This window comes from Symphalangus syndactylus, chromosome 8 (assembly GCF_028878055.3).
Source record: "Symphalangus syndactylus isolate Jambi chromosome 8, NHGRI_mSymSyn1-v2.1_pri, whole genome shotgun sequence".
Classification (NCBI taxonomy): Eukaryota; Metazoa; Chordata; class Mammalia; order Primates; family Hylobatidae; genus Symphalangus; species Symphalangus syndactylus.
The window spans coordinates 69,095,942-69,168,030 of record NC_072430.2 but is presented as its reverse complement, the minus strand read 5'-3'; the positions used below and the strand labels follow the sequence as shown (position 1 = coordinate 69,168,030).

The window sequence follows — 72,089 nt, the reverse complement described above, 5'->3', positions numbered from 1 at the left end:
TGTATGTCTATTTTCCACCTGTATATACTATTTAGAAGTGTTTCTGTTCATATCTTTGGCTCATTTTATAATCGTTCATTTTCTTTTTTAATATGTATAAATCTAAGGGGTACAAAAGGAATTTTAATATATGAATAATTGTGTACCATGCCACCAATTCTTTCAAGTGTGTAGTGTCTATCATTTCACATTCTATGTCCACGTGCTCACATTATTCAGCTCCCACTGTTAAGTGAGTAGATTGCAAAAATTTTCTCCCATTCTGTAGGTTGCCTGTTCACTCTGACGGTAGTTTCTTTTGCTGTGCAGAAGCTCTTTAGTTTAATTAGATCCCACTTGTCAATTTTGGCTTTTGTCGCCATTGCTTTTGGTGTTTTAGACATGAAGTCCTTGCCCATGCCTATGTCCTGAGTGGTATTGCCTAGGTTTTCTTCTAGGATTTTTATGGTTTTAGGTCTAACATTTAAGTCTTTAATCCATCTTGAATTAATTTTTGTATAAGGTGTAAGGAAGGAACCTAGTTTCAGCTTTCTACATATGGCTTAGCCAGTTTTCCGAGCACCATTTATTAAACAGGGAATCTTTTCCCCATTGCTTGTTTTTATCAGGTTTGTCAAAGATCAGATGGTTGTAGATGTGTAGTATTATTTCTGAGGGCTCTGTTCTGTTCCATTGGTTTATATCTCTGTTTTGGTACCAGTACCATGCTGTTTTGGTTACTGTAGACTTGTAGTATAGTTTGAGGTCAGGTAGTGTGATGCCTCCACCTTTGTTTGGCTTAGGATTGTCTTGGCAATGCGGGCTCTTTTTTGGTTCCATATGAACTTTAAAGTAGTTTTTTTCCAATTCTGTGAAGAAAGTCATTGGTAGCTTGATGGGGATGGCATTGAATCTGTAAATTACCTTGGGCAGTATGGCCATTTTCACGATATTGATTCTTCCTACCCGTGAGTGTGGAATCTGCTTCCATTTGTTTATATCCTCTCTTATTTCATTGAGGAGTGGTTTGTAGTTCTCCTTGAAGAGGTCCTTCACATCCCTTGTAAGTTGGATTCCTAGGTATTTTATTCTCTTTGAAGCAATTGAGAATAGGAGTTCACTCATGATTTGGCTCTCTGTTGTCTGCTATTGATGTATAAGAATGCTTGTGATTTTTGTACATTGATTTTGTATCCTGAGAATTTGGTGAAGTTGGTTATCAGCTTAAGGAGAATTTGGGCTGAGATGATGGGGTTTTCTAAATATACAATCATGTCATCTGCAAATCATGGACTTCTTTTGTAAGTGTGGGAGAGCATGGCCTGCATGACTGCTGGCTTCCAGCATGTGGCATGCAAACCCATGCCAGGGTGTGTAATTCACTGTAGCCCTTGACAGAATATCAGGGGATAAAGGTCGTTTTTTAATCTTCTGTTTATTACCCTCAGCCAATTAACTTCTATCTATAGTAGAAGATATTTTGCCATTTTTTTTCAAATGGAAAAATACCATGCTCTTTAAAAAGTCTTTTAGAAGCACAGATTTCTCAATTTCGTTACCTTAAAATCACTAAAAGATAGAAAAAGTGAAATTCACATATCTAAGAAATTTTCTTTTGGCAAAATACTCTGTTTTGGTTTGAAATGTTTGTGAATTTTCCATGCATGTGTCCAGATGCATAGGGAGTTTATTCATTCAATTAAGTTAAAACATTAGATAATGTGGTAAATTCAAAAAGTAGTGAGGACACATTATTTTCTGTCTCTTTAATTGAGAAAACTAGCTGATGCCTCCTGTGTGCAAGCACCGTGTAGCTGATAAAGATACAGAAACTGAGGTTTTCTTACTTGCTGTCGCTAGCCCTGGCACTGGAGTTTTGCTCCAGGAGGGCAGGGGCTTAGGATTGTCTTAGCAATGCAGGCTCTTTTTTGGTTCCATACGAACTTTAAAGTAGTTGTGAAAACTGCAATTACTTTTGCACTAACCTAAAAATTCAGTGTGTGTTTTATTATATATTCTACTTGCGTTTATTACCTGTTAATAAACATTTTATTCCTATCCTGATAAGCTTAAAAGCTTTTATGGAACAAGGGCTTATGACTTTTGCCTCTTTACTTAGATAGCTGGCACTGCCCATTATAATTCTATTGATAGAGACCTTTAATCAATGTCAGTTTAGTAAAGTAGCACCCAATGAAGTAATTCCACACATGGAAAACTAAATGCAAAAACAAGATCAGATTGTTACAGAGTGCAATGACCCACATAAGCTAAGACTTAGAGATGGACAATCTAGTTTTTCACTGGCTTCTAACCTCATCACTCCAAATGCCACATTTGTAAAAAAACAAGTGTAGAAATCACCTGAATATCAATTGCTCTGGGTAGCATATCCTTTTTATGGCACTTGTTGCATATGATACATGCAACTTTTGATACATTAACAACTATGGTAAGAGATAGGACAATATTTGCCTTAGGGACTCACAATCTATTTTAAATAATAAAAATAAAATACATAATCATATCTTTAGTTCAAAAATTACAAGTTTGAATTGAAATCTATCATAAACAGAATAAACTCTTCAAGCTCAAATTATATGATGAAGTGATGACAGTGCCAGATTCTATGGCTGATAAAATACTGAATCAATCATGTGATGACCCTCTTTCTCTTACTCTTTCCAATGTTTGATGAGCTATTTCTGAAGTTTCAATTAAAGTTTGAGAAGAAGAGATGCATGTGATATATTTTCTAGTTACCAATATATATATTTTTTGCAACTACTTTGAAAATTACACTCCCAAATGAAATTAACTCAACAAAATCACTGGCTATTCAGATACCTTGCAGCCATTGTCAATTGATGACAGGTTATTATTAGGATATAATGAGGTTTGTAATTGCTATTTCTTCCAGAGAAAGTAAGAGTAGTCTTGTAATTTTAACTATGAACTTGGTTATATTTATCATCCTGTAATTGATACTGTAGCATTTTATATATTTAAATTCTAACACAAATAATAGGTATGACAAAAGACAGGTTTAAGAAGCATTAAGGCCTTATTTGTGAATATAAAATTTTACCTTTATAACATTATTAGCCAGAATAATTATGAACTGTAAATGATGAGGTAAAGTAGCACTTTTTAGAGTCTTCATATCGCCTTTTATGTCAAAGTAAATTCTGCTTTAACTCAAATAATGCTAAATTATTCTCTATGTTACCCAGAGTGAATCACATGAACTAGCTAATCTTCTTTAATATAGAGCTGATTTTTAAATGCTGCAAGAGATTTTTTTTTGACAGGGTCTCACTGTGTTGCCCAGGCTGGAGTACAGTGGCATGATCTCGGCTCACTGCAGCTTCGACCTCCTGGGCTTGAGTGATCCTCTTACCTATGCCTCTCAAAGAGATTTTTTTTTATGGTGCCTGTGTAAGGGGAAAAACTGCTTATGAGTTTTAATACATGTAGTTGCAGCTTTAGGGAGGATGATGTGAGACACAGAATATAGGAACTGGCATCATAAGATTCTGCACTGTGTTTGCTAACTCCAGATCACCATATTCAGGCCCTCCAATTTAGTCTAGTAAAAAAACTTTGTGATACAAACACAATAATAATAATCACATATGTTAATTTCAAAGCCCAAACGTAAGAGTTTGTATTACTTCTTTGTAGTTGTCTAAAAACCCTGCTTGGAACCCACATGTCATCTCCTTAGCTTCCTCATGGCTTCCTTTATATCTTTATTCTTCAGAGTATAAATCATGGGGTTAAGGAGAGGAGTGAAGACAGTAAAAAACACAGAGATAAATTTATCAGTTGGGAAGCTTTCAAAGGGCCAAATATAGATGAATATTAATGGGCCAAAGAACAGAAGCACAACAGTAATGTGGGCAGACAGAGTGGGAAGGGCCTTGAACATCCCATCAGAGGCTTGGCGATGCACAGTAGCAAGGATGATAGTGTAAGAAATGAGCAAAAGGAGGAAACACATACGTGAGAGCAGACCACTGTTAGTGAGAGCACCAGGATCTCAAAAACATAGATGTCTAAGCAGGTAAGCTTGATCACTAGGGGGAGGTCACAGAAAAAATTGTCTACCCTGTTGGGTCCACAGAAAGGCAGATGGACTATGAATACCAGGTGGCTGGCTGAATGCGAGATGCCAATGGCCCAGGAAACCCCCACCATTACAGTGCACACCCTCCAGTTCATGATGGTCATGTAGTGCAGAGGTTTGCATATAGCAATGTATCCATCATAGGCCATGGCAACAAGAAGCACCATCTCACTACCCCCAAAAACATGCAAGAAAAAGATCTGTGACATGCATCCCTGGAAAGTGATGGTCTTGTGTTCGTTGAGGAAGTCTGCAATCATCTTAGGAGTGGCAAATGTAGCCTGACACACATCAATGAAAGAGAGATTGCTAAGAAGAAAGTACATTGGGGAATGCAAATGAGAGCCTATAATTACTGTGATGATGATAAGAATGTTTCCCAACACTGCAGCTCCATAAAATACAGAGAAGATAAAGAAAAGGAAGACTTGGATTTCCCAAGAGCTAGACAGCCCCAATAAAATGAATTCAGTAACCACTGGCTTATTACTCCATCCATTAACTGAATCTGAGCTGCTGAAGTTATCTAGAGGGAAGAAAAGATAATTGAGATGGATTAAGAATAAGCATTTTACCATTTTGCAAATCAAATAGATGCTTTGATTCTAATCAATATAAAAATAAAATGGTGAGGATATAAGACAAAGAGTATTCACATGATTGTTAGGAATTAATATTTTCCCTGGGCTCACTTAGATAATTATATGAATTATTATTTACTTTTGCCTTTATGCTTTGCCAAGATAGATAAATGGAAACAGAGACACACAGAGAGAGAGAGAGAGAGTTTTTATCTAACAGATAAACCTATATAGAAAGAGAGAAATTGAGAGACAGCAATATTTGCCATTGAGTTCTAAAATGTTTTCGTAGAAATGTGCAATACCTTAATAGAACTTTAAAAATCATACATACTGTACTTACATTATTAATAGTTGAAAATGAGGAGTCTAGCACCATTTACAGAATCTTGAAGGGCCAGGCAATTTAGGCTAGGTGTAAAGACATGGAAATCAGTCCATTTACTTTGATAAATGACATCAAATAAAGGAATGGCACGAGGCCATGTATTTGAGGTGTCTGCAGCAATAAGAGTAGATTGAAATTAATTTGTAACAAACTAGTGTGAGTGAGATATTGCATTTGCTTTTCTGTATCAAAAAATGTAAACTATACAACAGTGAGTTAAATAATTTAGCAATGACAGATGTATCTTCCTAGAATCTCAGAAGTGTACATCCTCTTTAATCAAAAGTGATTCTTTTAGTATCACAGTTGTACTCTTTACCCTTACCAATATGATTCCTCTTTTACAGAAGCTAAATTTAATATTATTTAATATGACTGGCTACCTGCTCTTCAATGATGGGACTAAATTATCTGGAACCTGCCCCGATAGTCACGTAGGTTCTTTTCTATTTTCCCTAAGCGTTGGCCAGCTTGAGAAATAAAGGGACAGAGTCAAAAAGAGATAAATTTTAAAGCTGGGCATCTGGGGGAGACATCACATGTGGTAGGTTCCATGATGCCCCACAAGCCGCAAAACCAGCAAGTTTTTATTAGGGACTTTCAAAAGGGGAGGGAGTGCACGAATAGGTGTGGGTCACAGAGATCACGTACTTCACAAGGTAATAGAATATCACAAGGCAAATGGAGGCAGGGCGAGATCACAGGACCACAGGACCAGGGTGAAATTAAAATGGCTAATGAAGTTTCAGGCACCATTGTCATTGATAACATCTTATCAGGAGACAGGGTTTGAGAGCAACTGGTCTGACCAAAATTTATTAGGTGGGAATTTCCTCTTCCTAATAAGCCTGGGAGCGCTATGGGAGACTGGGGTTTATTTCATCCCCACAGTTTCAACCACAGAAGATGGCCACACCCACAGGGGCCAGTTAAGAGACCCACCCTCAGGGGAGTATTCTCTTTCCCGCGGATGTTCCTTGCTGAGAAAAAGAATTCAGTGATACTTCTCCCATTTGCTTTTGAAAGAAGAGAAATATGACTCTGTTCCTCCCGGCTCACCGGGGGTCAGAGTTTAAGGTTATCTCTCTTGTTCCCTAAACATTGCTGTTATCCTGTTCTTTTTTCAAGGTGCCCAGATTTCATATTGTTCAAAAACACATGCTCTACAATTTGTGCAGTTAATGCAATTATCACAGGGCCCTGAGGCGACATACATCCTCCTTAGTTTACGAGGTGACAGGATTAAGAGATTAAAGACAGGCATAGGAAATCACAAGGGTATTGACTGCAGAAGTGATAAGTGTCCATGAAATCTTCACAATTTATGTTTAGAGACTGCAGTAAAGACAGGCATAAGAAATTATAAAAGTATTAATTTGGGGAACTAATAAATGTCCATGAAATCTTCACAATCCATGTTCTTCTGCCATGGCTTCAGCCGGTCCCTCCATTTGGGGTCGCTGACTTCCCACAACACTAAGTGCAATTTCAGATAGCATAATAGATTTTCTAATTAAATTTATATTTGAACTACTTAACTTTGCTGATGATTTCACAGCCTCTTCTTTCTGTAATTGAGCTAATATCACAATAACAGAAGAGTTTTCCAAGGCCTATTGAATAGCATCTCTGATGTGATGAATTCATTCAACAAATAATTATAGATTGTCTTTTCTGTACCACACACTTTTATAGACCCTGGAGACAAAGCAATGGGAGAAAAAATAATAAAAATTGTCCCATCCTCATGTAACTTTCATCCTAAAGGTGTGGGGGTGGGTGGTGTTGGCACAGGCAATTAAAAATAAATAAGTAAAATACGTATTATATCAGTTAGTGACATCAAACTGACATGATATACATATTCATGAATTAAGAGGGGAGAAATTGAGAGACAGCAAAAAGAGAAAAAAAGATAGTTTGGTAATGAAGATAACTACCTTTGCCAAAGGAAAATGTTTATTGAATAGTGCCATGGAGCAAATAAAGCAGAACAAAGGAATATGGACTATAACCAGGTGATCAGTAAAAGCCTCACTAAGCAGGTTACATTTCAGAAAGACTAAAGAAAAATGAGGAGTAAGCCTTGAGGAATTCCACTTCAGACCAATAACATAGCAAGTATATGCAATACCTTATTTGTGAAAAATAAACATTCCCTTGGGAAACATCAGTGTAATTTTGCAAGTTTATTAGAAATTAATTAAATGAAAATTTAGTTTTCAACCTTATTATGGACTTGACATGCAAAATTGGCTTTTTTGAATAATATTCTCTTCATAGGCTTAAGCATGTTTGTAATTTTAGGGAACTATAAGTTTAGTCTTAACATATAGATACATACTAACATTTTCTTTTTTTCTAAAATGAAATATGGATATAAAATTGTTTTTCAAATTATATATTGGCATATGTATGCATATGTATATATGTCCATGTACAGAATTTGAAAGTGATTTTATAATTTTGATATAAGTGCATGATGCTAATTTTATCTAATTTTATTCAAAATAAAATTGAAACAATCTGTTTTCTCAAAGAAGAGCCATTGAAAATGAAATTCATAGCCAGATCCCGAAGCTACATGGAGCTCCCTGTGTGTCTACAGTCATAGTCAATAGTTAGTTGAGACAGATACTCATGGAATGACTTTCAAATATTGAGATCATTAAAAATATAAAAATTAGTAATTGATTTTTTGGTATTACCTCACAGAATCAGATGTCTTTTAAAGTATCTGATACTGTAGCTATATGTATACAAAGCCTGACAAAAATGGGCAAAGTGATAAGTGTATTAAGTCAAAATTGTCTAAAACCATTTCAGTTTATCTGCAACTTGGTTCTACAAGTACAGGTAGAATTTCTCTAAAATCATTGTAAAAATATTTTTCCATAGTAAGAGATGATCATATTCCATATTAACAGTTGTGTGATTAGTCAGTCTTCTTGGAAAGGCAGAGTGTGAATTTCCTCAAGATGCCTTAATATAAGAACACACAATTTGAGATCAGATCTGGGTTTAATTTCTGGCTTCACTACTTACTCTGTGATAGTGTTTGTTCATTCATTCCAACTTCTTGAGTACCTTTGGTGATTATGGGTCAAAAACTCTGCAGGCCCAGAGAGATAATGATGACCAAAACAGATATGATTAATGTCCTTGTGCAATTTACTGGAATTCTCTAAACTTTCGAGTCTTTATTTGTGATAGTGTACATTTCAAAGAGCTGTGTAAACTATAAAGTATATTCTAATTGAAAATTACATAATATAGTTTTACTTTCTTACAAGTAAAGCCAATCTGAATAGAAAAATATTTGCTTCTGAGAAGATTAACAAACTAAGAGACTTTAAAAGACCAAATAAGAGTAAAATGAAACATTAGAATGAAGTCATTATTTGCTAGAATAAACCTATAATTTATTAAAACATTGGAATACAAATCTGACAAAAAGCAAAGTAGACACTGAAGAAAAACCACATAGTGTTCTTTAAAATTCTCCATTCACCAGTTAGCTACTTCCAACCTTTAGCATTCTTCACTTCTAACTTTCTTTAAAAAAAGTAAATGCAGTAAACTAGAGCTAGAATTATGTTACAAATGGATATCATTGTGAAATAGGGGATGACATTCTTTGATGTTTCATTATTAACTCTACTTCCAATTTCAAATACAGAGTTAAATAATGCCTTGTCTTGGACATCAGGTTATACTGGAAATAATCTTCTCTAATGGCGTTAACACCCCATCCTTAGTACCCGATTTGAAAATTAATTGCACGTCTCTGCCTAAGGTAATGATAAACCAAATGTGAAATAAAACTTTTATTTAAAGGAGAAACGTGAAATTTGTATGAAGTACTTTCTGGACTCAGAAATTAATTTGAGCAAGGAGCTTTAACTAAAAGCATTCTGGTCAAGCAGGAAGGAAGAAGCAAAGTTTATAAGGCAAGAGGTCAAACCGTAGAATCTTCTATGGCTCAAACTCTAGATTGCACAGCCCAGATTAACAAATAGATACATGTAAAGGTCTTAGTGGTACAGATGTCAGACATGAAAAGGATCAATCAAAGTTGTAGAAGAGAAAGAAGATAGTTTGGTAATGAAGATAATCATATTTATGGGAAGAAACTGGCTTGTTACTATGTAGATAATTAGATTGAATAAAGGCTTTTGGGTATGACGAGATTGATTTAGTTATCTAGCAGTGATATGTGACCAATAGTTACCTTATTATCCTTACAATGCCATAAAGTAAATATTATTATAATCCTAACTTTGTGTTAGAAGTAGCTACAATTTAGTGCTAAAGTTAGCGTCACAAGGCACACTGGTAGTCTGAAGGTTTGAATGTGCAAAGAACATATGTTTAACTGCTATATATTGCTTAATTAAGGATCTGATTACTGAAAACCTCTATCTAAGGATGTCTACCTGGTCATTAAAATAATTTTTATTAGCATTATTATTATTTTAAGAGACAGGGTCTCGCTCTATCACTCAGGCTGTAGTGCAACTATGTGATCATGGCTCATGGCAGCCTTGACCTCCTGGCCTCAAGTGATCCTCCAACCTCTAAAATAACAAAGTTGCGCCCAATTATATTCTCTGCTCTTTCTGAACTATACATCTACATGCTCACTTTTATCTTGCTACTTCAATCCCATGCTTGTGTTAGCAGTGACAATAATCAGCAATAATTGGCTGTTTTGTTTTATATTAGGCTCTCACACCCAAACCCCAAGTCCTCATGCTCAAAAACCCACGTTGCCTTGACTGTGGTAATAACTTTAGCCCAGAATCCCTTTATCTCTCTGAATGGCAACATGTACAGTTGCTTTTAAGCTTGATGCGATTAAATTCCACATACCAACTTTGAGATGAATCTCAGGAAAGTAACAACAGGGTGAAGAGAAGAAGCTTCCAAACTTTTTAAAAAATAATTTTAAAAAGAGTATCACAGGAGCCTATAAAGGAACTATTTAAATATCATGACACTCCCCAAAGTCTCAGATAGCCAATCCCATGAATTGCGAAAGCCAATTAAAAAATGAACTTTGTTAAGTGAATTCATCTTGCTATGGGAGTTATTAACACTATTTTGGTTGCTTCTCCCTCATATCAAGATGGTAAGAACTTTTAAGTCATTTGCCTATAATTGCAAATGAGAACATATGTCATGAGAGAGAAATGTAGTGACCTCAATGTTGGCAACAACTACATTTGCCCTCATTTAATGTTCTGCCTCTATCCACGTGCTTTCTTTGTCCTTATCTAAAGTGACTGTGCCAGTAAGCACTAGCACACATGCACAGGGCCTGAAGAAAATTTGATCCAAAGAAATATAAATCCCGCAATGGGTCTAAGAAAATTAGAATTTTGTTTCCTCTAATCTTATACTTCTTCCTTTTCTTGAAAATTTTTATATCAAAGGTTTTCAAATTCCATACAACACAATATTTTGCCAAAATTATCCAATATTTTAATTATCACTACACAGTACTTGACCATACAACAGATTCAGAAAAGAATCTTAGACATAAGTGGGTAAAACTGCCCAGATATAAAAATAGCTTGCTTTCGGATATTGTGGAAACATATCCCATTAGAGCTGTAGAAGGACTTAGGAGATCTACAGAGAAGAGCAGGGGACAAAGACAAAAGTAAATGTTGTGACACAGAGTGAGTGCCCAGGAAACCTGATGAGCCTAATTGAGGAGAGGAGCCCAGTCGTCAGCCCAGACTGATAGACCACATTTGTTCTTCACATCTTCTCTTTAATTTTCACAGGCATTTCAATTCTTCTGTTTCCAAATCTAGTCCTCTTTTAGTCTCCCTTAACCCAGATAATGGCATTTCTATTGCCCCAGTGGTTTCAGCCAGAAACTTCGCTCCTTCCATTTTCTCACTCTCACTTCCAGTCCTGTTGTGCCTTTCTCTAAAATATTGCCAACCCATCAAATTTCTATTACAACCTCCCTTGTCTAAACCTTCCCTTTCTTTCTCCTTAAATGTTTCAAAGGTCTTCTAATAATCTCCAACTGTCTGCACTGCTTTTTTTTCCAGTCAATTTCTCCTGAATGCTCAGAGCAGTCTTTAAAAGTAAGATAAATCTTTAAAAATAAGATAAATAAGTCAAACAACTTTAAAATCATAAACATGCAGTCATTCCTCTGTATACGTGGTTTCTGTGTCTATGGATTCAATCAATCACAGATCAAAAGTACTTAGAAAAAAACGATTCCACAAATCTTCAAAATCAAAACTGAAATTTGCAACACACCAAGTACTACACTGAATTCACTTAAACGAAGTGATATGTAGGCATTGTATTAGATATTATAAGTAATTTAGAGATGATTTAAAAGTATACAGGAGAATGTGCATAGGTTATATGCAAATACTACACCACTTTATACCAGGGACTGAAGCATCCATGGGTTTTGGTATCTGCGGGGGTCTTGGAACCAATTCCCCATAGAAACCAAGGGACCATCATGGTCCCCATTGCTCTAGAAATATAATCCAATCTCCATAATGAGCCCTTGCTATCCTGTATTTTACATATTAACCTTCAGCTTCATCTCTTCTCACTCATTGGTCATTCACTAAATTCCTGCTTTCATTTTCTGGAACACACAATCCCTTTCCACTTCAGGGAGTTTCCATTTCCCTTTTGCCTGCCTGAATATTGTTTCTTTCAGCTCTTCTATTGTATATCCTTCCCACAGGAACTAAATAAAAGGTTATTCATTACACAGAGCACAGAGAGGCTTTTTCTGAGCACCGTTCACCCCTCTTCACTGCATTGTTTTTTCTCATCTCACAACATTATTTACTACCTTCATAACACTCATTAAACTTCTAACTTGCTCATTTGATTTTCTTACATGTTTTTGTTTCTCTCTCCTTCCTGCATCTCCACTCCAAGACTGTGGGACTCATGTGGGGAAAAACTGAGTGTCTTAGGATCACTATCATCTCCCCAACACCTGGCCCAGAACCTAGCAAATAGTAGATGCCCACAGAATATTGATTCACTGAATAAATGAATGTACAAGTGGCCATGAGGTGGTTACTTTTTACCTTTCAAAAATCCCATAAAACTCCTTAAAAAATGAGAATGTTATAATGGGGTCATACATACGTTTTTATTGACACTGGCTTCTTTTACTCCACATAATGCCTTTGAGATTCACCCCAGTTACTCCGTGAATCAATAGCTGGTTCCTTTAAATTGATGAGTGGTATTCTGCACTGACTCTGGACTTGGCCATGTGTCTTGTTCTGCCGAAAAGAATTAATAACACAAGAGAGTTTTGCATTGGGACTGCCCTCTGTTGTTACTATTGGAATACTGAGGCCACCGTGGAATTGAACGTAAGCCAGTCTTTTGGAAGACAAGAAGCAATGATGTCCTGGTGAATGTTTAGGAAGTAGTTCTTGGGGTAAAGGGGGCAGAGAAGGCTCTGATTTGTAGTATTTTCCAACGTGTGTGGTACAAATACTCCCACTATGGCAGATTTCAAGCCACCAAGTGTATAATAACTACCTCACAAAACCCCTGATAATATAAAACACGCTCTCATTCAGGTATAAGTCAGCTCCAGCTGATGACAGATGAGAGACCATGTGGAGAGAATTTGGGGCCTGGCTGACAGTAAACCAGCTCATGTTGCTAACCTGGCAACTACCGGAGATATGAATGTGGTCAGTATAGATTGTCCAGCTCACCCAGACTTACCAGACATCCTAGTAGAGGTCAAACATATTGGTCCAGGCCAGAAAAGGTACTCACCTTGTTTGTGAACAAATATAAAATTGTTCCTAGTTTATTCAATAAATTTTGAGGTGGCTTAATATGGAGCAAAATCTAATGAATACAATTGGCTATCATTTCATTCCATATCACCTATGGGTATCTTGAATATTATAAATAAACAAATGATAAGCAGTTTCTGAAAAAAATGAGTCTGCACAGCACATGAAAAGTAGTAAAATTTTTGTTTTGCTGAGATAAGTGGCTATGTTGTTGTCATATTGCTAGTATACCACTAGGTTCATGTGGAACTTGAATTTTTTTTTTTTAAACAGTGAAAATATGGGTTGTAATACCAGGAGTAAAAATGAACTGTTGACGCTAGCATCCCATCCTAGTTGATGTTGCATTTTTTTCTTTTCATTGTGTTGTTGTGACAATTGTTATAGAAAATTTCACACAAGTTTCCTGTAATAAACTGTATGTTAATAATAGTGGTCAATGTTGAGAACCAGACCCAAAACTGAAACCAAATATTTGAAACACAAAGATTTAGAGATGCTCTGCTCCTTTTCTTTTAAGAAAAGACAGAATTTAAATCATCCTGGTGGCATAATAGGAGCGGAACTAATTTTTTAAATTGAATTTTAATGCTGGATAATTTGCATAGAAATGAACCAAAATAGACCACTCAGAATTAGGTCCCTTCTTGTACAATTGGACAGTAAAGACATTTAACCATTATGGACCTATGTAATGATAAGGGGAAGAAAGCACAGAAAACAGCCTTGATCATCATTCTCACAACCTAGAACAAGATATTTGGATTTTCTTCTTTACATGGGCTCTTAGGATATGTATATATGTACTGTATAAACGCATTTCCTACTTTGTAAAACGAAACCCATTACCATTAGTATGAATTCCTTCAACTTTCTCTCTTAAGTATCTAACTTTTTTAACACACCGTTTCCCAACTATAAATTCATCTCTTCCCATTTATACCCTAAATTCTTGAAATCAACTATTACATCACGTCAGTTGTCCCCAGGTCATCATTTCCCATTGATTTCTCTTGAAGTTTTCTTTAGTTGTTTGTTTCATTCTCCACCATTTTCTGTTCTAGGCCCCTGCTGGCTCACTATCATGGCTACATTATCTGGGCTTTTCTGCCTCTAGCCTTTATTGAGATTGGAGAATAAAAGGAGCTGGCAGGAGATTAGAGGGAAAAAGGAGAGAAAGGTCTGGATTTTACTTCTGTTTCTCCTCCCTGCCACTTCACTAGAATTCTTCTAGTAATCTATCCTTGAGTATTTATAACTTGCAGGTCCCTTTATGACTCTAGCTCTCAACTATTTCTAACCCTCTTCTTGTCTCTTCAGGCAAAGAGTAATAAAGTTTCCTGCTGGTTCTGGTGTTAGGATGCCTCATTTAATCCTGCCAAGATTTTTATAGATAGTTGATTCTCATATTATATTGAAAACCTTTGCCAAATACGTTTTATGTTTTCTTCTGTGACCTTGACTAATACACTTCTTGACCCATCGTAATGGGTCTGCTTCTTGCTCAACACTTACAAAAATGTGACCCACCAAGCTATTTCACTAAATAAATGGCTTCTGGGCCGGGCGCGGTGGCTCACGCTTGTAATCCCAGCACTTTGGGAGGCCGAGGCGGGCGGATCCCGAGGTCAGGAGATCGAGACCACGGTGAAACCCCGTCTCTACTAAAAATACAAAAAATTAGCCGGGCATGGTGGTGGGCGCCTGTAGTCCCAGCTACTCGGAGAGGCTGAGGCAGGAGAATGGCGTGAACCCGGGAGGCGGAGCTTGCAGTGAGCCGAGATGGCGCCACTGCACTCCAGCCTGGGCGACAGAGCGAGACTCCGTCTTAAATAAATAAATAAATAAATAAATAAATAAATAAATAAAAATAAATGGCTTCTGGTTTTAGGGAGAATTTTGTCATTCTCCTGTGACAAGGTGCTAAAGGTAGTTATTTTTTTAATAGCATGGTTTTTTTTCTGTATATTTTTCTATGTATTCAACTACCTACTGAGCATCTCCACTTGTTTTTATATGCGCACTTCAAATTCATTATGGACAATATTCAACTTATCTTTCCCTTATATGACAAATAATAAAGACATTTTTTTAAATGAATGAACTCCTGGAGTTGTGTATTGTCTTGCTAGCTCCTCAAGCAAGAAAATTTTGCACTAATTTTGTTTCTCCTTTACCGTCAAATGTAGCCAAGTAATAGGCATTATCTATATAAACTTTAAATATTTCTGAGTCTGTTCAATTCTATTTTACTATGATCCTCATTACACACTGGATTGATGCAATAGGTGTCATCAACTTATCTCATTATCTTTATGATTTTTTATTTGTAATAGATTTTCTATAATCAGTCAAATTGCTTAGTCTAAATATATAACATTAAACCTCCGAAAATACCTCAACCTTTCCATTGTCCTTTTAGCAAAGTTGAGATTTCTGAGTAAGACTTACAACATCATTCTAAAATTGATCTTTCTACCCAGGCTTATATTTCACTCTCTTTGTTATTAGTTTGAGTAATTCTAGCTAATGTAACAAAATATCATGAAATTTTAGGTACTTACACATGAAATGATATATCTGCTCATGTAACTATGCTCAGTGGTGCTATGGTTGGTGACTGGTCACCCATCAGTGATTGAGCAACCCAGGTTTCTTCCATCTTTGTTTTTGAAAAGTTTTATTTTGCTTTCAATTGTCACATAATTGCACATATTTATGGGGCACTGTGTGATGTTTCAATACATGCATATATTCAGTAATGATAGAATCAGCGTATTCAGCATATTCATTATCTAAAACATTGATCATTAATTTGTGGTAAGGACTTTTAAAATCCTCTCCTCTAATTATTTTGAAATATGCAATATTAACTATAGTCACCCTGCAGCCAATAGAACAAATAAGTATTTGGGTGATGAAATAATTTGTGCAACAAACTCTCATGACACAAGTTTACCTATGTAACAAACCTGCACATGTACCCCTGCACTTAAAATAAAAGTTATTAAAAAAAAAGAAATGCTACTGATATTTTTGGTTGATGCTGTATCCTGCAACTTTACTGAATTTATCACTTCTTAGAGCTTTTTGGTTGAACCTTTATATAAAATCTATGTATAAAATCATGTCAACTGCAAATAGAAACTATTTGACTTCCTTCTTTCCAATTTAGATCCCTTTTATTTATTTCTCTTACCTAATTTCTGTGGCTAGGACTTTAGTACTATGTTGAATAAAAGTGGTGATGGCCGGGTGCGGTGGCTCACTCTTGTAATCACAGCACTTTGGGAGGCCGAGGCGGGCGGATCACGAGGTCAGGAGATCGAGACCACGGTGAAACCCCGTCTCTACTAAAAATAAAAAAAATTGGCCGGGCGTGGTGGCGGGCGCCTGTAGTCCCAGCTACTCGGAGAGGCTGAGGCAGGAGAATGGCGTGAACCCGGGAGGCGGAGCTTGCAGTGAGCCGAGATCGCGCCACTGCACTCCAGCCTGGGTGACAGAGCGAGACTCCATCTCAAAAAAAATAAATAAATAAATAAATAAATAAATAATAAAAAGTGGTGAAAATTGACATCTGTGTCTTGTTTCAGATCTTAGAGGAAAAGCTTTCAACTTTTCTCCAGTTAGCTGTAGTTTGTCATTTTTGGCCTTTATTGTGTTGAGGTACATTTTGTTGAGAGTTTTAATCAAACAGCATTGTTGAATATTGTCAAATACTTTTTCTGTTTATCAAAGTGATAAATTAGCTTTTGTCCTTGATCCTGTTAATGTGATATATCACATTTATTGTATTATGTAGGTTGTATTATCTAGAATGAATCCCATTGGATTATGATGAATGATCTTTTTAATGTGCTGTTGAATTTGGTTGGCTAGTATTTTCTTAAGGATTTTTGCATCTATTTTTATCAGAGATATTGTTCTGTAGTTTCATATTTTGTTGTGCCCTTGACTGGTTTTTGTATCAGAGTTATGCTAGCATTGTAGAATAAGTTTGGACAAATTCTCTCATCTTCAATTATTTTGAAATAGTTTGAAAAGTATTGATAACATCTTTTAAATGTTTGGTAGATTTCAGCAGTGAAGCCATCATATCTGAAGCTTTTCTTTGATGGGAGACTTTTTATTATAGATTCTATGTTGTTACTCACTATTGGTCTCTTCAGATTTTCTACTTTTTCATAATTCAATTTTGGTAGGTTGTATACGTATATGTTGGCATGTAGTTGTTCGTAATAGTCTCTTATAATCCTTTGTATTGCTGTTACATCAGTTGTAATGTACACTTTTTTATCTCTGATTTTATTTGAACCTTCCCTCTATTTTTCTAAGTTAATCTAACTAAAGATTTGTTTCTGTTCAAGGATTTCTGTATTGTTTTAGTCACTATTCCACTTACATCTGCTCTCATTTATTTCTTTTTTCTACTAATTTTGTGTTTGTTCTTGTTGTTCTAGTTCCTTGAGGTATGATGTTAGACTGTTTATCTGAGACTTTTTGTCTTTTATGGTGTAGGTGTTTATTGCCATAAACTTCCCTCTTGGAACTGCTTTTGCTGTATTCCGTAAGTTTTCATAGACTGTGTTTCCAATTTCATTGGTCTCATGAGGTGTTTGAATTTTCTTTTTAACTTATTCATTAATCCATTTGTTATACAGGAGTATGTTGTTAAATTTACATGTATTTAAATGGTTTCTAAAGTTTTTACTGTTAGTGATTTCTAGCTTTATTCCGTCATGGTCAAAAGAGATACTTGATTTTGATTTTTACAGATTTGCTGAGATTTGTTTTGTGGCCTAACATCTGATCTACCCTGAAGACACTTCCATGTGCTGATGAGGAGAATGCATACTCTTCAGCTGTTGAGTGGGATGTTCTGTGAATATCTGGTAGGTCCACATGATCTAGAGTGCGCTTTTTATTTGTTGTTTTTTTGCAGAATTTTTGTCTAGATGATCTGTCCTTTGCCGAAAGTGAGATACTGATGTCCTCTATTATTATTGCATTGGAGTCTATCTCTCCCTTTACATCTAATAATATTTGCTTTATATGTCTGGGTATTCTGGTTTGAGATTAATATATATTTGGAGTTGTTATATCCCCTTACTGAATTGACCCCTTCATCATTATATCATGAGCATCTTTGTCTCTTTTTACAGTTTTTGACTTAAAGTCTATTTTATCTGATCTAAGTATAGCTACTCTTGCCCTCTTTTGATTTCCAATTGCATGGCGTATAATTTTCTCTTCTTTATTTTTAGTCAATATGTGTCCTTACAGGTGAAGTAAGTCTCCTGTAAGCAGTATATAGTTGTGTGTTTTTAAAATGCATTCAGCCATCTTTTAATTACAGAATTTAATACATTTATATTGAAGGTTATTATTGATAGGTATGGATTTACTGTTGCCATTTTGTTTATTGTTTTCTGGTTATTTTGTAGGTCTTTGTTTCTTTCTTCCTCTCTTGTGTTTACTTTTGTGGTTTCATGGTTTTATTCCATTTTCTTTTTCATTTGCATATATGCTGTAACTTTTTTCTTTGTTGTTACTCTGGGGCTTACATAACAAATCTTATAGTTCTGAGGGTTTATTTTAAGCTAATAACAATTTAACTTTGATTGCCTGCAAATATTCTAGACTTTTACCCTCCAACCCAATTTATAATTTTGTTGTCTTAATTCACATCTTTTATATAGTTTATTTCTTAAAAACTGATTGTAGCTATGGTTACTGTTGACCATTTTGACTTTTAACCTTCATACTATATACCACCACTATAATAATGTAGTACTCTAAATTTAATTATAAGTTTACTTCTACCAGTGAGTTAAATGCTTCCATGGTAGTAATTAATATTCTTTCACCTCGTAGTGGTAATTAACATCCTTTGAAACCATCTTTTAAGCGTTTCTTATAAGGCTGTTCTAGTGGTGATGAATTCCCTCAGCTTTTGCTTGTCTGGGAAAGACTTTACTTCTCCTTCATATATAAAGAATAATTTTGATGAGTATACTCTTCTTGACTAGAAGTTTTATTTTTTTCTCTCAGCACTTTGAATATATTATCCTATTCTCTCCTCGCCTGCAAGGTTGAGAAATATGCTGATCGTCCAAAGCAGCAAGATACAGCCATGAAGTCCCATACGGGGGGATTGCCTCATAAGAAAATGTCTTAGGCTGCAGGAGTTTGTGAGGCTGCTCTGTTAGCTTGGGTACAATCACTGGGCATGAGTGCCTGTTCCTTGGGGAACAGGGTGCCTCATGGGCTCAGGTGCTAAGGTTACAGCTGTTCTGTTGGTCCTAGGCTCTGAGTAGACAGAGCCAAGATACTGCAGTCACTGGGATGGAAAGATGGAGTGCCTCCTTGGCAGTTTGTTTCCATGGGGTTAGAAGTTGTAGCTGCTCAGCTGCAGAATGGTGTGCTGCCATGTGTAGGTGCGGTGTAGTGGCAGTGAAGTCTAGGGTATGGGAAGATACAGTGGCTACTGGCCCCCAAATGAGAAGGCACCCTAGCAGTGGCTTCAGTCTGAAGACGCCATTACACGGCAGCAGCTTGGATAACAGGGCAGGAGGAGACACGATGTGGGCTCCTTGTTTGGGGTAACATAGACATGTGAACTCCAGGCAACTCCTCAGGCTGGGCCTAGGACCTGTGAGGACTACAGTGATCTCCATGAGCAAAGATTATGGGTGTCCACATTTTAATTTGTGTTGCTGAGGGCCTCCTGCATACCTTTTCTCTGTAAAGAGAGTCCGCCCTGGCTCTGACCTCATCCCACTAGGAGAGACAAGATGGTAAAGGCAGAGTGTTCCATTCCCTTTTGTATATGGCCATCCTGAGTCTCCATGATCCACAGGGTCTCTGCCATTTCCCTGTTTTACTCCAGGGCTCTCCTTCATATATTTTAGTTGAAAAGTGGTTATTTATTTGTTGTTTTGGTCCTTTTGAGTGGTGGCCAGGGAGGAGGTTGAGTGTTAGGCACTTCTAGTCATCTATCTTGTTGGTGTCGCTTCCTCTTGCATCTTCTAGATTTAAGATTTCTTTACATACGTAACAAACCTGCGCTTTATGCACATGTACCCTAAAACTTAAAGCATAATAATAATAAAAAAAGATTTCTTTAGGATCCCAGAGTCTTCTGCAACCTCTTGGCAGACAAAGGACTAAAGAGTTAAGTCAGACTCAATTATTACTAACTTAGTCAAATTATTTCTTTTTGTGGTAAGAATATGATATTTTATTGGTAAGAATAGGACATATGGACTTACTTAGAAGAAAGGTGACTAAGAATTATAGTTCCAGAAGGGGAGCTATTGTCCAGTAACAGCTCTAAACTCTAGAAGAGGAAGTAAGAAAATTGATGGATACTTAGTTCCCTGTAATTTACCCTGTCTCCTATAATCTGAGCTTTTAATTTCTCCAGTGCAGTGGTTATCTCATCATAGTTTGCAGATAGTTGCCTTTGTAAGTAGATTTCTGTACCAGGGAGAACTTCACTTTTCTTCTTTGTCTACTAATGTACTTCGGGCCTCAGATTTTTCTTATCTGCTCTTAAGTCTTTATCAAAGCAATTTAGGCTCTATAGCTATTTGTTTAACCTGCCTTTTCCACTAGGACTGGGATATTTTTCATTTTTCTCATCATTAAATTCCTAGTAGTTAGCAGAAATTCTGGATAGAATAAAAACTTTATTAATATTTGTTGAAGAAATTCATACCTCATTTAAGTCTGTTCCTTATGCATTTAATGTTTAGCAAACTCTTTACTGAGGTGTAACAGAAACATAAAAAATCACAAATCGTAAGTGTATGTATAGTTTGATGAATTGATGAATTACCATATGTGTTTGTTTCCTATAGTAACAAATTACTACACAATTGGTGGCTCATAAGAACAGAAGTTTATTTTCTCTTACTTATGGAGGACAGAAATTCAAAATCAATATCACTGGATCAAAATCAAGATGTTAACAGAGCCACACTCCTTTCAGAAACTCTGGAGAAAAATCTGTTTCTTGCCATTTCCAGCTTCTGGTGTCTGTGAGGACCTGCATTTTCACTCTCGTCTTTAATGATGATTGATAATGTATTTTAATGAAGTCTAGTTTGTCTCTTTTTTTTCTTGTATTACTTTATGTTTCATTTCATGAGTCTTGTTTCCCAATTTGGTAGAGGGTTCTTAAAATTTAGGTTCGTAGTTTGTATATCTTCCAAGTGCCTAGACCATCCAAGCCACAGAGCTGTTGTATGTGCGTGCACTCTCCCTCTGCTCTCTTTCTCTCTCCGTCTCTCTCTCTCCACACACACACACACACACTCACACATACACACGCATGCACTATTACCATAGATTTACCAGATGTCTGCTTTTAAGAGCTTTAATCATCAAGTCTCTGTATATCCAATATAGACTCTGTTAAGTTTAAAGTTATTTGTGTCATATTTAAGAAATCCTTGCATATATAAAAGTCATGAAAACATTCTCCTATATCATCTTCTAAAAGCTTGATTTTTATTTATATAGAAATATATATTATTTTGAATTATTTTTGTGAGTTTTGTGAATTTAGAGCCAACCTTTTTTGTTGTTGTTTGTTAAAGGTAAGAGTACAATTGCCAAGCTTCATATTTTTGTTTCTTCTTTTCATTATCCTATTTCTCATAGATCAGGTGACTATGTACTTGCTTTTTGTTCCCTGAATCTCTAGTGTGTTTCATTAGCATGTTTCTTTTTTCTTTACCAATACAAGATTTCAATATATAGTCTTTTGTTTAACTTTTATTTTTATTTCATGGGCATATGTGCAGATTTGTTTTATAGGTAAATTACATGTCACAGACGTTTGTTATACAGATAATTCTGTTACCCGGGTAATAACCATAGTACTCAATAGGTGGTTTTTGGATTTTCCCTCTTCTCCCACCCTTCTATCTGTAGTAGGCCCCAAAGTCTATTATTTACTTTTTTGTGTCCATTCATACTCAGTGTTTAGCTCCCACTTATAAGTGACTACATGTGGTATTTGGTTTTTTGTTTCTGTGTTACTTTGCTTAGGATAATGGCCTTCAGCTTCATCTCTGTTGCTGCAAAGGACATGATCTCATTCTTTTTATGGCTACATTGTAGTCCATTGTGTATATGTACCATGTTTTCTTCATCCAGTCTGCCATTTATGGGCATCTAGGTTAATTCCATGTCTTTGGAAATGCAAAGAGGCAAGAATAGTCAAGGAAGTTTCAAAGGACGACATACTCTACCATATATGAAGACTTCTTGTGTCTTCTTTCAAATTTGAAGAAACTCTTGATATATGTAATGTATGTCTTCCTTCAAAATATCTTTGGATATTCTTGCCTCTTTGTATTTCCATATAAATTTTAGAATCAGCATGTCAGTTTGCTCAAATATATTATTAGAAATTTGATTGAGATTGCATTAAATCTATGGATCAATTTGGGAAAATTTAACCGTTATCAAACAACATTGCTAAATGCACTAGTTAACTTTAATAGCTTAAAATATTTTCTACATATATACAGAAATGTATGTATATATACAGAAAAAATATTTTTCTAAAAATATATTTTTTCCAAGCACATATTTTATTGCTATTTTGTCTCAAATTGTCTGGAATCTTCAGCACATTGAATAGAAATCATTGTAATAGTATTTTCTGTCTCATTCTCAATCTTAAAGGAAATATATTTTAATTGTGATATATAGTCTCCAGAATTGTGACATAAAAAATCTTTTTTTTTTAGGCACCCATTTTGTAGAAATTTGTTATGGCTGCAAACAGTTTCAAAGATATTTGAAATTTTCTGTGAATAATGTGGAATTCATTATAGCCAATTTATTCTACTTTAAAAAAAGTAGGCTTCTGACAAATGTGTATATATATATATATGTGTGTATATATATATGTGTATATATATATATATATATACACACAGACACACATATATACATATATATATGTTGTTGGCGCCAAATACCTAGAAAATTTTGTAGAAGCAAAAATTTATGTCAAATAATCTAAAGGAAAACAGAAAAAAGTAGGAATAAAATAGTAAATAGGGAAAACTATAAATACACAAATATAAAATAACCAAATTATAAATTACTAAAATACTTAATACATAAGATAAAGCTAAAAATGTATAACAATAAGGTGAAATCCATGTTGTAAAAGGTAATACTTTTTCTACTATGTCAATGTATGTTGTAATGTTATGAATAAATTGGATAAAGATATCAGAAATTCAGTATGCCTGTACATTTTGATTGTCAGGTCTAAATCTATCATGTATTCAATTGAAGAGAATCACAAGCTTAGTAACATGAATAACATTTTATGCACATTGGAATCTCTAAATCTTTATAAAATATTTTAAAATATTACTAAATATTTTCAAGACAATTTGTACTTTAGAATTATAAACAATGAAAAAATAGTTAACATTATATTTAAATAGAACCAGAGACTGACTTGATGCAATTCTCTTGCACTTAAAACAAAAAGCCAATTTTGTAACTCAATAACCCATATCTTTGGCAAAGATGGTTGGCATGACACTGTGATATACTGGAGGGTCTTCATTCTAATTCAGGATTATGCTCCTTCATAGCGATCCCTAGTTTTTCCAGGAGTTCACATGACGGTTTCTCAGCTTCCACATGGCTGATTTAACATCTTCATTCCTCAGAGAGTAGATGATGGGGTTCAACAAGGGAGCACAAACAGTGTAGAACACAGAAAGAAATTTGTCCACCGAAAGTCTGCTAAAAGGCCATATATAGAAATAAATGCAAGGCCCAAAGAATAGAATCACCACTATGATGTGGGCAGTTAATGTAGAAAGAGCCTTAGATGACCCACTGGCGGACCTGCGCCAGACACTGATCAAAATGATGGTGTAGGAAATAATTAAAGCCAGGAAACAGCTCAATGATATCAGGCCACTGTTCATTAGGGTCATAATTTCCATTCATATGTATCCATGCAAGCCAGCTCTATCACCAAGGGAAGGTCACAAAAGAAGCTATCCACCTCATTGGGACCACAGAATGGCAGGTCCACTGTAAAAGTCAAGTGGCTCACAGAATGAAGAATGCCCACTGCCCAGGAAATAGACACAAAAATTATACATAGCCTCTGGTTCATAATTGTACTGTAGTGCAGAGGCTTACATATGGCTATAAATCTGTCATATGCCATAGCTACAAGCAACATCATCTTGCTCCCAACAAAAGTGTGAAGAAGGAATATCTGGGCCATGCAACCCTCAAAGGAGATAGTCTTGAGCTCAACAAAAAAGTCTACAAGCATCTTGGGGGTGGCAAAGTTAGACTGACAGATATCAATGAAAGAAAGATTACTGAGCAAGAAGTACATAGGAGAGTTCAAATGGGAGTCAAAAGAAATAATGACAATAATTAAGACATTGCCTAGCACGGATGTCACATAGACTACAGAAAAGATGGCAAAAAAGAAAAGTTGAAATTCCCAGGAATTAGAGAGTCCCGAAAGTACAAACTCAGACACCATCGATTCATTTGTGTGAGCCATGTATCCAATATGCAGTTACCTAAAAAAAAGAGATTAGAAAAATGTCACAATGATTGGCATTACAAAACCTCTAGTTTATAAACAAAAGAAATATAGTCAATTATAAACAAAAGAAATAGTCAATTTAATTAAGTTATATATATTTACATATGTAAATACTCAGTTGACGAATATTTAACATCTATGACTGCTATGAAAGTTGAAAGAGTGTGAAAAAGAGGATTAGATATGAATCCCTGTCATAATTAGAAAAAACTATACATACTAAAAAAATGAAAATATAAAATCAGAAACAGGAGAGTATAAGTGGAATACATTAATAGTATAAACGTTAATAAGATTAAAGAGATTATGCCAAAGTGGTAAGATAAGTTTTAGTTCGAATAATTTCTATTTGTGCTAAAACTTCTCTAAAGTTTGAAATTTGCTAGCCAAAAGTGAAGGAAAAGTCTATTATTTCAAGTGAAATGAATAACATGAAAAAAGAATCAAAGGTAAAAATATAAAGATGTACTTCATTCAGGAACCTGTTAGTGGAGTGGCCTGGCTGGAGGAGAGGGCATGCTAAGAAACAATAAAAATTAAATTAACGAATGGTAGATCAAGAGCAAATCGTGAATGCAATTAGCCTTAAACACGACTAAATGGAACTGAGAATCATAGTGTTCTTGGAAGTATTTTTTTTTTTTTTTTTTTTTTTTTTTTTTTTATTATACTTTAGGGTTTTAGGGTACATGTGCACAATGTGCAGGTTTGTTACATATGTATCCATGTGCCATGTTGATTTCCTGCACCCATTAATTCGTCATTTAGCATTAGGTGTATCTCCTAATGCTGTCCCTCCCTCCTCCCCCCACCCCACAACAGTCCCCAGAGCGTGATGTTCCCCTTCCTGTGTCCATGAGTTCTCATTGTTCAATTCCCACCTATGAGTGAGAACATGCGGTGTTTGGTTTTTTGTCCTTGCGATAGTTTACTGAGAATGATGTTTTCCAGTTTCATCCATGTCCCTACAAAGGACACGAACTCATCATTTTTTATGGCTGCATAGTATTCCATGGTGTATATGTGCCACATTTTCTTAATCCAGTCTATCGTTGTTGGACATTTGGGTTGGTTCCAACTCTTTGCTATTGTGAATAGTGCCGCAATAAACATACGTGTGCATGTGTCTTTATAGCAGCATGATTTATAGTCCTTTGGGTATATACCCAGTAATGGGATGGCTGGGTCAAATGGTATTTCTAGTTCTAGATCCCTGAGGAATCGCCACACTGACTTCCACAATGGTTGAACTAGTTTACAGTCCCACCAACAGTGTAAAAGTGTTCCTATTTCTCCACATCCTCTCCAGCACCTGTTGTTTCCTGATTTTTTAATGATGGCCATTCTAACTGGTGTGAGATGGTATCTCACTGTGGTTTTGATTTGCATTTCTCTGATGGCCAGTGATGAGGAGCATTTCTTCATGTGTTTTTTGGCTGCATAAATGTCTTCTTTTGAGAAGTGTCTGTTCATGTCCTCTGCCCACTTTTTGATGGGGTTGTTTGTTTTTTTCTTGTAAATTTGTTTGAGTTCATTGTAGATTCTGGATATTAGCCCTTTGTCAGATGAGTAGGTTGCAAAAATTTTCTCCCATTGTGTAGGTTGCCTGTTCACTCTGATGATAGTTTCTTTTGCTGTGCAGAAGCTCTTTAGTTTAATGAGATCCCATTTGTCGATTTTGGCTTTTGTTGCCATTGCTTTTGGTGTTTTAGACATGAAGTCCTTGCCCACGCCTATGTCCTGAATGGTATTGCCTAGGTTTTCTTGTAGGATTTTAATGGTTTTAGGTCTAACATATAAGTCTTTAATCCATCTTGAATTAATTTTTGTATAAGGTGTAAGGAAGGGATCCAGTTTCAGCTTTCTACATATGGCTAGCCAGTTTTCCCAGCACCATTTATTAAATAGGGAATCCTTTCCCCATTTCTTGTTTTTGTCAGGTTTGTCAAAGATCAGATAGTTGTAGCTATGCGGCATCATTTCGGAGGGCTCTGTTCTGTTCCATTGATCTATGTCTCTGTTGTGGTACCAGTACCATGCTGTTTTGGTTACTGTAGCCTTGTAGTATAGTTTAAAGTCAGGTAGCGTGATGCCTCCAGCTTTGTTCTTTTGGCTTAGGATTGACTTGGCGATGCGGGCTCTTTTTTGGTTCCATATGAACTTTAAAGTAGTTTTTTCCAATTCTGTGAAGAAAGTCATTGGTAGCTTGATGGGGATGGCATTGAATCTATAAATTACCTTGGGCAGTATGGCCATTTTCACGATATTGATTCTTCCAACCCATGAGCATGGAATGTTCTTCCATTTGTTTGTATCCTCTTTTATTTCATTGAGCAGTGGTTTGTAGTTCTCCTTGAAGAGGTCCTTCACATCCCTGGTAAGTTGGATTCCTAGGTATTTTATTCTCTTTGAAGCAATTGTGAATGGGAGTTCACTCATGATTTGGCTCTCTGTTTGTCTGTTATTGGTGTACAAGAATGCTTGTGATTTTTGTACATTAATTTTGTATCCTGAGACTTTGCTGAAGTTGCTAATCAGCTTAAGGAGATTTTGGGCTGAGACAATGGGGTTTTCTAGATATACAATCATGTCATCTGCAAACAGGGACAATTTGACTTCCTCTTTTCCTAATTGAATACCCTTTATTTCCTTCTCCTGCCTGATTGCTCTGGCCAGAACTTCCAGCACTATGTTGAATAGTAGCGGTGAGAGAGGGCATCCCTGTCTTGTGCCAGTTTTCAGAGGGAATGCTTCCAGTTTTTGCCCATTCAGTATGATATTGGCTGTGGGTTTGTTGTAGATAGCTCTTATTATTTTGAGATACGTCCCATCAATACCTAATTTATTGAGAGTTTTTAGCATGAAGGGTTGTTGAATTTTGTCAAAGGCCTTTTCTGCATCTATTGAGATAATCATGTGGTTTTTGTCTTTGGTTCTGTTTATATGCTGGATTACATTTATTGATTTGCGTATGTTGAACCAGCCTTGCATCCCAGGGATGAAGCCCACTTGATCATGGTGGATAAGCTTTTTGATGTGCTGCTGGATTCGGTTTGCCAGTATTTTATTGAGGATTTTTGCATCAATGTTCATCAAGGATATTGGTCTGAAATTCTCTTTTTTGGTTATGTCTCTGCCAGGTTTTGGTATCAGGACGATGCTGGCTTCGTAAAATGTGTTAGGGAGGATTCCCTCTTTTTCTATCGATTGGAATAGTTTCAGAAGGAATGGTACCAGTTCCTCCTTGTACCTCTGGTAGAATTCAGCTGTGAATCCATCAGGTCCTGGACTCTTTTTGGTTGGTAAGCTATTGATTATTGCCACAATTTCAGAACCTGTTATTGGTCTATTCAGAGATTCAACTTCTTCCTGGTTTAGTCTTGGGAGGGTGTATTTGTCGAGGAATTTATCCATTTCTTCCAGATTTTCTAGTTTATTTGCATAGAGGTGTTTGTAGTATTCTCTGATGGTAGATTGTATTTCTGTGGGATCGGTGGTGATATCCCCTTTTTCGTTTTTTTATTGCATCTATTTGATTCTTCTCTCTTTTCTTCTTTATTAGTCTTGCTAGCGGTCCATCAATTTTGTTGATCTTTTCAAAAAACCAGCTCCTAGATTCATTAATTTTTTGAAGGGTTTTTTGTGTCTCTATTTCCTTCAGTTCTGCTCTGATTTTAGTTATTTCTAGCCTTCTGCTGGCTTTTGAATGTGTTTGCTCTTGCTTTTCTAGTTCTTTTAATTGTGATGTTAGGGTGTCAATTTTGGATCTTTCCTGCTTTCTCTTGTGGGCATTTAGTGCTATAAATTTCCCTCTACACACTGCTTTGAACGTGTCCCAGAGATTCTGGTATGTTGTGTCTTTGTTCTCGTTGGTTTCAAAGAACATCTTTATTTCTGCCTTCATTTCATTATGTACCCAATAGTCATTCAGGAGCAGGTTGTTCAGTTTCCATGTAGTTGAGCGGTTTTGACTGAGTTTCTTAATCCTGAGTTCTAGTTTGATTGCACTGTGGTCTGAGAGACAGTTTGTTATAATCTCTGTTCCTTTACATTTGCTGAGAAGAGCTTTACTTCCAACTATGTGGTCAATTTTGGAATAGGTGTGGTGTGGTGCTGAAAAAAATGTATATTCTGTTGATTTGGGGTGGAGAGTTCTGTAGATGTCTATTAGGTCCACTTTATGTAGAGCTGAGTTCAATTCCTGGATATCCTTGTTAACTTTCTGTCTCGTTGATCTGTCTAATGCTGACAGTGGGGTGTTAAAATCTCCCATTATTATTGTGTGGGAGTTTAAGTCCCTTTGTAGGTCACTGAGGACTTGCTTTATGAATCTGGGTGCTCCTGTGTTGGGTGCATATATATTTAGGATAGTTAGCTCTTCTTGTTGGATTGATCCCTTTACCATTATGTAATGGCCTTCTTTGTCTCTTTTGATCTTTGTTGGTTTAAAGTCTATTTTATCAGAGACTAGGATTGCAACCTCTGCCTTTTTTTGTTTTCCAGTTGCTTGATAGATCTTCCTCCATCCCTTTATTTTGAGTCTATGTGTGTCTCTGCACGTGAGATGGGTTTCCTGAATACAGCACACTGATGGGTCCTGACTCCTTATCCAGTTTGCCAGTCTGTGTCTTTTGATTGGAGCATTTAGCCCATTTACATTTAACGTGAATATTGTTATGTGTGAATCTGATCCTGTCATTATGATGTTAGTTGGTTATTTTGCTCGTTAGTTGCTATAGTTTCTTCCTAGCCTCGATGGTCTTTACAATTTGGCATGTTTTTGCAGGGGCTGGTACCGGTTGTTCCTTTCCATGTTTAGTGCTTCCTTCAGGAGCTCTTTTAGGGCAGGCCTGGTGGTGACAAAATCACTCAGCGTTTGCTTGTCTGTAAAGTATTTTATTTCTCCTTCACTTATGAAGCTTAGTTTGGCGGGATAGGAAATTCTGGGTTGAAAATTCTTTTCTTTAAGAATGTTGAATATCGGCCCCCACTCTCTTCTGGCTTGTAGAGTTTCTGCTGAGAGATCAGCTGTTAGTCTGATGGGCTTCCCTTTGTGGGTAACCCGACCTTTCTCTCTGGCTGCCCTTAACATTTTTTCCTTCATTTCCACTTTGGTGAATCTGACAATTATGTGTCTTGGAGTTGCCCTTCTCGAGGAGTATCTTTGTGGCGTTCTCTGTATTTCCTGAATCTGAATGCTGGCCTGCCTTGCTAGATTGGGGAAGTTCTCCTGGATAATATCTTGCAGAGTGTTTTCCAACTTGGTTCCATTCTCCCCATCATTTTCAGGTACACCAATCAGACGTAGGTTTGGTCTTTTCACATAGTCCCAAATTTCTTGGAGGCTTTGTTCATTTCTTTTTATTCTTTTTTCTCTAAACTTCCCTTCTCTCTTCATTTCATTCATTTCATCTTCTATCAGCGATACCCTTTCTTCCAGTTGATCGCATCTGCTACTGAGGCTTCTGCATTCTTCGCGTAGTTCTCGAAACTTGGCTTTCAGCTCCATCAGCTCCTTGAAGCCCTTCTCTCCATTGGTTATTCTAGTTATCCATTCTTCTAATTTTTTTTCAAAGTTTTTAACTTCTTTGCTATTGTTTTGAATTTCCTCTCGTAGCTCAGAGTAGTTTGATCGTCTGAAGCCTTCTTCTCTCAACTCATCAAAGTCATCCTCCATCCAGCTTTGTTCCGTTGCTGGTGAGGAACTGCGTTCCTTTGGAGGAGGAGAGGTGCTCTGTTTTTTAGAGTTTCCAGTTTTTTTGGTCTGTTTTTTCCCCATCTTTGTGGTTTTGTCTACTTTTTGTCTTCGATGATGGTGATGTACAGATGGGTTTTTGGTGTGGATGTCCTTTCTGTTTGTTAATTTTCCTTCTACCAGACAAGACCCTCAGCTGCAGGTCTGTTGGAGTTTACTAGAGGTCCACTCCAGACCCTGTTTGGCTGGGTGTCAGCAGCGGTGGCTGCAGAACAGCGGATTTTCGTGAGACCACAAATTCAGCTGTCTGATAGTTCCTCTGAAAGTTTTGTCTCAGAGGAGTACCCGGTTGAATGAGGTGTCAGTCTGTCCCACTGGGGGGGTGCCTCCCAGTTAGGCTGCTCAGGGGTGAGGGACCCACTTTAGGAGGCAGTCTGTCCGTTCTCAGATCTCCAGCTGCGTGCTGGGAGAACCACTACTCTCTTCAAAGCTGTCAGTCAGACAGGGACATTTAAGGCTGTGGAGGTTCTCGCTGAGTTTTTGGTTGTCTGTGCCCTGCCCCCAGAGGTGGAGCCTACAGAGGCAGGCGGGCCTCCTTGAGCTGTGGTGGGCTCCACCCAGTTCGAGCTTCCTGGCTGCTTTGTTTACCTAAGCAAGCCTGGGCAATGGCGGGCGCCCCTCCCCCAGCCTCGTTGCCGCCTTGCAGCGTGATCTCAGACTGCTGTGCTAGCAATCAGCAAGACTCTGTGGGCATAGGACCCTCCGAGCCAGGTGCGGGACACAATCTCCTAGTGTGCCGTTTTCCAGGCCTCAAGCAGAAATGCAGAAATCACCCGTCTTCTGTGTCGCTGGGGCTGGGAGCTGGAGACCGGAGCTGTTCCTATTCGGCCATCTTGGCTCCACTCTTGGAAGTATTTTAAGAAACAAAAGAAGCGGCCAGGCACGGTGGGTCATGCCTGTAATCCCAGCACTTTGAGAGGCCAAGGCAGGTGGATCACCTGAGGTCAGGAGTTCAAGATCAGCCTGGCCAACATGGTGGCATGGTTTTTAGTCTCTACTAAAAACACAAAAAAATTAGCCAGGAGTGGTGGTGGGCACCTGTATTCCTCCCTACTCGGGAGGCTGAGGCAGGAGAATCGATTGAACCTGGGAGGCGGAGGTTGCAGTGAGCTGAGGTCACACCACTGAAATCCTGCCTGGGCAACAAGAGTGAAACTCTGTCTCAAAAAAAAATAAATAAATAAAAACGTAAAAAGAAGAAAAGAAAAGAAGAAAAAAGAAAACGATAGAAGCAATTTACTGTAATAGAGAAGGAAGAGGAAATGGTGACACTCTGAATGTTTTTCTGAAGGTCAAGAACACTTCCTTTCAACCTTTTAACAAATTGTTAATCAAAGTTCACCTTCTGTCACATAAAAAGCAATTAACTATAAATGACACAATAACCAACAACGTGTTTTCAGTCTCTTTCTTCTGACTGTGTTTTATCTTTCTTATACGTACCTGACAAACTTGAATTTGTCAAAATCTCTAACACCTCTCAGGAATGGTCGTTTAAGAAATATCTTGATATAGTTCATTTCAAAGGCATAAGAAATTCTCAGGAAAGTTAACTAGTAAGTAAATTTGCTCTTAAATGTTTTTTGACATTTTGCTTAACACATGTGGCCACTTGGTCACAGAGAAAACCCTGCACACCCTTCCTGAAGTGGTTCAGGAAACATTTCTGACCTTAGCTCTGTGTATCCAACAGTACACAACAGATATTTATTTGTCCTTATGCTAATTGAAGCTCTGCACCCCTCCATATTCCTCAGTGGTTTGTTAGAACCAGTTTATTTAGACATGACCAAAATAATGAATATTTTATATTTTAAAAGTTAAAATTGTATAGGTAATCATAAACCAAATTAAAAAGTGTTTAAACTGTTTTCAAGCTTTCATTATGTAGTTTTAACCTGGATGTTGAAGCACTATATACTACACTTTCAGGGCCTTCCATGTTTGCATTGATTATGATATGTAGTTTTAAGTAGAATGCAGGCCGGGCACGGTAGCTCATGCCTGTAATCCCAGCACTTTGGGAGGCCGAGGTGGGTGGATCACGAGGTCAGGAGTTCGAGACCTGCCTGGCAATCATGGTGAAACCCCGTCTCTACTAAAAACATAAAATTAGCCGGGTGTGGTGGCACACACCTGTAGTCTCAGCTACTCAAGGGGCTGAGGCAGGAGAATCACCTGAACCTGGCAGGCAGAGATTGCAGTGAGCCGAGATCATGCCACTGCACTCCAGCCTGGGTGACAGAGCAAGACTCCATCTCAAAAACAAAGAATGCAGAAACCTAAGTTACTCAAGAATGTAAGCAGATCAATGAGGCATGAACTGACCTAACTACATGTTTCCATGATGGGATCTCATTTCCATGTGGAAGATTTGGAGCAATGCTGGCATGTCTAATCATGTGTATACGTGAGCAGGGGAAATGAGGAAGCAAAGAAACATTGAAAAAGAAATATATTCCCATTCCTAAGAGTAAAAAAATTCCTAAAGAGCTATAGTTATGAATTTTAAAAGATAAAATTTGACACCATGAGGACCTGCTTATAGCATTCAATTCATTGTGGAAAGCCTATTAAATACAGTTATTTCATGGAAGAAAAATTATTTATTTTCATAGGTTATTAAGCAAAAAAAATCCTTGACACAGAGCATGCAAATAAATTTAGATTCTACTACTACTGGTATAGAATATGTACCAGTTCTTTATACAGTAATAATAATGAACCATTGTAATTACAGTAAAAAATACTCCATAATTGAAATGTCATTTGTGATAAGATTTGCCACTTAAATGAATCACACAATATTTTGTACATACATATATTATAGCAAATATCAGAAAATGTGCTTTATATAAAAATGATAATATTGATAACATTTGTAGCACTTTCTATGTTCTAAGCAGTCTCCTAAGCATATGGCATGCATTTGTACTCATTTAATGCTCAAAACAACCCTTCAAAGTAGCTACCATTCAAATATGTATTTTATAATTGAGGGAACTGAGGCACAGAGAAGCTTAGGCTAGGTAAATTGCCCAAGTTTATACTACTAGTAAGTTGTATACTTGTAGTAATGACTCCTACAGTAGACTGGGAGATGCTTTTGGACAAACAAAGCTAAATCTTACGTGTGATAGAGTGGTGGGGCTCCGAAGTGCACAGGCTTGGATTCAATCTGAGCTCCTAAAATTTCTAATGGAATGAACAGTTCCTTGACTTTTCTCAACTCCTTTTCTAACATGTGAAATGGTGATGTCACTTGTAACATTTCAGAGTGGAACATAATAGGCATTTACACGGGAGTGGGGATTGAAAGAGATGAAAGAGGGTGCTCAAGAAGACAGAGGGGGAGAAAGAGGGAGAAGAGAAGGAGCAACAGTAGGAAGAGGATGAGGAGGAAGAAAAAAGAAGGAAAAGGAGAAGGAAGAAGAAAGAGAATAAAACATGATTAAGAAAAAATTGTTAAATAATGTTAGTGGTATTATTATTCCTTTTTCAAAAATCATCTTATCTTTGAAAAATATATTTTTTGAAAATATCCAAATTTCCCACAAATTATATCTTTTCAACATCTAATAAATGATAAGGTTTTTAGTCTTAATTTTTCAAAATATAGGAAACAACTAGAAATTCCTCTTCAAGCTAACTTCCTATGTTTTTTTAATGCAAGTAGAACAGATCAGGTTCAACATTATATCTCATTTTCTTCTTAATAATTAAGGTAGTTACCCAATAGTATAGACAAATAACATTTGCTACTTTCTAGCTGTGTGACTGAACTTAAAAGATAGAACTGGATTATCTCTAAAGCTAGTTTCATCTCTAAAATTCTAAGTGCAGAGGCAGTTATGGAAACACATGGAGTTTATAAAAGTCAGCATTCCTTGGACAGTCCACAGAGCACCGAGAAGCTTCTTCATTATTGAATCATTCATTCTCTCATTGCCACTATACCTTAGAGATAGGAGTGTTTTCAGATCCCACAATACACCATCAGAAAATGTCCCTATTCTTGGTGTAAAACCAAGTTGGATACGAAAGGGTTGCTGTTACATTAGTATCTACTATACAATGTGTCAATGGAACTCTGAAATCATAAGCATGAATAATTTTTCTTGTCTTTATTTTAATGTATAATACTTGATTACCTATAAGCCTAGAAGCAAACAATAAAGGATATATTACTGACCATTACTCTAGTGTGTATATCTACACTTTTCTTCATTTGGGGCAAATTTTGGTAGTCAATAAATATTTGTTAAACTAATGGCTACAGAGTCACTGAACAGAAAGCATAAATAGGTCAGAGAAAGGACAGATAATGGTTGTAACATATGTTCCTCTGTTTATCAGATTCTGATCCTCTTCTTACCAGCGTTGCCCAAAAGCAGTGCAGTGGAAGAATGGTATAGACAGAGAAGTGGAGAACAGGAATGTTCTTCTTCCAGAGGGAGTTTTCAATTTGAGACAACAGTAACTTCCACTTTGCTATCTTCTAGTTGCTGATTTTGCATCTATAAGAGATCTCATTAATTATTTCTCTAGTGCAACAATATGTTCACAATGAATTTATAATACTTACACTTTGAAAAAGTTGTCCAAGTCTTTGACTTCTTCCTTATTTTCTCCAGTTTGGTGTCCTCTAGTTTGTTTCTGTTTCTCACTTTCTGCTATGAGTCTTCATACTGAAAATATTTGTAATATAATCTTAACTTGATGCATTTTAACTTGGTTCCCTACACTATGCCATGTGGAAGGAAGCCTCTCAGGTCCTGTCCTGAGGTAGTGAGGCCTCTGATCACCTTGCACTCAACCGAGCAATTACAATATCGTAAGGCAATACGATATAAAGTCTTTTAACCTCATTCTAGAAAACTGATTTCATTGGTGAAGCAAGAAATCACCCTTTAGAGATCTGAGGTCACTTTCCAGTGGGAGTAATTATGTTTTACAAAATAATTTTCCAGAAATGGAAAAGAAAAAAGTTTACTTGTTTGTTTGCCAACTAGCGTATACATATGAAAGCAAAAGCTTACTTGATTTTAACTGAGTATCAGTAAGCAAAGGAAGTATTCAAGTATTCAACTCCTAACTTTCTGTTAATGAAACAATCACACAATCTTAAAAATGATCACCTCGCCTCAGGGTGTTTCCTCCAATTGCAAGGAGCCCACTACTTCATAAGACAGTTCAATCTGTGCTCCACTGTTTCTACCATCTGTAATTTAAAGAGTAAATCTATTAGCACTTCAATATTATTTTTCTTCAAATATTTAAAGAGGCTCTCATTTATTCCCTATATAAATTTATTTCTTTCCCAAAATACATCAACAGTCTTTTTCAACTATAATTGATATAAGTTTTCTAGATCTCCACAGGTTCTGATGTAAGTTTCAAGTGGTCATCTTTAAGTAAAACAATTGAAGGTAAGCTTCCCTATTAATTAGTGTTTCTATCTTCCTATGTATCCTGTGTGTGTGTGTACTCCTTAGTAAAATGTTCACATATATAAGCATTTGAGCACAATGACACATATTGCAGCACTGACTGAAGGAGAGAGATACTGGAAAAAACCTAAGTACATATATATATAAATTTAATATAATTGTTAAATAATATTTTATACAAGAATATGTATGGTTAAAAACATAATGTTGAGGGAAAAAAAGTTAAAGATTGTAAAATTATGTTCGAACTTTTATAAACCAAATCAATGGACACACTGATGAATTAAAGTTTTAAAATATCCAGACTACAAAGAAAAATTCAAAAGCATAAAGCCTAATTTAGCATCTTAAGGGAGATATACAATGACAGACAGTTAAGGGACTATCACAATAGTAAAATAATGGTAGATTTCAGCAGCAGTGATTCAGGGAAGACCCAGTGTCAACAAGCATCTGTTTTTACCGGACAAGCGTAATCTTGACTGTTTTTCATGCTGTCTGGCTTCTAATGGTTCTGCTCATCTTATGAGGCTATTTCTCTAAATGTACTGTCAAACATGCAGATAATGCCAAATCTTCCTAATACATTTTGTTCAGGATGATTAGAAATAGCTTCTTTTGATTGCATAAAATAATCATTATTAAAATAGCCTACAAATGTTACTAGGCGATAAATTGTGTGAGAGTAGACAAGAAATATTTGCAAGAGAAAAATAACTAGAAGTAACTTAACCCAAAAAAATAAGAAAAGCTCCAAGGTGAAATATTTTGGTCCATGCTCTCTGTCTCTCTCTCTCCCCCTACACACACACACACACACACACACACAGTGTGATATGTCTAAAATGTATATATTATATTATTTTTAATTATATATATTTATATATAAACAATAAATGAAACAGAATAGTATCCAGAAATATAACCAATATATATAAATTATAGTTTATAATAATAGTTATTAATAATAATTTAAAGAAATTTAGATTATAAATGAAATTCATGGGAAAAAGTAAATTTCTATCTGCATACAGTTATAAAAGCAAAACAAATTTTCATTGGATCAAAGATTAAGTTTTAAAAACTAGAAAAAAGCACGTGAAGTTTTTTTATAATGTTGGAGTTGGTAAGGCCTCTAAAGCATGATATTAAAGAAGCCATAAATATATGGCTATGTAATGGATAGAATTAATTGACTTAACAATCATTTTTAGATTTGATATATCAAAAAACCCACAATCAACATTAAATAAAAAGGCAAACTATAAAATATGTGCAACACATATGACAAACGAGACTAATTCCTTGTAAATCAAAATACTATTAGTAATTAAAATAAAAAATATCAATAAGTAGAAAAATGAGCAGATGCACAAGGAGTTCAAAAGAACAGAAATACTCTACAACTCTATGACAATAATAAGACCTCTTTACCTTACAGACTGAAAAAATGTCAACATAATTTGGAGTAATTTGGGGAGGAAATATGTTAATTCATTGTCAATGAAAACCTAATTAGAAACATACATTTTATACTTGGTGAATATATTTAAAGCAGAAGAAAGGTAACAATTTAAGAGACAAAAAATATGCCCAATTAAAAATAAAAACCCTGTTTCTTATTTAGAGAAATGTAAAATAAACAAATAGGAATTTAAAAAAAAACAAGCTTTTTGTTGTCAGTTAAATTGGCAAAGAAAGGACATGAATTAGAGCCACATTGGAAAAAGACAAACATAATTGAAGTCACAGAAGAAGAGAGCACAAGGCTAAAACAATAGCTGAAGAGATCCTGACTAAAAGCTTTCCATAACTGAAGTATACTTCTAGCCGTAGAAGCAAGATATTCAATAAACCACAAGCAATAAATAAATAAATAAATAAGCAAGCAAGATCATAGTAAATCCTAAAATTGTTGGGACAGGAAGCACAAAATCTGTAAGTGTATCAATGGGAATGCTGGAGAGAGAGTCCAATCTATTCCTTGTCTATTCCTTGTTATCTGATTGTGAGTATTTTAGCTACTGGTGACAGAAAATTGCAAATTAACTGTCATTTCAATGAATATATTACATTTTGGAGTTTACCATCTCAAAAAATGTGAGCATAATCTCAACAACAGCCTCTTATCTGAGGATTTTAAAGGCCATTCCAATCTTGTTTGTGGCTGGAAGCTTCCCAGAAAAGTGGATCCATGATATGTCTCTATTGTCACACCTCTTCACTGTAAATTCAATAAATTCCGGTTTCTTCACAGTAAATACTTTTGTCTATAATTCCAGAGACAATCTTTGTGGAATCCTATATCCATATATCAAATACTCTGTATGCCCTGGAATTGTTTCTGGGGAGAAAGACTACAGGTAGAGAAGGAAAACTCACATCAAGAGTAGGAATGAATTCCAATAAAGACAAATCACTACCCCCCCTTCAGAGGAAGGAGTGTGATACAGTTGATTTGCCACCAAATGGATGTGGTCTCTCTGAGGAATGGCACCATAACAGGGTTGCAGCATGACTCCCTTCTACCAACAGACCAAGCATTCAGGAGCTGCAGTAGTGGTATGAGACTAACCTTGATAAAAGAGAGTCCATGTTTTTGGTCCCTGATAGGCATTGTTGTGAAGTACAAAAATCTACACACTTAGAGCCCACTCACATAGGTTCACCCTCATTCTTCCATCCCAGACTACTTTCCTCCAGTTTTCAATTTTGATCTTCAAGACCCCTAACAAGCTAGCAAAGCCATTTTTTCAAAGCCCACGAATTCATGTTTATTTTTACTTATGACCAATTCTCCATCTAGATCTGATAACTAAGTTTAATGTTTATGGCCCTGGCCAATGAGAGAATTCTTTCTCCTGAGTGACCGTGAAGGTCATCTGAGTGAGTTGTAGTGCGGCAGCAGTCCATTTTTTGGCTTGCATCAAGACATAGAATGAAGTCATCCATAGAAACTCTCCCACGAGGCCATAATATTGAGCTTAAGAAAATATATTAATGCTACAGAAATACTTGATAAGGGATTTAGCCTACCTGTTCATACCAATTACTAGTGCCTTTATACCTGTTTCAGCGTGGTCCTACACATGCCATTTCCAATGTGTGATGGCTTGCTGCTGTGGCAGCTAGAAATTATGATTTAATAAATCTGATAACAGTTCATGATGAGCAGTGCTTGTCACATAGGCAGTCACTTGGAAATCAATGGTCAGGTACTCAGTCCCTGATAAGACCCAACAGCATACTAAGATCTATTTTTTAAACAGTAAGCAGTTGTCTTTTGCAGAGTTATTTTTTCTGGAATCCTAAAACTATTGTTATTTATCTAATTGACTTTTGTAAATAATCTACACAATGTCCTTATTTATCATGGATATCTCCATTTCATTGGATTTCTGGTTGACATAGCCTGAATGGCTGGGCAGTTTGCAGTGAAGACCAGAATTAGTACTGATACCCACTGAAAACTGGAAATCCCATGAATCAACCTAAAATTGATCTAAAGTAATATTTACAAAGCAGTTTTTATGCTGCCTGTAACATTCAATGATCCTGCAAGAACTGTGCCTCTTTCTCAGTGGTAAAGAATATAAAACAAAATAATGTGTATTTTATGTAACGAGAGGATACTCTAGCCTGCTGTAGTGTATTGGACTCAGCACCTAAATGATTTGGCAGAATTCTGAAAATATCTAAGGGTTATTGCTAACCTTCTTGTATGTCACTTCCTACTCACAGGTCTAATCAGTGCATGCCTTCAAATGTGTGACTAATATGATGTTCTATAGATTATCGTGACCATTAAGTTCCCTCAGGGCAATATTATGACAGAGAGTAAAAGAGTCTGAAAAAGCTGAACAAACTATAAATGTTCAGAAAGTTATGGAGTAAGGAATGTGACTTTTTAAGGGTGAGAACTCCATCACAAGACAAAGTTGAGAGGTTTTCTACAACTTTTGGTTGACATGTTAGTAGTTTTATGATATCCTTCATGTACTCGATATGAGGTTAAATCTATTTGAATTTCAAGATATTGCAAATACAACATATAATATGGCAAGGGTCTTCTCCATGGAAAAGTATTTATGATGAAATATAGATCTGTTTAAAAAGTAAAACACCTATGGTGAAGTACTGGATCTTGGCTCTGCTGGCAGATCCATTCCACCCACACCCCACCTTTATGTTCCTCTAAAGACCACCCTGAAGTGCCTTTGCAATCACCTACTCTGTTTTTTCCTGGAGGACTCTGATACTCTGTGTTCCTGGAAAATGTACCTCTGATACTTTCCTCCTTGTCCTGTGACTAACTTGACTCATACTATTGCCAGTTGTCTATACTTAGTCAATGGAACTAAAGCTTCTTCATCTTTTATCCCATTGGCCTTTTGGGGTACTGTTCCCACTAGCCATGACACCGTCTCTTTGTAAAGTCTGAGGCATCACATCAGCTCCTTCGAACAGCTTCTGAGCTGGGCACTGTCTGAAGGACTGTTCCTTGTCAGAAGGACTGCTCATCAACTTAGTTCATAAGCATAGCAGAAGTAGCTTAAATTGTGAGATCTCAGGAAACAAAAGTCTGCCCCGAGTTTGGTAGCATCCCTTCTTACTTTTTAAAATATTCAGATTATCAAAAGCAATTTAGGAATATATTCATCTACTATAAACAAATCCCCTAATAAGGTAGAGTTTGGCTTAGCCAGGGAGAAATATGTTAATTAACTCATTGTATGGGTTATCGTGAAGAGGACGCCATATAATACAGAGCCTGTGTGAACCAAAAAGGTTGTTTTTTTTTTTTTTCTTTATTCTAAGAGAAATAGCTAAAAATTAAAAGACTGAAGAGATTGGTGACTTGATCAAAAGCTAAGTAATCTGTTCAATGTCACAAAATAGTAATGTAATCAATGTTCAAATCCCAGTTTTTGACAGCCAACTCAAGATACTTTCCTTTACACTTTTTCAATTGACTAGAGTTATTTCCACATTTACTAAAATGTTCACTTCTTCTGCCATTTTATTCAGTTAAAGGTATTTCTCTGTCAGTTTGTCAGCATTGCAGGGAAAGTCTATAGGATCTGTAAACCAGAGAGAAAAAAAAGAATTTTTAATACTCTCCTATTACTTTGAAATGTGTGTATTAAAAAGTTGATTACCGAGTTATATTAATAGTTGCTTTATTTTTTATATTTTAAACAAAATTTAAGGTGGGATTCTATAGTACATAATATCACAATCCTAACCGAAGTACAATGCTATGTGCCGTTAATAGTTTCCCTTAAATAAGAATTAATTAAATTAGAAATTCATTGCTATTAGCATTAGGAATGTCTCATTTTTATTGGAACTAGAGTAATTTGAAAAATTGGTGGAAATAGTGCTGCAAAAAACATACATGTGCATGTGTCTTTAGAATAGAATGATTTATATTCCTTTGGGTATATAACCAGTAATGGGTTTGCTGGGTCAAATGGTATTTCTGGCTCTAGATCCTTGAGGAATAGCCACACAGTCTTCCACGATGGTTAAACTAATTTACACTCCCACCAACGGTGTAAAAGCATTCTTATTTCTCCACAGTTTCACCAGCATCTAATGCAAATCAAAACCACAGTGAAATACCATCTCACACCAGTCAGGATGGCGATTATTAAAAAGTCAAGAAATAAATTTGAGTTTACCAAATGACAGCATTCACTTTATAAATGCTTTTTTTTTTTTTTTTTTTTTTTTTTTTTTTGATACGGAGTTTTGCTCTTGTTGCCCAGGCTGGAGTGCAATGGCGCGATCTCAGCTAACCGCAACCTCCACCTCCCAGGTTCAAGCGATTCTCCTGCCTCAGCCTCCTGAGTAGCTGAGACTATAGGCATGCGCCACTACGCCCAGCTAATTTTTTTTTAATTTTATTATTATTATACTTTAAGTTTTAGGGTACATGTGCACAACATGCAGGTTTGTTACATATGTATACATGTGCCATGTTGGTGTGCTGCACCCATTAACTCATCATTTAGCATTAGGTATATCTCCTAATGCTATCCCTCCCCCCTCCCCCACCCCACAACAGTCCCCGGTATATGATGTTCCCTTTCCTGTGTCCATCCAGCTAATTTTGTATTTTTAGTAGAGAGGGGTTTTCTCTATGTTGGTCAGGCTGGTCTCGAATTCCTGATCTCAGGTTATCTGCCCACTTGGGCCTCCCAAAGTGCTGGGATTATAGGCATGAGCCACCGTGCCCAGCCCTATCACTTTTTATATTTTCAAGCATGTCATAGATGAATTTCACTTTAGTGCATAAATAGATGAAGCTACTGACTTTTTTTTATTCAGCTAGCTCCTGATTTCTCTCATTAACATATCTGATGAGATGCTTCTGAATGCTTCTGATTTCTCTCATTAACATATTTGATGAGATGCTTCTGAATGCTTCTGATTTCTCTCATTAACATATTTGATGAGATGCTTCTGATTGCTTCTGATTTTTCAATATCTTCAAAATACTTAAAAGTATCTGTATCTGTCAGAGTCTAGTCAGGAGACAGAACCCACATGAGGAATTTGAACAGAGAATACTTAATATAAAGAATTAGCAACTGGTAATAGGAATTAGCTACTACAAGAAGAATAAAAAGTAACACTAAAAAAATACCCTAAGAGAGAACTGACATCTTTTACAATACTGTTTTTCTATTTATTAATATAGTGTCTATCTTCACTTATTTAAGTTTTATTTACTAATACACTTTTCATTACTACCTTTTGTTAAGTTTTACAATTTTCTCTAAATGCATATCTTTAAACTTGTACATAAGCTTAGAGTATTTGTTGTTTTGCAAGTTACATTTTTTACGTAAATAATTGTAATTTTTTGTTTACATATTTTTTCTTTTTCAACATTTATTTGTAAAAGATGCCAATTCTCTATAAGTTAATAAACATGTTGATATACAATGAATATAATAAATATCTTTGTATGTCAATTAACACATGAATCCAATGCAATTACAACAAAATCTTGAAATAATATCTTAAGAAATCTGACAAGTTGGTTGTAAAATGTTTACAGAACATAAAGGGGATAAACTAACAAAGACACTGTAAAAAATAAGAGATGAGAGAACTTAATCTATCAGACATCAAGATTTATTTTAAAACTGTAGTAAATTAAAACAGGGTAATATGAGTGCAGGGCTAAACACATACATGAATGAAACAGAATAGAGTCTAGTAACAAATCCATACATACACTGAAGCTGAAAATATAAGAGAGATAGTATTGCAAATTGAGGGAAATAATGAACTATTAAATAAATGATACCAAGTCTGATTTCTACATATTTACAAATATATAAAAATAGATTCCTAGCTCCCAAAATGTACAAAATGAATTACAAAGGGATGAAATTCTTAAGTATAAAAAGCAAAATATGTTTTAATTTTCAGAAGAAAATCTAAATAATGTCTTTATGATCTTGACAGAGAGAAGGATTTCTTAAATCAGGCACATACACACAAAAAAAGATACCAAAAATGATTCACAAATCCAACCACATTAAATTTTCTAAAAATTATTACAAAGGCCGTTTGAACAGCTGATAAATTTTACAACACTCTTGAAATGAAAAAATAAAATAGAGTGATGGGGAGCAGATCATTGTTTGCCAGGGTTAAGATCACAGGGGAGACAGCACAGGAAAGTTTCTCTGAAGTGATGGAAGAGGTCTGTGTCCTTATTGTGGTCGTCGTGGCTACATGAATCTGTTTATGCAATGATATTTCATAATACTATACAGCAATAGTAAAAAAAAAAGAGTACGTGTAAAAACTGATTGAATCTGAATCTGAGTAGTCTTTAGTTTACTTTGAAAAAAAATACCATAGGCCTAACGGAGAGAAACCAAGGAAGAAATAAATGTGGAAGGGTGATGCCCTGCCCATCGCTGAGTTTCAGAACTCTTTGGATAGAACATGAGTGAGGTGAGGCCCCCTGGATGGAGAGAGGTTCTCTGGGTTGCACTGGACCAGAGCTAGTCCACAGAAGAGGAACTGAAAATGGGAATCGGAGAATTTAAGGCCAAGGCTGGCAATAAAACTTGCTGGAGGATGAGTACCACTGGGTGCCTGAACATAAGCCACTGGCAGCTGCACTGTAGGAACAAGAAGAGAAGTGGCACAAATGAAAATCTTGGTGTTGAAATAGTTCAGCTTTCTAGATTCTCCTCTCTTTTCTACGACTCATAATCTAAAAGGAAATTGGAATTATCTAGCCAATCAGAGACAGCCTTTTAAAGGACAGGTTTAAAATGGAAGCTTCTGAGTCTGTATCATTCCATATTTTAAAGCATTGCTAGCTATTTGAAAACCGTATGCGATAGGCATAATTGATATGGGGGGAGGAGTCTCATAACCTAATAATCTCCTCTTAAACTTAAGCAGTTATATTAAATTGTAGATTGGCTATTTCCTGAAGTTGGCAAAATTCAGTTTCATATTCTTAAATACTATTCATCCATATAGAAGTTTTAGGCATGTTGTTAAGAAAACTCATAAAACCTGACAAATGTTTGAATGTACGCCCACCAAAGAATTAGGTTCTCATTGATTTTTCTCATGATATTTACATTTACCCATAACAAAAGCAGTAAACGCATACATATTATCCATCTAGTGCCCATATTTTATTTCTAGAACCACTAATCTAAACAGAGATTTTTTCCATGTTTTTATATTTAACTTTCACTTGATACCTAGAAAAAGATTTGTTAATATTCATTAAATGCTCTCTATATTATCATCTTCACTACTTTCCCCACAATTGAGATACACCACAAAAATACATTAAAATATTAAACACAGTATCGACCTGAGGAATTTGAAGGAGTTTTATGTTAATGAAGGGAAGTTCTCACTACTAGTGACATTTCAGAAATTCTCCTTGGCCTCAGGTAATGGTTCACAATTTTCCTTATGGCAGCCTTCATATCTCTATTCCTTAGTGTATAAATAATGGGGTTTAGGATGGGGGTGAAAACAGTGTAAAATATGGCAAGAAATGTATCCAAAGGATAGATGGTAGATGGCCACACATAGATGAAGATGCAGGTCCAAAGAATAATATTACTACTGCGATATGGGAAGCCAGCGTAGAAAATGCCTTCGCCATTGCAGCCGAAGACTTGAGCCAAACCACAACAAGAATAATGATGTAGGAGCTGACCAAGAGAGAGAAAGTGCTTAGGGAAAGAACTCCACTATTGACCACAATTAGTATTTCAATGATGTAAGGGTCCAGGCAGGCAAGTTTGGTCACTCGAGGAAGATCACAAAAAAAGCTGTCTACTACATTAGGTCCACAAAAAGGCAGGTTCACAGTAAATGATAACTGGCTTAATGTGTGCACCAAGCCCACAGCCCAGGAGATCATTACCAAGACAGTGCATGTCCTTCGGCTCATGATGACCACATGGTATAAGGGTTTGCATATGGCTACATACCTGTCATAGGCCATTGAAACAAGTAGCACCATCTCCCCTCCAGTAAAAAGGTGAATAAAGAAAATTTGGGCTATGCAGCCACTGAAAGATATGGTATTGTGTTCACTCAGAAAATCTGCAATCATTTTAGGGGTAGCAAAAGAAGCCTGACAAATGTCAATGAAGGAAAGGTTTCCCAAGAGAAAGTACATACGGGAGTGCAGGCTGGTATCAGAAGTCACTGTGAGGATAATGAGAAGATTTCCCAGCACAATGACCATATACAACACAGAGAAGAAAAAAAAATAGAAAAGCTGGAGTTTTTGAGAACTACAGAGTCCCAACAGTACAAATTCAGACACCACTGAAGAATTGGCCTTACCCATGGTTCCAAGCTGCAGACTTGTTCTGAAACAACTCTAAAGGAGGATAAATAGAAAGGAATCAGAATTTGAATTAAGAACAATTTTAAGGTTAGGGATTCTGAGATCTCAGATATAATGTGCATTTGCTGAATGCAAAAATTTTGAAGAGGCCATAATAGTATGTCTGGATAGGTGGATAATAGGAAAGAACTTATGTACGTGTTTAAATAAGGCTTAGTAATTTAATCAGTATAATTAGAACCCCTTGAGTTTTTGGATAGTCCTTGTCTTTTATACAGTAGGAAATGAGCTTACCCAGGAGCTGACTCATGACGACAAGACTAGAGGAGTGACCTAGAGTCCAGCTCCACAAGCCTCATAGGTTGACAAAAAGTGTTTACATCTGCTTGTCTTGTGGTCATCTTACATCATCAATTATACAACATTCTTCTTAACTTTTGAAGAGATATTCATGGCTTGATTATTATTACATGATGTAAAGTCATACAGATTAACTTTTGGCTAATTATTATATCTGAGCTTTAATTCCACACCTTAAAAAAGATGGGAGGTGTAAAAATACCTACTTTACAGAAAACTTTAGAGTTTAAGCAGAATAACTCATGACATTCTACTATCAAAGTAATTGGACTGCAACATATGATCTTAATACATTAAACATCCCGTATTAATAGAAATTTACCTTCGTGCTCCTGCAGGAGTCATTTACAATTAGGCAATTCCTACTAAACAGATACTGATAAATGTATATTATACTGGCCTATAGTTCCAACTGAGTTTGTCAATTAGTTATCCAATAATTTCTTAAAACACATATTATGGCTTACCTGAATTATCTAAATCCTATTTTCTGTTGATTATCCAAGAGTGGAACCTAAATTTTTCATTTTCTTTGCCTATCAGAATTAGATTTCAGCCCACTTACATTCTCCCTGCTAGAGTTCTCCATGATCTTCTTAAAACATCTTTATAATTAATGCTGGAAAATGAAGTTTAAAAAAATTTCTGGATAGAGAAGTAAAAATGATTATAAACCTCTCATGCTCTTGAAAATATCTAAAAATTTGCATCTTATGTTTTTCACCCTGTGAAGACATACCCTTACTGTATAAATCTAATTCAATTGAACTGGAAAAACTTTAAAGAAGTGCTGTTTTAGGAAACCATATTAGTTCTGATAATTAACTGTTGACAACAGTCATGGTAAGAGACCTGAGAGAGTAATGATCTAATTCTAATCCCATGTGAGAACACGAACATCTTTTTCTGCTAATTTATTTCATACAAGAAGCCAGAGTCTTTCCTTTGTCTCTAGGCTACAGACCTAGTCTCTCATTTAGATGAATGCAGTTGCAATCCACACTGGGAAGCCCCACAGTAAACAATCATACTGTGTACTCTATTGAAAGAATGTTCAGAGAAGCATTCCACTGAGCCACATTTTGGATATACATTATTGTAAACTCTGGAACTACGGCAAACAAAAAGATGACTCATTATACTTGTTTAAAGCATTAGTAACAACAAATCACTGTCTAAATATACAAGAAGGCAATAATTAAGAGGATTCTGAAATATGATGTAATCACTTTATCCCATGTGACTTATTTTGTTCCCCCACTTCTAAAATAAAAGTGTCCTTGCTCAAATTCATGTATTTATTACATAAAATGATCAACTCTACCTAACGAAAATGTTTATTGTATGAATGTAATGTATTAAACAAAAATTGAGGCAGATTTAAATATAGTGAATGACGAATCACAATTTTAAAATTTACAAATGAAGGGCAAAGAGAGCTTGCGTTTGTTCAGATGCTGCTAGATAGCATCTGTGTATACATGTTTTATCAAGTGATCTTTACAATAGACCTTTGGAAAAGGGGTTATTAAACTGCAGAAGAGAAAAACAAAGATTAGACATGTTTAGTAATCTGTGGTCAGACGGCTAGTAAGGGTCAGAACATCTCAGTGGGGATTTGAAATCAGATAATAAAAATAATATTTAACATTTACTAAGCATCAAAGTGTCAGGCACTGTTCTGAGCTCTTAATATATAGTAATTGAATCTTCCCATAACACTGCATGGTAAATGCACTTACTAATTCTATCATACAATAAGAAGTCAGAGATAAGGAGATGATAAGCAGTTTCCCTGAAGTTCCATAGCTGGAGAGCCATTAAACTGGAATCTGAACCCTGGTATTTGACTCCAAGGCCAGCTCTTGCCACATTACGACATACTGTTTCAGATGTGAATATAAAACCCATGCCATTGACACTATGCTACAACTGGAAATTCCCTCAATATATGCTCATGATTCTAATCTTTTCATCTGCTATGAGGCATTGGTTCATCAGTTGAGCCAGAGTTTCCCACCTTTGGCATTATTGACATTTGGGGTTGAATTATTTTGTTGAAACAGACTGTCATGTGACTACTGTAGGGTGTTCAGGAGCATCTCTGGCATAGCCCATTAGATGCCAGCTACACTTTCCCCCCGTTATGACAACCAAAAATGTCTCTAAACATTACAAAATGTCCAGTTGAGGAGGTGAAAAATGACTCCCAGTTGAGGACCACTGTGCCAATGTGTTAAGCTATCTTTGGCTTGCATTTTTAGTCTCTCCCTGTTTCATTTAACTTTTCATTTCATCTTTTCATCTACTGACAACTGCTCAGATTCACTCATCAAAGAAATATGAAAAAGAACTCTCCTAAACTCTTCTATTATCTTTCTTTTTTTCTCTTAATTTTTCTTTTTTTTAAAAAAAGAAATTTTGTGTAGGAGTGTCTACATGTTTCTCTCCAAATCTTTTTTACTACTCAGACTTTTAACATGCTTAACTATGCCTTTTGCTGGCACAGTCAGGAAAACTACTTTATCAAATGTCCCCAAAGACCTGGTAATGACAGCTAACTCTTAAACAGAATGCCTCTTGGTTTTCTTTTCAGAATTTTTAATATTAGCTTCCTTTATCCATGCTACTGCCCCTTAAAAGTAGACTCCAAGAGGTCCTAGCCTCTGGCATTCCAATTTTTTTTCCTTTTCTCTCTGCATTTCTTGAACTCTTCTTTATCTCTTTATGTCCTTATTAATCTATTTCTGCTACTTGTTATCTCCCTTTCTTCGGCATTCCATTCATCTCCTTGGCAGCCGTAATTTCCTCTGTGTTATGACCTCTAATTTTGCAGTACTGTTCCCCCCGCTGCCCCCACATTCCAATATTCCAATCTGTTTCTGACAGTTTTTGAATGTGACTATACATAGCCATCTCAAACTTCAGCTCTCACCATTTCCCAACTCAACCCAACTCTTTCCCTTCAAACTCTTCTGAATTAACTGTAAGGGAAAACCTACCTTTCTCCTGGACCTCACTCTTCCACTTGAAACATCTCATCATTCCTTAAGCATATATATATATATAAAATTTAATGTCCTTAGCATGAGAGCCAAGAATATATAACCTGGTTTTACCTATGCCATACCCTGCTCTCCAGCAAAAAATAAGACTACTCAACTTTTATTCAGCTGATAGACAATTCCTTATCCATTTTTTCATGTCCTTCACAGATGTCTATTCCAACACAAATGTTACCACCTCTAAAAGCCTTCCTAGAGGCTTAAGTTGAAATTTCTATGTCCTAATGTTTCTGTAGCACTTTGCTTGCATATGCATTCTATCTTCTCCCAAGGTATAGTGAATTATGTTGGCTTGGCATACATTTTGAATACAAATTCCACTTTCTCATACCAGAAGCCGAGCTCAGTTACCCTTGATACAGTTTCCAGTTCTACACTATGTTCAAATGGTTCAAGCTGGTGGCCAGAGATAAAAACTAGAGGCATCTCTCCCACCTGGCCAACTGCGCTCCTTGCTTTCCTGTTGCTTTCTTTAAATGGACCATTCAGTCATTTTTCCGGTGAACTTAAAGTAACCCATACCCTGTTCCCTCAGGTATACTGCTAAATGCGAGTCTTTCTCACCCTCCCTCTACCTGACTCTTCATTCCTACATGACTCTGGGATGAAGGACTGTCCTCCCAACTTATTGCACTCTCCCTGCCTGATCGCTAAATAAACATCATTGAACTTTTTTTCTATTGCAGTGATGTATTGAATTTGCATCATCCACTTGAAGAACCAGGGGCTGGCCCAGGCTGAGTTTTCCCTGGAATGCTTGGGAGAACACGAGATCAGGCTCCCAGCCTCCAGAGTGCTGGTCTGGTAGACATCAACTAGACATAGGTCAGACAAAAGCTGCAGGGGCCTCTGCCAGAATAAAGTTTCCTGTGTGAGGAATTCCCTGGTCATGACAACTAGGCATTAAGCCTTTCACCAGGTAAAAGAAATATCCCTAAAGACAGACTGGAAACACCCACAACAAGCTCATTTTCATTTCTCATTAGGACAGGATTGCTAGCCACTCTGATATGGAACCCCAATTTAGCTGGGGACTCTCAAAACATAAAGTAAGACTCCCAGTGTGGAAGAGAAATATTATTATGATAGCTAACTCTATTATTTCTCTTCCACACTGAAACTTCTTGAATTATTGTGCTTCTTATGAATCATTCACAGGATTTGGCAGAGAGATGTGCCAAAAGTACATTGTCCATAAACGTGTTATAGTATTAATGGAAATATATTTCACCCTGTATTTGTCATTCACTGAATAGTTTTACCTTCTTACTTTCCTGTGCATAGAGTCCTTCCCAGTGAATGGCCTAGAACTCTGCAAACCATAAACCACCTACATAAACTCCATCTTTACATGGAGCAAAAATATTTCATCTAATTGGTAATGCAGTGTCCTAGTTAAGTAATAAAAACCAGTGCCAACAATCAACCAGCTAATGCAAAAAGAATGACATAACTGGTTTGAGTTGAAGCATGGAGAAAATAGTTTATATGTTATATTGGAAGTAAACCATACTTTAGTTAACAACTTTTTAAAGTTACAGAAATAATGAGATGCTTTAAGAAGAATAAATTTGCATTTTACTTCTGTAGGGTTAAATAAATCCTGTTATATACTTTAAGTGCAAATAAAAATAAATTATGGATTATACTATAACTACAGACCTATAACATGAGCTTGGTATTTAACATTCTCATGACTTTTTTGTGTAGTTTTACTCTACAAAGTAATATATAGCCTTGATTTGCATGCCTATTTAATTTCTTTAGGTAATAGGTAAGAGTGTCATGATGGATTTTCCTAGGTGCAGTCAGAGTTTTTCATAAATTTCCCAAGTGTCTCCCCAAGTATACTTCATCTATTTACATAATTTCTCACAAGTTATCCCTAGCATGAAAAGACACAGACACATGAACATCCTCATCTTTTCTAAATTAATTATTTATTTTTTCCATAAGTTATCAGGGTACAGGTAGTTAGTACCTTTTTCTTTTGTCAAATTGTAAGCGTGACATGAATTTATCTAAGTGACCAATTGCAGCTTTTAAGATTTAGTATTAAATAGCCAAGGTTCATCTTCCAATGGAAATTAATACGTTTCACCAGATATTCTCATTCGAACAAGGCAAATAACATCCCACATTGCTGAAAACTACAATGAGGACGATAAGGCCATAGGAGAAAAAGTGAGAGTCATTCAGATCTTGGGCACTATGTGGAGTAAAGTATGATCTGCCAATTCTGTACAAATGAACCTGCTACTCCAGAGAAAATGTGTGAGAAAGTACATTCTTTTGCCTAAGTGAGAAATACTTTGACTTGGGAATGGAAGGGCATACTGGGCCTCGCATGTGCAATATGGAACAAAGGGTAGTTAATTAGAACTTAAAGGACATGGGTTCTTATTCTCAATTCTACCAATAACAAACAATATTTTATTGGACAAATCATTGTAACTCTCTTAGCCTTAGTTTACCTTTGTACAAAATGATTTGTAATATTTGAAGGACACTAAACATGAAGAGAACTATTAAATGACTTATTGGCATATTTACTTAATTTCATACAAGCAGTATCATCCTTCATGTATTATTTGACAATTGAATATTATTCTACTCAATAATTGATTTTTAACAGTTATCAATAGTGATACACATAGTTTTAGTTTATTCATTTTAATTCTGTAGGATCTCCATTATATATATATACATTGCACTGCATGTTTGTCGTTTTTGGTGAATAGGCACCTGGATTCCTTCCAGTTCTTGTTATTATGAACAACATTAAAATGAGCACTTGCATAAATAAATATGTGCTAGGGGTTCTCCAGAATGCACACTTGAAGAGTAATTGCCAAATTGTAAAAAATTCAAATCTTCAAAATTACTATTAGATATTTCCAAATTATTCTACAAAACTACTTAACAAATTTGTACTTCTTTTCATTTATCAGTTTCATGTCTCTCAGGTTTGAATGTACCCTTCAATATAGGCTATGTGTTGAACAATGGAATTTCTTATTTTTTTATTATACTTTAAGTTTTAGGGTACATGTGCACAACGTGCAGGTTTGTTACATATGTATACATGTGCCATGTTGGTGTACTGCACCCATTAACTCGTCATTTAACATTAGGTATATCTCCTAATGCTATCCCTCCCTGCTCCCCCACTCATAACAGGCCCGGGTGTGTGATGTTCACCTTCCTGTGTCCATGTGTTCTCATTGATCAATTCCCACCTATGAGTGAGAACATACAGTGTTTGGTTTTTTGGTCCTTGTGATAGTTTGCTGAGAATGATGGTTTCCAGCTTCATCCATGTCCCTACAAAGGACATGAACTCATCCTTTTTTATGGCTGCATGGCATTCCATGATGTATATGTGCCACATTTTCTTAATGAAGTGTATCATTGTTGGACATTTGGGTTGGTTCCAAGTCTTTGCTATTGCGAAAAGTGCCGCAATAAACATACATGTGCATGAGTCTTTATAGCAGCATGTTTTATAATCCTGTGGGTATATACCCAGTAATGGGATGGCTGGGTCAAATGGTATTTCTAGTTCTAGATCCCTGAGGAATCGCCACACTGACTTCCACAATGGTTGAACTAGTTTACAGTCCCACCAACAGTGTAAAAGTGTTCCTATTTCTCCACATCCTCTCCAGCACCTGTTGTTTCCTGACTTTTTAATGATGGCCATTCTAACTGGTGTGAGATGGTATCTCATTGTGGTTTTGATTTGCATTTCTCTGATGGCCAGTGATGAAGAGCATTTTTTCATGTGTTTTTTGGCTGCATAAATGTCTTCATTTGAGAAGTGTCTGTTCATATCCTTTGCCCACTTTTTGATGGGTTTGTTTGTTTTTTTCTTTATTTTATTATTATTATACTTTAAGTTTTAGGGTACATGTGCACAACGTGCAAGTTTGTTACCTATGTATACATGTGCAATGTTGGTGTGCTGTACCCATTAGCTTGTCATTTAGCATTAGGTATATCTCCTAATGCTATCCCTCCCACCTCCCCCCACCCCACAACAGTCCTCAGTGTGTGATGTTCCCCTTCCTGTGTCCATGTGTTCTCATTGTTCAATTCCCACCTATGAGTGAGAACATGCAGTGTTTGGTTTTTTGTTCTTGCGATAGTTTGCTGAGAATGACAGTTTCCAGCTTCATCCATGTCCCTACAAAGAACATGAACTCATCCTTTTTTATAGCTACATAGTATTCCATGGTCTATATGTGCCACATTTTCTTAATCCAGTCTATCATTGTTGGACATTTGGGTTGGTTGCAAGTCTTTGCTATTGTGAACAGTGCCACAATAAACATATGTGTGCATGTGTCTTTATAGCAGCATGATTTATAATCCTTTGGGTATATAGCCAGTAATGAGATGGCTGGGTCAAATGGTATTTCTAGTTCTAGATCCCTGAGGAATCACCACACTGACTTCCACAACGGTTGAACTAGTTTAAAGTCCCACCAACAGTGTAAAAGTGTTCCTATTTCTCCACATCCTCTCCAGCACCTGTTGTTTCCTGACTTCTTAATGATCGCCATTATAACTGTTGTGAGATGGTATCGCACCTATTTAATAAATGGTGCTGGGAAAACTGGCTAGCCATATGTAGAAAGCTGAAACTGGATCCCTTCCTTACACCTTATACAAAAATTAATTCAAGATGGATTAAAGACTTAAATGTTAGACCTAAAACCATAAAAACCCTAGAAGAAAACCTAGGCAGTAACCCTTGAGGACATAGGCATGGGCAAGGACTTCATGTCTAAAACACCAAAAGCAATGGCAACAAAAGCCAAAATTGACAAATGGGATCTAATTAAACTAAAGAGCTTCTGCACAGCAAAAGAAACTACCATCAGAGTAAATAGGCAACTTACAGAATGGGAGAAAATTTTTGCAATCTACTCATCTGACAAAGGGCTAATATCCAGAATCTACAATGAACTCAAACAAATTTACAAGAAAAAAACAAACAACCTTATCAAAAAGTGGGCAAAGGATATGAACAGACACTTCTCAAAAGAAGACATTTATGCAGCCAAAAAACACATGAAAAAATGCTCATCATCACTGGCCATCAGAGAAATGCAAATCAAAACCACAATGAGATACCATCTCACACCAGTTAGAATGGCCATCATTAAAAAGTCAGGAAACAACAGGTGCTGGAGAGGATGTGGAGAAATAGGAACACTTTTACACTGTTGGTGGGACTGTAAACTAGTTCAACCATTGTGGAAGTCAGTGTGGCGATTCCTCAGGGATCTAGAACTAGAAATACCATTTGACCCAGCCATCCCATTACTGGGTATACACCCAAAGGATTATAAATCATGCTGCTATATAGACACATGCACACATATGTTTATAGCAGCACTATTCACAATAGCAAAGACTTGGAACCAACCCAAATGTCTAACAACGATAGACTGGATTAAGAAAATGTGGCACATATACACCATGGAATAATATGCGGCCATAAAAAAATGATGAGTTCATGTCCTTTGTAAGGATATGGATGAAACTGGAAACCATCATTCTCAGCAAACTACCACAAGGACAGAAAACCAAACACCACGTGTTCTCACTCATTGGTGGGAATTGAACAATGAAAACACATGGACACAGGAAGGGGAACATCACACTACCAGGGACTGTTGTGGGGTTGGGGGAGAGGGGAGGGATAGTATTAGGTGATATACCTAATGCTAAATGACGAGTTAATGGGTGCAGCATACCAACATGGCACATGTATACATATGTAACAAACCTGCACATTGTGCACATGTACCCTAAAACTTAAAGTATAATAGTAATAAAATTTTAAAAAGGAAGTACCATTTTAAGATTTTTATTTTTGAAGTGTATCTCCATCTGGGGTGTGCATAATTTGTAGAAAGTCAAGAACTAATTTTGAAATGAAAGTGTAAGGAATTCAATCTAGTATTTCCTAACAAAAGTAATAATAAACTGGAAAATACGTGGTTGGAAACAACTATTTCAGAATCCTGGATATTGACTGTTAAGAACTGAATGTTTGTGTCCCCCCTGCCAACCCACAATCCATATGTTGAAATCCTAACCTCCAATGAGGTGATATTAGGAAATGGAGACTTCTGGAGATAAATCAGCTCATGAGGGTGGACCCCTCATGGATGGGTTCAGTGCCTTTGTAAAAAATATTTTAGAGAGATTTCTAGCTCTCTTTCTGCCACATGAGGATATAAGGAGAAGTTGATGGCTTGCAACCTGAAAGAGGGCACTCACCAGAACCCAACCAGACTGGCAGTCTGATCTCAGGCTTCCAGCCTCCAAATCTATGAGAAATAATTTCTGTTGCTTATAAACCATCTAGTCTATGCTACTTTGTGATGGCTGCCCAAACTGACATTAAGACAAAAAGAAAGAGAAACCTGTATTTGTGAAAACCTAATGAATATCAGATAAGAACAGTAGAAATATATGGTATTTTAGCCTATGGCTTCTTGCATTATCACTACCCCAACAAACTCCTTTGGCATAATACTTCCAGCAGGGTGGGGAAAGTGGTGGAAATCAGCTGCTTTTCTGCCAGAGGTGGCTGATATAATTTAGAGCTGGAAACACAAAATCACATGCCCGGGGTGTTGTCTAAAATATTAATGATCTTAGTGTCAAAATGTCATGAAATTCAGCATTGGAGTTAGTCTAATATTGACATATTGGGTAGAACAAGCAGGAAACTGGCACACTTACGAGATATTTACTAGAGAGATCGGAGAAACGAAATAGTGATGCTGAGCCTTGATAAGTTTCCACATATCCCTGAAAGTTCAAACAGCTATCCACATGCACAAGACTGCATGAATGCTCAGAAGAAGTCAGGGAAACCCATAAATATCTACTTGTCCCTGGATGAATACAAAGCCTTGCACATAAGCAGCATAGATACAAGGATGTGTGGATGAAAGCAAAAGCTAGAACAACTTCTAAACTGCCTGGCATTGACAAAAGATGAAAAACTGAGTGGCTCAAGATAATGAAGCACAACCTCTCTAATCACTGAGTGAACATTAACCATGCTCAACCAGAAGTGACCTCTAGTACACCAAGATTAAATATAAGAACCAGAACTAGCAACAAGAAAATCCCTAACAGAGTCACTGGTAGCCGCATATTTCAGGGACACAGATTTTACAGGATTAGTCCTGTTAGGTCACTAAATAAATAAAAATAATACAAACAGTAATAGCAGGAACAATAACTTCTCAGAGAGAAAGAGAAAAGAATCAGGAGTTGCTACAATAGATTGTCTAAAATGCACAACTTTAAACAACAAAAAAGAGACATGTCCTGTGAGGGTTCAGTCAGGCTGGTGGGAAAAATTTTAGTTATAATAACTACAAACCCTCTTGAAAGGCCTGAGAGTTTGCAAAACTTTGGTAACAGATCTGGCTGAAGGCAGCCTAGTCCCTTTACCCTGAATTAGATAAATGAAAGTAAATACAAGGGAATGTGGGGGAGTTTGTCTAACTAGCTTGTTTACTCATGTGGTCCTAGGACTAACCTTTGTTCTACCATGGGTGCTTAATTCTTTTCTACTTGGGAAGTCTGCAATGTCAATTACTCTCTAGTGGTGTTGACTCAAGCCGTTGTCAAGTAATCTTTACTAAATAAATGCAAGTCTCGCTGGCTGCTGACTCTTTACAGCACTCTTCTTGGAGTCTGTAAGTGGCCCAGACACTCAGCTGGACTGGCAAAGAAGAATATCTGTGCCAGTGTACATTATTCAGCCATCACTGAGTCAAGGTCTGCAGGACAGACCTCCACAATGTCCCACCCCCCCAAAAAATGAAACTGTCTCAGACACAGGAAGAAAAATAGTCAATAGAAATTATTGATAAAACGTCACAAATGACAGATTTATCAAACAAACACTTCAAAGTAAATACTAAAATATATTGAAATAACTAAAGAAAAACATGTTTTGGAATTAAAGGAGGTTCTGGTTCAAGATGGCTGACTAGAAGCACCTAGTGCATTCCATCTCATGGAGAATAAACAAAGTGGTAAGTGAATACTAACTCTTAGGATCACCTAAGAGATCGTGCTGGGATTCACCAGAGAAGCAAGTGGACACGTGGAGAAGAGAGAGGAGCGAAACCATGAAGCCAAGTAACTGCCCACCTGGGACCATGCAGAGCTGGGGGAATCTCCCTAACATAGGAAAAGAGTGAGTGAGTGAGTGAGAGTCCCCTGGGGATCCACACTTCTGCCTTTGACATTTGTAATCCTGAGCACAGGAAAGTCCCCTAGACACCCTTACCCCACCCTCCAGACCAACACAGAGAGCCACCTGGAGTCTATGCAGAGTCACTGCTCAAGCCCACATGGAATTTCACTGGCCTTTGATCCCTGAGCAGCCTGGTGCCAGCTGTCACTGCCCTGCCAAGAAGGGAAGCAAGGTACTTTTGCATGTCCATTGGATAGATGTTATAGCCCAGGTACTGAGGAGCAGCCAGACTGCATACCATGTGACCCTTCCCCTCCACTGCTTCTCACCAGGGGGTGCTCACAGGTTTAGGCCCCCAGCACAGCCACCCCACCCCCACTTGAACACTGTGGTCACATCTCTGCACTCTTCTGGGAGTTTTGTTCCCAGAGGTAGCTGACAAGCCTTTTACAATCCCTGCTGGCACTTTCCTCACCCCTATGGGGGGAGCAAGGAGGTAGGGCACATTTGCAGACCTCTAGCACTAGACAACACAATGGAGATGCAAAGGAGCAGTGGGCAAACTATGCCCCAACAGCTTGCTGCCTCCACTGTTCTCTGCCAAATGGGGTTTCCACCTTCCAGCTTCCAGCACACTCACGCCACACACACCTGATCACTGTAGCCACAGCTCTCTGTTCCTGATTACATAATTCCCACAGGAGTTCTCACAGGTGGTTGGCAGGCCTTTTGTGATCACGACTGCCTCTGTCCCTACCAACCCCAGGTCAGGGAGGGAACAAGGAAGCGGAGTACATTCTTACACCTCCAGCATGAACAGCTCAACTGAGATATGGATGAGCAGTGGGCTGCTGCATGGCCCATAAACCCCTGCCTCTGCTGCTCCCTGGAGAATAGGACTCACTGGCTTCCAGCCCCCAACACACCCACCCTACCCCCACCTGAACACTAAGGCCACATCTCAGTTCCTCTGAAAGCCCAATTACCTGAGGTCAGCAACAAGCTTTTCACAGTTGTCACTACCACTGCCTTCACCCCTACCACTGCCTCCACCTCTACCACCCCTAGGCCAGCATGGGATCAGGGAGGTTTGGCACTTTTGCTTGTCCCTAACAGTGAAATCCAGTGCCACTTGTGTGAGAGGAAAATGCAAGTGTACCATGCTCCCCACAGCTGCCAATCTCCATTGTTCCAGCTGAAGAATCCTGCCCTCACCAGTGAAATGCCCACAGCACAGATGCCCACCCCTCCTGAACATTTTAGCTGTGGCCCAGAACGCTTCGGAAAACCCAACCCCATAGGCATGTGATCTTCCCTTGGGCTTCCACTGCCTAAAGGTTCCACCTGCCCTCACCTGAGAGTTCTGCCAGTGATCAATGGACTAGCCTGCCTCTCCCCATCACAGCCAGCACCTGAACTCTGGGTTAATGTGACTCAAGTCCAGCCCCTTCAGGACTCATATACACTATCCAGTGGGCCACCCAGAGGCGTGGGATCTAAGGAATTACTTAGCCCATTCCAACACTGCTGGCACCTGACCACTTCCCCAGGTTCTGAGGTCAGGCTGATCCAACCAGTCAACATCACCACAAGCAACACCCACCCACATGTGCTCAAAGGTGATGCCCTGCTCCATCCCCATGAAGCAGCAGCATTACCACATAAGAGAACAGGTGAGCCATAAAGCTATCTGTATTGGGCGGAGTGAAGAAGTTCCACCCCCAAACCACTCCCATAGAGAGTTACAAGATAGGTAATTCCCATGGCTCTCCGCCACATTGTATTCTGAGGATAGACTACAGTGTGCATCTGAACTGGGAGTCACAAGCCCCAGGACAGGGCATGATAGGGAAACAGATCATGTTCCTTCTATCTAGGACATGGAGATGGTGCAATCCCCCTCAGCCCCCACACAGACAAAGCATTTTATCAGAAGCTCCCCTCAGCCACCTTCACCAGGGCTGGTGCCCATAATTGCCATTGGTGTATTTGTGGGCAAGCCGGGGGGTCCAGCTCTGCCAAGGTGTGGCCCCTGACCCCATGGAAAAGAAAGCTCAGCATGCCTAGCCCTCCACTGTCTAGCCCATCACCAGAAACAACACAGAGCACCTCACAATAAACAAAGATCAAGTACTGATATGGTTTTGCTCTGTGTCCCCACCCAAATCTCATGTCAAATTATAATCCCCGTGTGTCAGGGGAGGGACCTGGTGGGAGGTGATTCAATCATGGGGGCAGATTTCTCCCATGTGGTTCTCATGATAGTGCGTGAGTTCTCACAAGATCTGATGGTTTAAAAGTGTGGCATTGAAACTGCCATTGCAAAATTGTGACTTAGACGGTGAAAGAGATCTAACTTAACTGACTCCATCATGCTTCTAACCTCCAAAATGTCCTTGTTCATTCCTGGGCATAGGCAGAACTAACTTTGAGAGAAACTAGTTTACAGTTTATAGTTTAAAACAAAGATGATAACAGTCCTCTCCCAGGTTAGACCTGCTTCTTGGCCGGGGACTAGATTGCCTTTGTAGGACACAAGATTAAAAATTGGAGGTTTAGGAGTTATGTAGCTGGAGGTGACAAGTTTCTGACCCTCCCTACACTGTTCCTGAGGTCATTGCTTGAGATATTTTGCAGACCCTGCACTTGGTAGATCAGCTGGCACCACCTGGATTGATAAATTGGCTCTTCTGATCTTGTGGCCCCCACCCAGGAAATGACTCAGTGGAAGAAGACAGCTTTGACTCACTATGATTTTATATTGAACCAGTCAGCACTCCTGGATCACTGGCTGCCCTCAACCCACCAAGCTGCCCTTAAAAACTCTGCTCCCTGAGCGCCTCTGCCCGGCCGCCCCGTCCGGGAAGAAGTGAGGAGCGCCTCTGCCTGGCAGCCCCGTCAAGGAAGAAGTGAGGAGCGCCTCTGCCCGGCCACCCCGTCTGGGAAGTGAGGAGTGCCTCTGTCCGGCCACCCATCGTCTGGGAAGTGAGGAGCACCTCTGCCCGGCCGCCCCGTCTGGGAAGAAGTTAGGAGCGCCTCTGCCCGGCCACCCCGTCTGGGAAGAAGTGAGGAGCGTCTCTGCCCAGCCGCCCCGTCTGGGAAGAAATGAGCAATGCGTCTATCCGGTCGCCCCGTCTGGGAAGTGAGGAGCACCTCTGCCCGGCCGCCCCGTCTGGGAAGAAGTGAGGAGCACCTCTGCCCGGCCGCCCCATCTGGGAAGAAGTGAGGAGGGTCTCTGCCTGGCCGCCCCGTCTGGGAAGTGAGGAGCGCCTCTGCCCGGCCGCCCCGTCTGGGATGTGGGGAGCACCTCTGTCTGACCGCCCCATCTGGGAGGTCTACCACGGAGGCCAGAAGCAATGTGGGGGCTGGATGTGGTGGCTCACGCCTGTGGTCCCAGCACTCTGTGGGGCCGAGGCGGGTTGATCACTTCAGGCTAGGAGTTCGAGACCAGTCTGGCCAACATGGCGAAACATATGAAAAATACAACAGACAAACCAACCAACCAACTCAGTGACAACAAAACAGGTCTACCCTGGAGTCATACTCTAATTTTTTCTATTTTCCTCATTTCTGATCCTTTATCCCACTTTCTTTTGCTTCCTCTTCCTTCTCCTTCTTCTTTGTCAAATAGAGGATTGAGCTATTATCACTGATCCATATAAAGTCTCTCTCTCATTTATTTTAATTCCCACCCCCCATTTCTATTCCCCGACTTCCCATGTGCAACCTTCCTAATATGTTTGATACGCATCTTTTTGTTTGTATGTATTTTTAGAAAACGTTTATTGTTTTGTGTGCCAAAAAAATTAATAAAATAAAAAAAAAACTCTGCTCCCTGAATGCCAGGGGAGACTGTTTTGAGTAATAATAAAATACCAGTCTCCCATACACCTAACTCTGCATGAATTACTCCTTCTCTATTGCAATTCCCCTGTCTTGAGAAATCGGCTGTGTCTAGGCAGCAGTCAACATTAGCCCATTGGTTGGTTACAGCATTTCCCTCCTCTCTCTCTCTCTCTCTCTCTCACCTGCTACCATATGAAGAAGGTCCTTGCTTCCCCTTTGCCTTCTGTCATGATTGTAAGTTTCCTGAGATCTCCCAGTCATTCTTCCTGTTAAGCCTGCAGAATTGTGAGCCAATTAAACCTCTTTTCTTCATAAGTTACTCTGTCTATGATAGTTATTTAGAGTAATGTGAAAATGGACTAACATAAATACATACTCTTCTGTTCGTGCCACAGCTGTCTCTTACCTGTAAGCTCCTGTAGGTCAAACTGCATGACCCAATATAAAATGAGCCAACAGAAGTGTATAGGGCTATAGAAGCAAAGCCAGAAGACCTTACACAACATACTCTACAGTCTCACTCCACAGGGAGGTGGGGGGAAAGGAGAGGGAGAAAAATAGGGCAAGAAAAAAAATCTTATCTATATGAAAATAAATTTAAAAATCGGAAGTGGCAGTCTCTCCTGATGAGAAGGAACCAGTGTAAAAATTCTGGCACCATAAAAAATCTGAGTCTTGTGACACCACCAAGGGATCACAATAGCTCTCCAGTAATGGACACTAATAAAATGGATACTCGGAAATCACAGATAAAGAATTCAAAGTATGAATTGCAAGGAAACTTAAAAAGATCCAAGAAAAGGTGGAAAATCAACACAAACCAAATACTAAAGCAATCCAGGAAATAAAGAAAAGGATGAGAATTTTTTTTAAATATTAACCAGAACTAATGGAGTTAAAAAAACACTAAAGGAATTGCAAAATACAAGTAAAAGCTTTATCAATAGACTAGACAAAGCAGAAGAAAGAATTTTAGGGTGTAAAGACTGATCTTTTGAACTAACTCTGTCAGACAACAATAGAGAAAAAGGAATTTAGAAAAATGAACAAAGCCTTCAAGAAATATGGAATTATGTAAAGTGACCAAGCCTACAAATTATGGGCATTCCTGAGAGAAAGAAGAAAAGGTAAACAATGAGGAAAACATATTTGAGGAAATAATTTAAGAAAATATTCTAATCTTGCTAAAAAGGTAGACATCCAGATAAAGAAATATGGAGAGGCTGGATGCAGTGGCTCAGGCCTGTAATCCCAGCACCTTGGGAGGCCGAGGCAGGCAGAACACTTGAGGTCAGGAATTTGAGGCCAGCCTGGCCAACATGGTGAAACCCCATCTGTACTAAAATACAAAAATTAGCTGGGCGTGGTGGTGTGTGCCTGTAATCCCAGCTACTCGGGAGACTGAGGCAGGAGAATTGCTTGAACCCAGGAGGTGGAAGTAACAGTGAGCTGAGATTGCACCACTGCACTCCAGCCTGGGTGACAGAGTAAGACTCTGTGAAAAAAAAAAAAAGAAGAAGAAAGAAAGAAGGAAAGAAAAGGAAAAAAAAGAAAAAAGAAAAGAAAAGAAAAAGAAGTACAGAGAACACTTGCAAAATACCATATAAAATGAACATCGCCAAGGCATGTAGTCACTAGACTATCCAAGGTCAGTGCTAAAGAACAAATCTCAAGGGCAGCTAGGAAAAAGGAACAAATTACCCTCAAGGAAAAACTGATCATACTAAAAGCAAACTTCGCAGCAGAAACCCTACAAGCCAAAACATATTAAGGACCTATTTTTAGCCTCCATAAATAAAAAAAAGTTATCCAAGAATTTTATATCATGCCACTAAGCTTCATAAATGAAGGAGAAATAAAGTCTTTCCCAGACAAGCATTAGCTAAGATAATTTGTCACCACTAGCCTGGTCTTACAAGAAATGCTCAAAGGAGGTCTAAATATGGAAACAAAAGGATGATACTAATCATCAGAAAAAGGATATATAAATACAAAGCTCCCAGATCCTAGAAAGCAACTATACAATTGAAACTCCAAAACAGTTAGCTAACAATACTATGTCAGGATCAAAATCTCACATATCAATATTAACCTTGAATATAAATGGCCTAAAGGCCCTGCTTAAAAGATACATGATGACAAATCAGATTTTAAAAAGACAACTCAACCAACTTCTATATAAAAGAAATCCCCTTACTGACTAAAGACACATTCAACCTTAAAGTAAAAGGATGGAAAAAATATATTTTGCACAAATGGAAAAGAAAAACAAGCAGAAAAATCCATTCTCATATCAGATAAAAGACATTTTACGCCAAAAAAAAGTTTAAAAACAGGCAAAAAAAAGGCATTATATGATTACAAGAAAAATATTGAAAACCAGAAGATTTAACTATCCTAAATATATATGCACCCAACACTGGAACACTCAGATTCATAAAACAAATACTATTAGACCTAAGAAAATAAATTGATAGCAAAACAATAATAGTTGGGGGTTGGAGGGGGCAGGCACAGTGCTTCTTCTTATAATTCCAGCACTTTAAGAGACCAAGGTGGGAGGATTGCTTGAGTCCAGGAATTTGACACCAGCCTATGCAACATAGTGAGATCTGATATAATATAGTTTGGATGTATGTCCCCACCCAAATCTCATATTGAAATGTAATCCTTAATGTTAGAGGTGAGGTCTGGTGGGAGGTGATTGGATCATGGGGGTGAATTTCTCATTAATGGCTTAGCACCATTCCTCTTGGTACTGTCCTCATGATAGTGAGTTTTCATGAGATCTGGTTATTTAAAAGTGTGTAGCACCTCCCTTCTGTTCTCTCTTGCTCCTGCTTTTGCCATGTGACATGCAAGCTCCCTTTTAGCCTTCTGCCATGATTGTAAGTTTCCTGAGGCCTCCCAAGAAGCTTAGCAGATGCCAGCATCATGCTCTCTGTACAGCTTGCAGAATCTTAAGACAATTAAACCTCTTTTCTCTATAAATTACACAGTATCAGATATTTCTTTATAGCAATGCAAGAACGAACTAATACCTCACCTCTACACATAAAAAAAGAAATTAGCTGGGCATAGTGGTGTATGGGAGGCTGAGGTGGGAGGATTGCTTGAGCCCAGGAGGGTAAGGCTGCAATGAGCCATGATCATTCCACTACACTCCAGCCTGGGCAACAAAGCAAGACTCTGTCTCAAAAATAAAATATAATAATAGTGGGGAGCTAGGTGCAGTGGCTCACGCCTGTAATCCCAGAACTTTGGGAAGCTAAGGTGGGTGGATCACTTGAGGCCAGGAGTTCAAGACCAGCCTGGCCAACATGGTGAAACCCCATCTCTACTAAGAATACAAAAAACTAGCCGGGCATGGTGGTGTGCGTCCATAATCTCAGCTACTCAGGAGGCTGAGGCACACAAATCACTTGAACCCAAGAGGCGAAGGTTGCAGTGAGCCAAGATTGTGCCATTGCACTCTAGCCTGGGTGACAGAGAAAGACTCTGTCTCAAAATAATAATAATAACAAAAATAATAATAATAATAGTGGGGGACTTTAATACCCCACTGAAATTACTAAATAGATCATTGAAGAAGAGAATCAACAAAGAAACTCTGGACTTAAACTGAAAAATATACCAAATGGACCTAATAGACATCTACAGAACATTTTACCCAACAACTGCAGAATATACATTTCTCTTATCTGCACAAAGAATACCCTTCAAAATCAACCATATGCTCAGGCATGAGGCAAGTCGCAATAAATTTTTAAAAACCAAGATTATATCCAGTACCTTCTGGACCACACTGGAATAAAATTAGAAATTAATACTAAAAGTACTCTCAAAACTACACCAGTACATGGAAACTAAAAACTTGCTCCTGAACAACTTTTGGGTAAACAACGAAATCAGGACAGAAACTGTAAAAATTCTTTAAAATAAATGAAATAGAAACACAACATACTAAAGTCTCTGGGATACAGCAAAGGCAGTGCGAGAAGGAAATTTTACAGTGTTAAATGCTTACATCAAAAAGATGGAAATATCTAAAGTTAACAATATAACGTTGTACCTCAAGGAACTAGAAGAACAATAAAAAACCAAACCCAAAGTTAGTATAATAAAATACATACCTGAAATCCAAGCAGAAATAAGTGAAATTGAGACAAAAAATACAATGTAATCAATGCAACAAAAAATTATTTCTTTGAAAGAATAAACAAAATTGACAGACCACTAGCTAGTCTAAGAAAAAAAAGAGAAAATTCAAATAAGTACAATCAGAAATGATAAAAATGACATTACAACTGACACCAAAGAAATACAAAAAATAAGAGACTACTATGAACACCTCTATGCACACAAACTAGAAACCTAGAAGAAAGGAATTAATGTGTATAAACATACACATAGCACTGGCATTCCTCTCCAGAGCTATCAGGGAAGAAAAAGAAATAAAGGCATTCAAATTGGAAAAGAGGAAGTTAAATGATCTCTGTTTGCTGACGACATGATTGTATACTTAGAAAACCCTAAAAACTCTTCTAGAGGATTCCTAGACTTGATAAGCAACTTCAGTAGAGTCTCAGGATACAAAATCAACATACAAAAGCTAGTACCATTTCTATACACCAATAATCTTCAAGCTGAGAACCAAATTAACAACTCAATTACATTTACAATAGCCACACACAAAAATAAAATACCTAGAAATACACTTAATCAAGGTGGTGAAATATCTCTACAAGGAGAACTACAAAACACTGATGAAAGAAATTGAAGATGACATACAAAAAATGGAAAAACATTCCATGCTCATGAATTAGAAGAATAACTGTCATTAAAATGACCTCATTATCCAACCAAAGCAATCTACATATTCAATGCAATTCCTATCAAACTACCAATGTCATTTTTCACAGAATTAGAAAAAAAGTCCTAAAGTTCATATGGAACCAAAAACAAAAACAAAATCCCAAAAAGCCAAAGCAATCCTAAGCAAAAAGTTCTAATTTGGAGGTATTACATTGTCTGACTTCAAATTATGCTAATAACTAAAGAAGCATGGTACTGATACAAAAATAGACAATAAAACAGAATAGAGAACCCAAAAAAAAAGCCATGTACCTGTAACCAGCTGTTCTTTAGTAAAGTCAACAAAGACAAGCAATGGAGAAACGACGCTCTAATCAATAAATATTCAATAAATGGTGCTTGGAAAACTGGCTAGCCATAAGTGAAAGAACAAAACTAGACCCCTACCTCCCACCATATACAAAAATTACCCGAAGATGGATTAAAGACCTAAATGTAAGACCTGAAACTATAAAAATATTAGAAGAAAACCTAGAAAAACTCTTGAATATTGGCCTAACCAAGGAGTTTGTGATAAAGACCCCAAAAGCAATTGCAATAAAGACAAAAATAGGCAAACAGGACTTAAACAAAGTAAAAAGCTTCTGCACAACAAAAGAAATAATCAACAGAATAAAACAGACAACCTACAGAATGGGAAAAAGATATTTACAAATTATGCCTCTAACCAGAGATTTCTATCTAGGGTCTACCAGGAACTCAAGCACCTCAACAAGAAAAAAGCAAACAACCTTATCAAAAACTGGGCAAAAGACAGGAATAAACAGTTCTCAAAAGAAGAAACACAAGTAGCTAAGAAACACATGAAGAAATGCCCAACACCAATTATCAGAGAAATGCAAATTAAAGCCACAAGAGATACCATCTGACACTAGTCAGAATGGCTTTCATTAAAATTCGTAAAACAGATGTTGGTGTGGATGCAGAGAAAAGGGAATGCTCATATACTGTTGGTGCGAATGCAATTTCAATCTCTGTGGAATACAATATGGAGATATCTCAAAGAAATAAAAGTAGAACTACCATTCAACCCTGCAATCCAGCTACCAGCTGTCTACCCAAAAGAAATCATTATATCAAAAAGAGATTTGCATTCATATGTTTATTGAAGCATTGTTTACAACAACAAAGTCACAGAACCAAACTAAGTGTCTACCAACAGCTGACTGGATAAAGAAAATGTGATATATATACACCATAGATTACTACATAGCCTTAGAAAAAGAAGAAAATGTCATTTGCTGTAACATGGATGAAGCTGGAGGCCATTATCCTAAGTAAACTAACACAGAAGCATAAAATAATATTGCATGTTCTCACTTATAAGTTGGCACTAAAGAAAGGGTACACATGGACATAAAGATGGGGAAAATAGACTCTGAGAATTCCAAATGGGGGCATGCAGCAGATAGGTTTGAAAATTTCCAATATTTGGTGATGGGTACACTAGAAGCTGAAACCCCACCATTACACATGTAATACCTATGTAACAAACAAGCACATGTACCCCCTGAATCTATAATAAAAATATTTTAAAAATTAGAAAAAAAATAAAAAGAAGAAAGACATGACTGGATCAGAAAACAATAATTAAAAGAAAGAATAATAACAGTGATACACCAAATAGAGAATGAAAATAAGGAAATAAATGTTATAAATAAGAAACAATAGAAATTCTAAAGAGAAAAAATAAAATACGTGAAATGAAAATTCACTAGAGGGATTTGATACCAAATTTTAGGTGCCATAAGAAAGAATCCGCAAACCTGAAGATAGATCAATAGAAACTATGAAATCTGAAAAAAACAAGAAAAAAGTATGAAGAATAATGAACAGAGCTTCACAGACTTGCAGGACACAATAAAATTATAGCAAAATGATCAAAATGGAAGTCCCAGAAGGACCAAAGAGAAAGGTGCAGAAAAACATGTGATGCCTGAAAAACATAGCTGAAGATATCCCCAAATTGATGAACATTAATTTACAGATCCCAAAACCTTAACAAACTTTAAAGAAGATAAACACAAAAAGATCCATACCTATTATAGACTATCATACTCAAACTGTTGGAAGACAGAGAGAAAATTCTGAAGTCAGTAAGAGAAAGCCAACACATCAGGATAAGGAAACCTCATTAAAATTAACAAGTGACTTTTCACTGGAAAAGAAAATGGAGGTTAAAAAACAGTAAGATAGCATATTGAAATTACTGAAAGAAAAATACAAACAAAAAAAATCCTTCAAAAATAAAGGTGAAATAAAGATAGTCCTGGATTCAAACAAAGAGAATGATAAGCAATTATTAGATCTTCTCTACAAGGAATACTAAAGGAAATTCTTCAAGCTGAAATAAAAAGACACCAGGGAGTAACCTCATTCAATATAAAGAATTAAAGCGCACGAATAAAGCTACTATGTAGGTAAATATTAAATCCTACATAAACGGGCTTTTTTCTTTTCTTCTACAACCTGATTTGAAAATCAATTGTATAAAATAATTATAAAGCTTTATTTTCTACTTATAAATATGAGATGTAATGTGTGTGACAATATCAGCACCAAGAAGTGGGAGGAAATGAAAGTATACTGAAGCAAAGTTTCTATATTTTACTGGGACTAAATTAGTATTAATCTGAAGTAAATTGTGATAAGTCAGCATGCAGGTTGTGATCCCTAGAGGCACCACAAAACAAAATAACTCAGAAAATTATAGTTAAAAACCAAGAAAGAAATTAGAATTTTTCACTAGAAAATATCAGCTAGATTGTTCACTAGAAAATATCAACTAGATAAACATTAGATTTCATATCTAGTTTTTCTTTCAGCCACTACTTTGCTAACCTATAAGCTTCAGGTACACCACCAGTTTCAGAAGCAACAGCCTTCCATAGGGTTCTCCACTGATTCTTATTATTGTGTAATGTCTAATCCATATAATCAATTCTTTATTACATGTCACCCTTAGTGGTTCAGCTTTCCTAATCAAATCCTAACAGATACGCGTACTACATTCAAAAACAAAATTGTCTAAAAACTCTCCTTCTTCTAGCATCTTCACAGGGTTTTGACATTAAGCTTAAGCTACGTCCATAAAGACAGCTGGAGAAAATGTCATTATATTCTGCTTTATGTTTATGATTTTTCTTCTTCTCTTCCTTTATTCCTGTTTAGTTATTTTTTCTAATTTTGTATATAGAACACTAAGCTTACTGTTTTTTCTTTTATGTTTTAACTCGCACATTTATGAATAGAAATTTGCTTCACAAGTGTTGATATTAAGTCTATTTGTATTACTCAGTTCAAAATGTTATTTTTAAATTTTATTTTTCCACAAGTTATTGGGGCACAGGTGGTATTTGGTTACATGAGTAAGTTCTTCAGTTGAGATTTGTGAGAGCCTGGTGCACCTATCACCTGAGCAATATGCACTGCACCATATTTTTTTTTTTTTTTGAGACAGAGTCTTGCTCTGCCGCCAGGCTGGAGTTCAGTGGCATGATCTCGGCTCACTGCAACCTCCGCCTCCTTGGTTCAAGCGATTCTCCTGCCTCAGCCTCCTGAGTAGCTGGGATTACAGCTACATGCCACCATGCGCAGCTAATTTTTGTATTTTTAGTAGAGACAGTGTTTCCCCATGTTGGCTAGGATGAACTCGATCTCCTGACCTCGTGATCTGCCCGCCTCGGCCTCCCAAATTACTGGGATTACAGGGGCGACATATTTTGTCGAATTATCTTTTTGACTAATAGACTTACTTACAAAGCATTTTTTTTTAATTTCCAAAGGTATAGGGTTTATTTTGGGGGTGCAGTGGGTGGGTAAGGAAGGACTATTTATCATTTCATTATTTTTATTGCTTTGTGATTAGATAATGTCTTCTGTAATTACCGACTTTCTGGTATTTATCAAGATGTTATGGCCTACATGTTAATGTGTTTTTGTAAATGTTACATGAGTTTTCAGTGAAACACACAGAAAGGCCAGCCTCAATCTTATTTGAGCTACTTTACAATATATTCATAATTTGTTCTTTTCCTTTAGGATAATAAGGCATTTCATTTTTTGCAGCATAATTGCTTTATAAGTGCAGACTTTTTTTCTCCATGTGTGAAATGTGAGGTGAGGAGGGCAGATCAAAAAGGTCTCCAGGTACAAACAGGGATTCAAATTTATTTTATTTAAAAAACATTTGAGCTGCAAGAGAGGTATCTTTCTTTAAAAAATTGGAAAAGTTATATAAATATGTTGATGATTCCATTACATGTTACTCTTGAAGAACAATTTTATTCAGGTACATTTTAATATACTTAAAGGGAATTTAGAAATTTAAATGTTTTAAAATCTCTTGAATGCAATGGAGTCCTATTTAATTACTTGAGAGAGACTACTAATATAAATATCAGAAGGGTTATTAATACCTCCCTCCAAAAATTAAAAGATCAGTTCCAAACTTCTAATTGTATGGTATGCTAGGGTGAGTGAAGAGAAATACAGGCTTTGCAGACTCCAGACAAAGTGCTTACAAAGAGTGTCATTATTTCAATTTAAGATAATCAAGAAAATAAAGGAATAGCCAATGAATTTACAGCAAAATTGACTTTGAAATATTTATGTTTCAAAGAAACTTGCCAACATGCCAGAATTCAGAGAATAGGGTCTTCAAGAAGACTTCCTGAGGAATATAGTAGAGAATAAACTTCAGCCAACAACAATGGTTAGAGATATCAACTACTACAGCAACAACAGCACTATCATTCCCAAAAGAGATAAAGCAAGACATCAAGATCTTCTGGATGAAAAAATATAACATCATCTGTCATTTGTCTTGCAAAAAGTATCAAACTAAATATGATTAAGCCGCTGGATTGGCAATTTGCAGAAAATACAGTGACAGAAGTACAGGTTGAACTGTACCATGAGCATGCAATATCAGCATATTTCAGACTCTGGGAGACCCTAATGGTAAATAACTCAGGTTTTTCAAAAGATAAATTATAACCCCGTCTCTACTAAAAATACAAAAAATTATCCAGGCATGGTGGCGGGCGCCTGTAGTCCCATCTACTCGGGAGGCTGAGGCAGGAGAATGGCGTGAATCCGGAAGGCAGAGCTTGCAATGAGCGGGGATCGCGCCACTGCACTCCAGCCTGGGCGACAGAGCTAGACTCCGTCTCAAAAAAAAAAAGAAAGATAAATTATACAGAAACTGAAGAGATAGTGATAGTGAGAGTTGTAGGCTACAAGAAAAGGAAACAAAGTTGGTGAGGCCAAGTTTGAGTGTGTATGTATGTATATTTGAGTATATACGTATTCATGAAACTGAAAAGAAGTGCAAATAATTTATTAAGTCAGGGTAATGGTTAATTTTGGAAGGAGAGAGTTGTCATCGAGATAAACAAATTTGAGGACTTCAAGGATGGCTGGCAAAGTTCTATTTTGTGACTTGAGATGTGATTATAATGGTGTTTGCCTTATAATATGTCATTAAGGTAAACATGTTTGTGTATTTTTCTTTACCTTGCCTTTACACTACAATAAAAAGGTTATTAAAAAAATTGAAGTAATGGATATTGATTGATTGATGGAGTCTCCCTCCAATCCACCCTCTATTAGCATGTTTTCTGTTGCATAAGAATCTTGAAATCTACAAATTGATTTTTTAAGCCAAGTTTCTCTGTGCAAAGTAGATTCCACCAATTAGATGCACCAAATGAGCTTTAGAAAGCACAAGTGTGGCAGAGAGATCTACTGATATAATTGCTGCTGGTGAGCAAGATGATGATGACATGTGAGGGAAAGCAACTGTGGCAGCCATACCTGTGTCCAGTGACTATTCACCACCTTCAGGAGTGTTGAGGGTGATGAAGGACTGGCAATGACCCCAAAGCTTTTTGCCTTTTGCCCTTACATCACATTACTGGGGTAATGTGCTCTGGAACACAATAGCTCCAGTAGCAGCTTCCAATGCATGTTCCTGTAAGTCTTTGAATTATTCATAAGCATTTAATACATTGTATTAAATCTGCTTAATTTACCCAATGGTTTCTGTTTTCTTAACTGTAGGACAACCAATATAAGTATATTCAAACAAGAAGAAAAAATTTAGATATAAATATATTA

General features: G+C 37.0%; 2 protein-coding genes across 2 annotated transcripts; both read right to left on the bottom strand.

The window, feature by feature from the left end:
* Positions 1-23,537: 23,537 nt before the first annotated feature.
* Positions 23,538-24,472, bottom strand: LOC129487198 (olfactory receptor 4K1-like). The gene is given in 2 exon segments (XM_055287814.1): positions 23,538-23,893; positions 23,896-24,472. Coding segments are annotated over 2 exon segments (933 nt in total).
* Positions 24,473-44,613: 20,141 nt separating this feature from the next.
* Positions 44,614-45,584, bottom strand: LOC129487197 (olfactory receptor 4K5-like). Its single transcript, XM_055287813.1, is given in 2 exon segments — positions 44,614-44,828; positions 44,831-45,584. Coding segments are annotated over 2 exon segments (969 nt in total).
* Positions 45,585-72,089: the final 26,505 nt, after the last annotated feature.